A 72,089-nucleotide genomic window follows, 5' to 3' on the forward strand; every position below is an offset into this window, starting at 1 on the left:
CCCCAGACGCCATTTGCTCTTGTTATTCAAAGAAAAATATTTACTTGGTTACTTACTTCCAATTTTTTTTGCAACTGAATGATTAATGATCTGTTTTGATGCTTGATGCTTTGGGTCAAATTGAAGAGCATGCAAAATTACAGTCATATTATTTGTCTGCAACATTTTGGATTTAGAGCGAAGCTGTGGTCAGCATGTTGGTGTTGAGGGCGATGTTATAGGAAAGACCGGCTTAATAAGAAGCCCAGCCAATGCTCAGACACAATGTTCCGCTGTGTTTCAGCAGATGATGGCAATGAACAGGGGAAGAGATTTTCTGGAGAATTGCATTTGTTTGCTTCCAAGGAATTCTACCTTACTGCGTGTCATCTAACAAAGTGACTGCAGTTTGCATGTAGAAACCTCCAGAGTGCTGAGCTGTATCTGGCGGTAGCGGAAAGAACCTTGTGGGAGGTCATTCTGTGGGTTTGCGTACGTGCAGAATGTGAATAAACTCAGAGCTGAAAAACTGTCAGCCTGTACACATTTTTTTTCCTTTAAGGGGTGAAACTCTGCAGGTCGAGGGCTGTGGGGTATGCAAAGCAGAGAACGAGGGACTCGGGGTGAAAGGGAGTCTTTTAGTTGGACAGATTTCATGGATGTTTTGGGAAGCACTGATGGAAACGGGGGAGATCAGGCGGCCCATTCCTCCCTCTAAGGTCTTTGCGGTGGCAGAGCAAAGAGAGAGAGAGGGAGAGAGAGCTTGTACAGTACAGAATATCTTCAGCCAGTTCTGTATAAATCTCAGTGAAAACAAGCCTCCTTTAGAGTTCACCCACAGTGCTGCTGCTGCAAGTACGCAGGTAGACTCCAAACCGCTCACTGAGGCAATGCTCCCATGGGACAGAGAAGGAGACAAAAAAAGGAAAGTTGGGGATGAAAGTGATAAGCTGCTAACACAAATGTACATGTATGTAGCATACTTGCAGCAAGGTCTGAGCACTCGGTGGTTTTGGATTTCCTGAAATAAAGAAAGTGGAATGGAAACTGTTACAACCTCAAGTCAGGAGGAAGATTTTTGGTCAGGTTTCTTGACTACATTTATTGGAATAGATAGAAATCTCATATGATTTTATTGGAAATCCTACAGCACTGAAGATGGTATACAGGTGGAAGAAAATAATGGAAAGCTTAATTACCATTGCAGACACTGTTACAAACACAGGTGGGTCATGTCAGGTTGTATGCCATTAAGCAGTATTTGATAACCAAAAGTGTCTGGTAATCATTGCCTCGGTATGTAAGAGTTCAAACATGAGACAGTTAGGAGGGTGTGGTGTTCTTAAAGTATCAAAAGTAAAAATAAGATTCTGCACATTGAGAAATGTGCAGAATCTAGAGTGTAGAAAAATGAAATATTGAATAATTAAACCTTTTTGGGCCTCAAACAGTTATTTAAATTAAAGTCTTTCAGAAGTTTAGAGGGTAAATCTCTCTTTGGTGGAACTAACAACTCAGAAACAATTGAAATGTGACAAAGAGCAATTTAATAATTTAACAATTTTTGAATTTGATAAGGTTATCATATGTTTTTTATATATAAAATTTGAATCTGAAAAGTACCCATGGTTGTCAGATAAATGGAGTGTAGTGAAAAAATACAATACCTTCCTTGTACAAGTTACGTGCCTTTATTTTTATCTCTGTTTAACTTAAGTACATTGTTCAAGTAAATGTACTTTTAAAAATTACTTTCCACCACTTCTACCAGAGCTCCAACACATACAGTACCAGTCAGAAGTTTGGACTCACTTTCTCATTCAAGTGAATGGAAAGGTTTTGACTGGTACTGTATGCCAAACCCAAACCGCAACAAAAAAAAGTAACAACGTGGGTTACAGAATGAAACCAATCAAGGGATGTGACAAACACATGGGCTGACAAATATTGCTTATTGGCATAAGGCAAGGCAAGTTTATTTGTATAGCACATTTCAACAACAAGGCAATTCAAAGTGATTTACATAAAACATTAAAAGCATTAAGACAAAGTGCAAAAGAAACACATTATAAAAGGACATTTAAATACAATTAAAAATAGTTATTTATCTTTTAAGTTTTTTGTTTTTTAAATTATTAAAGTAGAGTGAAGAGAATAGAAAATACAAATAAGCTAAAATAGAATAAGATGTTAAAAAACATACATAAAATACAAGAATAAAAATTACAGTGCAGTATAAAAAATGAATCAAAAGCCTCAGTTTGATTTAATCAAAGGCAGCGGCACACAGGAAAGTCTTCAGCCTTGATTTAAAAGAACTGAGAGTTGCAGCAGACCTGCAGTTTTCTGGGAGTTTGTTCCAGATATGTGGAGCATAAAAACCGAACGCTGCTTCTCCATGTTTAGTTTTCACTCTGGGAACAGAAAGCAGACCTGTCCCAGACGACCTGAGAGGTCTGGATCGTTCATAATGTAGCAGCAGATCAGAAAAGTATTTTGGCCCTAAACCATTCAATGCTTTATAAACGAACAGCAGTATTTTGAAATAAATTCTTTGACAGACAGGAAGCCAGATCTGAGAACTAGAGTGATATGATTCACTTTCTTGGTCTTAGCGAGGACTCGAGCAGCAGCGTTCTGAATCAGCTGCAGCTGTCTGATCGATGTTTTAGGGAAACCTGTGAAGACACTGTTACAGTAGTCGAGTCTACTGAAGATAAATGCATGGACCATTTTTTCCAAATCCTGTTGAGACATAAGTCCTTTAATTCTTGATATATTCCTAAAGTGATCGTAAGCTGACTTTGTAATTGCCTTAATGTGGCTGTTGAAATTCAGGTCTGAGTCCTTGACTACACCAAGATTTCTGGCTTGGTTTGTGGTTTTTAACATTATTGATTGAAGCTGAGCACTGACTTTTAATCGCTCTCCCTTGGCTCCAAAAACAGTTACTTCAGTCTTGTCTTTGTTTAATTGAAGAAAATTCTAGCACATCCAGTTGTTGATTTATTCAATGCACTTACTTGGTGTGTGTATTGGACCAGAGTCCCCTGGTGATACGGTTATGTAAATTTGTGTGGCGTCTGCATAATTATGGTAACATAATTTGTTGTTTTCCATAATCAGAGCCAGTGGGAGCATGTAGATGTTGAACAGAAGAGGCCCCAAAATGACGCCTTGGGGAACTCCGCATGTCATTTTTATCCACTCAGATGTGTAATTACTTATAGACACAAAGTAGTCCCTGTCCTTTAAACCTGCAGTGCAGAACTTTTACGTGTAAATGAACATCCGTTACATTCAAGCTCTTGCCACATGAGTTCACACAATGCTGATTAAGCCTATCACTGTCAAGTAAATCTCTCTGTATTTCACAGTATACTGGAGATTCTAATCTGGTGTCTGGTTTAACATTCCCGCGCTTTCAGGTCAAACTGGCTAACTTCCAGTTAGCTCTCTGCTAACTTGAATGAGGATAAAATAATGTAATTGTGTGACTCATCTAGACTTTCCAAATGTTATTGGACTGAATGGATCAAATTCTGATAGTGAAACAAATCATTTTGTGGGGATTGTGTCATGCTCAAAACAATTTAGCGACTGTTTTACAGCCGCAACAGTAGCAACAGAGTAGGCTATGGTGGAGCCTATGACGTAAGCATGTGCTGTCTGCTGACAGTGTTTTTGTAATTACTCTCACTGCCAGAAGGGAGTGACAAAAGTCCCGCACTCCAGCTTTAAGTAGGATTTAATCCAGTTTAGTACTGTGCCAGAAAGTCCCACCAAGTTTTCCAGTCGGTCTAGTAATGTGTTGAGGTCGACCATGTCGAATGCAGCACTGAGATCCAGTAATACTACGACTGAAACTCTGCCGCTTAAGTGGATATCATTGAAGACTTTAACAAAAGCAGTCTCAGTGCTGTGATGTTGTTAAAATCCTGAGTGGAAGACATTAAAACAGTTGTTTATTGCCAAGAAGTTGTTCAGCTGTTGAAAAACAGCTTTTTCAATGATTTTCTCAAAAACGGAAGGTTTGATATGGGCCTACAATTGTTCATTAGTGAGGTGTCTAGATTGTTCTGATTTAAGAGTGGCTTGATGACAGCAGTTTTCAGGGCCTGTGGGAACAAACGTGTTGACAATTTGTAGAAGATCTGAGGCCAAGCAATTTGAAACATTTTTGAAAAAGCTTGATGGCAGAATATCAACGTAGCAGGAGGAGGATGTCAGATGTTGTATAATGTCCTCCAAGTTTTTCTGGTTAATCGGATAAAATTGTGTCATGGTATTTGAATTGATTTTAAGTGGACACAGAGACAACACATAGCCTGTACCTGCTTGTCTAATCTTCTGGGTTTTGTCAGTGAAGAAGGAGGCAAATTCATTGCAGGACCTGGTGGATAGAAGTTTAGAGGCTACTGACACAGGAGGGTTTGTTAGGCCGTCAACGGTAGCAAACAAAGCTTGTGCATTATTATTGATTTTGGCGTTGCATTTCTCAGTTTCAAATTATAAATGCAAAGTCTCTTTTTATAGATGTCATAATGAACCTAGAGATTTATTTTTCGCTACCTGTGTTCAGCTTTTCGACACTCTCTTTTTTTTTTATTCTTACCAGCGTGGCATTTCTCCATTGAGATCTTTTCTTGCCAGAGACAACCTTCACCTTAGTGGGTGCAATGGCATCAATAACATTTGTGATTTTAGAATTTAAATTATCTACATGCTCATTTGCTGAGACCCAAGAGAGGGTGGGTGTGGAAGAGAAGGCCTGAATAAATATTTGACTGGTGTTTTCAGTAATATACTGTTTTGTGATTACGTCTGTTTGAACATTTGTGTGAACAGAGATAGCACTGTCAAAGAAAACACAGGAATGATCAGAGAGAGCAACATCAGTCACCACAACCTTAGAAATGTTCACACTCTTTGAGATGATTAAGTCCAGAGTGTGAATGTACATTATTGTTTATGGACTATGTCACACAGTTCCTTAGTCCTTCTGTCCTGGGGGTTGTCAGCATGGATGTTAAAATCACCAACAATAACTGCACAGTTAAAGTCAAGTCAGATTATAGGCAGCTGTTCAGCAAAGTCATCAAAAACATTGCACAGTATTTAGGTGGACTGTAGATATTTAGGAACATAGTTTGAGAAGAGGAGTTCAATTGAAGAGCCGCGTATTCAAAAGAAACAAAATTTCCATAAGATATATGCCTGCATTGGAGGGAATCATTCCAATCAAATGGAATCAAATGGCAACTCCACCCCCTTTCTTATGGACTCTAGCTTCACACATAAAACTGAAGTTGGGAGGGGTTGACTCGATATGAACAGCTGCACTGTTATCTTGGTCTAACCCAGTTTCAGTTAAAAACATACAATCAAGATTGTTCTTCAAATCATTGATTTAAAATGTTTTTCCTGCCAAGGACCTGACGTTTAATAAAGGTAGATTTAGTGTGTTAAAAGTATTATCTGCCCAATTTCTTAACAGGCTGCGGCTGATGGGGAATGAATGCTAAATTTGATACATTTGCAAAATCGGTTGGGTGTTTCCTGTTTCTATTCTTTTTCTATTACCTATTAAAACAGAAATTGAGGAAGCTACTGGCACACAGGGCCCCGGCTTGTCCCGGGAAGAGTCCTTAGTGCCATTAACCTTGCAACCTGGACCCAGAAGATACCAGTTAGAGCTAGATTAGATTCTAATGCCCTCGTGTAGGGGTGGGGGGGTGAGTGTCATAACTGTGATTATTGTGTCAAAACTAGCTGAGGACTTAAAAGTGGACTTGTGTCACTTTTAAGACTTTAAAGTGATTATTTATGATTCACTCCTTATGCCAAAATGGTAATGTTTTATATCTCTAGTCTCTTCTGTACTTATTATGACAGTTAAAGAGATGAAAAACAGCCCAGTGTTTTGGTAAATGGGAGTTAACACTGACTGTGCTGAATCTCAATGTTTCATAAAAAAAAACACGATATTGCGGTCAAAAGTACACAGTGATCCATGTTAAACATTGATGAGAAAAGCTTGTGGCTGCTTACTGTTGCCTGTACTGATGTAGTGAGTCACAGCCTGCTTGTGAGGACTTGACCTCTCTGGCCTCTGTGATTCATAACACTTTGGCTGCTCTGGATGATGCACCCCACAGAATCAGTTATAAATCATTTTATAATGTTCATTGTCAATTTAGGGCTTTAGTCACACTGTAGAGTACATGTATTACACAGGACTGTCATGTTCACTATGAAAACATTATTTAGCTATTCTATACAGCTTATTGCTCAGACAATGTGGTTTTCATTATAAATCATGTTGTAGAATGATATATGTATATATATGTGTGTAATGAAGAAATAAGACCAACAACAAAAAAAACAACAATTGAAATTAGTGGCTTTTAGACATATGACATGAGTTATTACTCATGATTTATTTGCACACTGTATTTATTTGCACACTGTATTTGTAATAAGCTCAAACATGAAAATTTCATTACATACAAGGATAATTGAGTGTCTGGATGAATTATTGTTCAATTGAGACCAAACAACTGGAACATGATTTCTCCCCATCAGCGAAAAAAGCACTTCTGTTTATCACCACCGGTTTATATTGCAATTTAGGGTTACTCCACCAAATACCCTCATATAAATAACAATACATACTTAAGGTTTAATATGAGCTGTGGTTTTTGTTCACCACATCAAAGCTTTTATAAAATTTTTTTTTTTCCTGTTTCTTACATGGTGTAACACAGCCAGTACATATATGTTTGGGTTTTCTCAGTCTCTTGCAGTCACAAATTTTGAGAGTAAAATAGCTTAAACAGTTCAGATATGACTCACATGCTGTCTAATGGCATTTACAGGATACTTTTTATACATGAACTGACATATTTTGTGACTGAGTGAAATAACAGTATTGTCTTTGGTTAGAATTTTAAATGTCAGCAGAAATAAGAAAGCTTATCATTTGATCCAAACTGAGCACAGCATTTTTGACGTTAATAAAAGCTTATTACATGAAAATCCTCTGTGATACAAGGCATAAATATTTATTTTAGAACACATACCTTATATTACATTGCTGTTGGAGAAAATTTTTTCATTGGTCTTTAAGTAATTCTCCCCTGAGTTTGGCAGTGATCTTGTAATCTAAAGGCTTCAGTGTTAAACCATAGGAGCAGTTTAGAGACAGGTCTTCATCGGGGCCTTTCTCAAAGCTACATTGGTGAAGAAGAATTGCAAAGAACAAAAATATCTCTACTTTGGCAATTTGATCCCCAATACATCTTCTCTTCCCTGCTGAGAAAATCATAACGCTGTTGGTGAGATCCTTGTCCAGGGAGCCATTTTCGTCTAGGAAGCGTGAGGGGTCAAAGATATGTGGATCCTTCCACTTCAGGGGGTCATGATTGATAGACCACTGATTGATGAAGACCACCATGTCTTTGGGGATGTGGAGACCTTCGATAGTGACGTCTGAGGTTGTGGAATGCGGGATGGTGACGGGGACAAAGCTTGTGAATCGCATTGTTTCATAGATGAAGGCGTCTAGGTAAGCCAAGCAACCTCTGTCCTCCACAGATGGCAGCCTGTTTCGCCCCACCACCTTGTCAATGAGCTTCTGGAGTTTCGTTTGGAGTTCAGGATGTTTTGCCAAGAGAAGGAGAATCCAGTGAAGAGCAGTGGAAATAGTATCCAAACCTGCGCCAATCAGATCTGACACTGTTCCTTCTGTGTGACCTTTAGTGAGTCCGTTGTCACTGTCAGCCTTGTCAATCACACCAATAATGGCATCACTCATATCCCTTGTTACCTCTGGATCAAAGGTCTCTCTGTGCTCTTCCACCTTACTCTGGACAAACCCAAAGAACTCTTGGTTCAGGTCTTTGAAGTTCTTGAAGATACTGCGGACTGGATTGGGGAAAGACTGAAGCCATGGCATTACGTCTACCAAGCTGCCAGCCCCCACTGTCTGTCCAAACTGATCTATCCTCTGTAACAAGGCTCTAAACTCAACATCATCATGTCCATAACGTTTTCCAAAGCACAAGGCACAAATCACATTAGCTGCAGCTACTGTCAGCTCATGAGCAGGGTTGAAATACTGGCACTGAGCACTGAGTTTAAGGAAAATCTCAACTAGGTCTGTGGCTTCAGCCACAATTTGCTGCTCAAAGACTTTTTTTGTCTGGCTGTTGGCAGATGAGAATGCTCTGATTGTTGATTGAGCAATCTTTCTGTGCATCTTCCACTGTTTGCTGTAATTGGTGAAAGTCATACTTTTCCCCCCTGAGACAGCCTGAAAAGACACAAAGTTTGGTCTGCCTGCAAACTCTGTGCTGTGCTGTACCAGAGCCTGACGTATTGCCTTGTCTCCATTCAGAACCACAATATCGCTGCAACCTAGCCGTATCTGGTACACATTGCCATATTTTTTAGCTAGTTTGGCAAAGGTGATGTGAGGCATTTGGCCCAGCTGCATGGCGTTGCCCACCACTGGCCAGGCAAAGGGTCCTGGCAATCTTCTCTTGAGCCTCAGGTTCCTGACCCACAGACAGGCTTCCAGACAGACAAGGAAAATAAAGGAAGCAACCAGAGCAGGCTGGACCTGTCCACTCCATTCTCTCATGATGCTGCTGCCCTTCACACCAAACTCAGTGTCCACTTGAGTCATCGTGTTATCTTGTAGTTCACCTATCATCCACTGTGTCCAAGAAAAAGCCAATTTTCACTTAAAACTGGAAACCATTTGAAGAGGCTCTTCTTAGTAGAGTCTTAAATATATTAAATTCAGATTCTTTTTGTTGTTGTCGTATATTATAATAAGATTGACAAAATATCCATAGCAAAAAAAAGGACTCCAAGCAGCGCTCACATGCTGTTTCACCCCTCCTCCACTGAAGTCAGTGAGAAGAGCTCGATCAGGTTGAGTGGTTGGCTGTAACGCAGACGCTTCAGATGACCACTTTAGAAGAATGCAGATTCAAGCCTTAACACTTCGCTTATATGTATCTCTATGGTGGGAGGGGTCAGCGACTCAGGTTTTTTATTATCTCTCCCCTCCCATTTTGACCACAGCCTGCAGACCTTAGTCCTATTCCCACTCAGGCCTGCTTCCAGCAGTGTCCCTTGTAGGATGACGGAAAAGGAGAGCAGCTACTTAATAGGCCCTGTTGCCAAAAACTACAGATTTACAGTTTTATTGCCAAAGAACATAATAGAGATTACCATGACACTATTTAAAGATACACAACTCCACATACCAATTAGTTCATGTTTAAAAATAATGCACTTCATCAATGTGATGGAATGGATGGAAGTTTACATTGGTAGCATAACGGGTAATTAATGGACAAAAACTGAAGTTGATTGTTTTTTCCTCTGGGGTTATATGGCTTTGCTGTTTGCACTTTCCTATGGACTTTGCACTTTGCTTTTGACTTTCCATGGCCATTTTAAACATGATTCAGTGTCTGTTATTCACAGCCAAGCTGTTTATAACAATCCAGGGAAAAGGGCTCTGGGATATCACCATGAAAGCTGTGGGTTTTCTGATTCAAACACTGAACATACACAAACAGCACCATTTATTATGCTCCATAAACATATATTTTATACAGTGTTAATGTTGGCATAATAGCCTTTTAAAGAAAGGTCATTGAGATAATGTAGCTGTTTGGATTGTGGCTGCATCAAAATAGAATTCAGAACAGAGGATTCTTGCTATAAATATGCTCATGTGGGTGTTTGTGCAACAAAATGTTAAAACTTAAAAAAACATCAGCTTGGATTTTAGTGATAAGTCAAGTATTCCAGAGTTCTCTATTTTTATAACAATGAGTAATGATGACAAACATCTAAACAATGGTGGTACCACATGTCACATTGTTGGCACATATCTGACAGTGCTGACGCTGGCTAAATAATGCATTAAGACTAAGACATTAGTTTCAAATTGTAGTCAGACATATACATAGTAGAAAACTGCTGAATAGATGTAAAAATTTAATCCACACACACAAACTGACATTTTACACTGACCATTGACAGTTCATTTTATTCATTTCAGATTTAGCTTATTTTTCCATTTTCCATCATATAAAGCGAACACATTGATAACAAAGTATCCTCTATCATGAATGCTTAAACATTCAAGACCCACTCTTGCCTTGACACAGACAGAGACACACATCCATAGGGTATTATAGCATCAATTCTTGAATAAGAGAGTGTAGTGAAATCCATGTAGCTTTGAAAATCTTACTTTGTAAACTTTGTAAACAAACATGGTTATGATAATGCCTCATGTGTGAAAAAAATGCTGCACATCTGTATCGTGTGAACTGATGAGACTTGTGTTTGGCATTGGGGTAGCCTCAGTGCTTGTACAGTAAAACAGAACCCTGGATACATAAAGTTTGAGAAGTGTTCATGGTTCATGGCAATGTCTCTTCTTCACTGATGGATACTCCTTGATGAAAGAGTTCCTCTTCGCTTCCCAGCTTCTCTTTTTTTCTTTTCATCAACATTCTTTGTTTAATGTGTTCATATGCTTTGAGTACAGTAGATAGTGAAATAGATTAAACTTCATTACATTTATTTTCATACCTGAAATATGAACTTATAAAAAAATATTTTGTAACTGCATTATGTGTCAAAGGTTAAATATATTTTTACATATTAAAATTGAGAACAATTAGTCATCAAGTGACTTCATAACATTCACAAGCATTTCATATACATTTATGTTAGTTTAAATTGACATTTAGGGGATGTAGCTAATTCCTGCACATGTACATGCTCAATATTGGATGTAAAACAAGCACACAACTCAGAATTACAATTATGTACAAAATCTGATCAAGTATATTTTGTGAAGCAGAACTGTAATACCTTTTGCACTGATCCCAACAGTCCATGAGCTTGAATTCTACCTGTAGCTAACATTACATCTTTGAAATCATATTCTCAGCCCTGCACCAACAATAATTCAAATACAGACCATGTTAAGATATTCATTAAATATCATCATTAAATATGAAAGTCTTACAACAATAGGATTTAGTGCACGTATGCTGATACTCACTGTTTAATGTTATTGGTGGGGAAGTGTTTAGTCTTTTCTGGCCTTGAGTCACAGTATTGGGATGTTCATGCTGGGGAAACTAAGCCAAGCAGCTTTCCCCTGAGCTTGGCGTTGACACAGAATCGGAGGGGCTTCAGTGAGAGCCCGTAGGAGCAGTCAAGAGTGAGGGGCTGAGAGGGGTCGCTCTCAAAGCTACACTGGTGCAGCAAGACTGCCGTGAATAAAAACACTTTCACCTTGGCTATCTGGTCACCAATACATCGCCTTTTACCCATTGAAAAAATCATGACATTGTTGGTCATGTCTTTATCAAGGGCCCCTTTTTCATCGAGGAAGCGTGTGGGGTCAAAGATATGTGGGTCCTTCCATTTCAGGGGGTCATGGTTGACAGACCACTGATTGATGAAGACCACCGTATCTTTGGGGATGTGGAGACCTTCAATAGTGACGTCTGAGGTTGTCGAATGCGGGATGGTGACAGGGACAAAGCTGGTGAAGCGCATTGTCTCATAGATGAAGGCGTCCAGGTATGCCAGGCTGCTTCTGTCCTCAATTGATGGCAGTCTGTCTTGGCCTACCACTTTGTCTATGAGCTCATGTAGTTTAGCTTGTATGTCCGGATATTTAACCAGGAGCAGGACAATCCACTGCATGAAGGTCGATGCTGTGTCTTGACCTGCTCCAATTAAATCTGTGACAGTTGCTTCTACAAACTCTTTGGTCAGTCCGCTGTCCTTCCCGTGCTCAATCACATTGATGATGGCGTCACTCATGTCCCGGGTCACGTCAGGGTTAAAGGACTCTCTGTGCTGCACCACTTTATCTTTCACATAGGCGAAAAACTCCTCGTTCAGGTTTTTAAAGTTTTCATAGACACTGCGGACCGGGTTAGGGAAGGACTGAAGCCAGGGCATGACATCTACCAAGCTACCTGCCCCTATTGTCTCTCCAAACTTGTCCACCCTTCCCAACAGGGTCCTGAATTCCAGGTCATCATGTCCGTATCGCCTCCCAAAGCAGAGAGCGCATATCACATTAGCAGCAGCTACTTTAAATTCATGAGCAGGGTCAAAATACCGTCCATCAGTGCTGTGGCGCAGAAATACCTGCACCAGTTCCATGGCCTCAGCCGTAACATGCTGCTCAAAGGCTTTTTTGGTCTGACTGTTTGCAGAGGAAAAGGCTCTAAGGCTGGACTGGGCAATTTTCCTGTGCGCTTTCCACTGTTTGCTGTAATTAGTAAATGTCATGCTCCTGCCTCCAGAGATCATCTGGAAAGAGGCAAAGTTTGGTCTGCCTGCAAACTCTCTGCTGTGCTGTATCAGAGCCTGACGTATCGCCCTGTCTCCATTCAGAACCACAATGTCACTGCAACCTAGTCGTATCTGGTACACATTGCCATATTTTTTGGCTAGTTTGGCAAAGGTGATGTGAGGCATTTGGCCCAGCTGCATGGCGTTGCCCACCACTGGCCAGGCAAAGGGTCCTGGCAGTCTTCTCTTGAGCCTCAGGTTCCTGACCCACAGACAGGCTTCCAGACAGAAGAGGAAAATAAAGGAAGCAACCAGAGCAGGCTGGACCTGTCCACTCCATTCTCTGATGATGCTGCTGCCCTTCACACCAAACTCAGTGTCCAGTGCCATTGTGACAAATTTTCTGCGCACGTGTTCCTCAAAAAAAAAAGGACAAAAAAAGTCTTTTCAACAAAATGTGTTCAGTGATTGAATGTTTGGATAAAAAATAATTAATAAAGCTCTTGTATATCCATGTCAGATGAGAAAAATATTTCAGATGTGTTAATCAAATACCAGTGAGGTCATTATGATAAAGACTTAATGAAAAAAAATGACAAATGAAGTGAGTTAGGGTGAAGTTTTTGCCTTTAGTCAGTCTTTTCATCAAGATTTAAGGTTTAAGTGCCTGCTTTTTGCTTCACTCCAGCGTCTTATATGTTTTGCAGTTGGTGGGCAGGGCTCAGGATAACTTTCATACTCCTCCCATTGTGGTAGCCCTGCAGACCCCACTACATTATCTCTCCTCTGTCGGCCGCTTCTAGGAGGCGCGCGCTTGTGAGCGTTGAGGGACACCGTGAGCGTGCAGCGTGAACGACCGCCGTCCACTCCAGAGAAAAGACTCAGCAACTGGTGACCGATTCAGTAGGAAACGTGTCGAGCCAATTTGTTTTACTAATTGGAGGACTGGCAGCGTTTGCACATTTCAAAGTGTATCTTTCTAACATGATTTATTTTCTGGCTGCAGAAGACTCAGCGGGCGCACGCGTGCCAGAAAAAAATGTTTGCATAGCTACGGTTTGTCTAACTCTAGACTTGAGTTTACAATTGAATTGAATTTGTGCAAAATCTCTTTATGTGTAATTATATTTCCAGCTACGTGACCATAACATTATTTGTGTATCCAGTTAACGGTCTGTGTTTTGATCCGGTAAAACTTAGTTAGAGATCAAAACAGTTTAATTCTCTGCAAAGAAACTTTGAGTCAGTGAATTTAACCAGATGAAATCTGCATGCAGCAACGTGTCTTTAATGATACGCTTTAATATATGTTTAGTCTAGAACAAGAAATTCAGTAATCTTTAAAACCAACGTTTTCATTTTGTTGTAAACCACTGCAAAGATTAATTTTGTTCGTTTTGTTACTTTGTAATATGAATAAAATTTCTGCTAAAACTAAAGTTGAGAGAAAGTTACGCACCACTTAACCCCGTCCAAAGACTCAGCCAACCGAATTTTATACGTTTTATTTGATTTAAGCACACGCACAAATCATCAGTCATTCATTTCTAATTTTTAGAATTTAACACGGAAGATAAACTTTTAAAAGAAAATATCACAGATAAGTCTGTAGGTATTTAAAAGGAAAAATGACCACAGATATGATAACACATTACAAAATATCACCAATATCAAGATCAGTATAAGCTCAGTGATCCCTATGGAAATATTAGTCTTATATTTGATTTGTTTATTTCCTTCATTCAGTCACACTTATTATTCACTTTGGCATCTGGAAGTAGCAGAACATAACTTGACTGAATGCTCATACAACAAACTAGCACAATATTTCAGTGCTGACAAGCCATAAAATATTGATATTTTAATCTGCTTTTACTGAGTTGAAACTTCACGTGCCCACTTAAACAGTCACCCTCCTTTCAAGCTACAGTCCTCAGAAATATTGGGGAGAATCTGAAAGAAAAATAGAGAAAGCAAACAACGAAAAGTCTGAGGTCAAATCTTGGTCATATTTAACTGCTTGCCTCAGGTAATAAATCCCAAGCTCTTTGTTTTTTGTTTTTGTTTGGTTTTTTCATAGTTGCACAATCATGTTATGCACGAGACAAGATTATTTTGTTGTGTATGCTCCATCATCTAATAGATAGTTAGATGGATGGATGGATGAGTGCATGTGTCGTTGGCATTGATCATAAGAATCCATTGAAATTCCCGTTGTATTAATTTATTGAACTTTCAGTTCAAAGTAATTTGATTTCCCAAAGCAAAACATTTTCCTCCTCTGTGCCGAATACAAAATTTGTTTCTTGTTTTCCGACCGACTGTGAAGTTTATTTTTGCAGGGACGTAATGACCCTAATTGAAGGTACTAAAACATTTCCGAAGTAAGTCAGAGGGGCAAAAACTTCACTACCACATAAGCACAGTCAGTCATTATCAGCAGGAGAGGAAGAGAAGGAGGAGGGATGAGGAAAGGAGAGGACATTAGCAGCTCTGGGTATTGAAAAATGATATCAAATTGACTTAAAAATGTGTTTCACATCAAATATTAGATGAATGTTAACCATGGGGTCTATTTTTGACCCATCATAAAAACTAATGATAAAGGTAAATTTATTTTTACATTCACCGTCAGAGGTAAAGTCACACAGCGCACGTCTCATTAGTCAAATAAAACATTAACCATGCTCTGTATCTTTATATTTCACCATAAAGTTTAATGGGTTTTTGCACCTAACAGCTTTTGTGACTGATTTTACAACCCTTATACAGTATTATGTGACTTAATCTACAAAGCAAACACTTTACTGCTCCGAAAGATGTGACAGAAAGCTTTTTTATTCACTTACACTTTCACTCACAAACTGTTATACTGTAGGGAATAACTAACAGGTCTTATAGACGCTGCATGCCTAAACTGTGACAACAAGCAGAAAGGCAACAATAAAAGAAACTTAAGTGTAACTACATTATGTGTTATGTGTCATTCTTCCACAGTAATGGTCCTTACACACGCTTTTACAGATGTAGAGAGTTTTGCTGGTTCAGAGCTCTGCCTGAGAGCTGTTTGTCTTGAGAAATGCGGTGTGGCTGAGCACCAAAGCCTCCAGAATGATTCCTCGGTTAACCAGAGACATAGCAATGTCTTCGAATACACTGCCTGCACTGGGGATGACTGTTTCTTCTCTCCTCTATTCCTATAGGGGGAATCCCGCCCCCCCCTCCACCTCCACCAACACCACCACCTCCTCCCCCTCCTCCTCCTCCTTGCCTGAGTCTGCTCCTCGCACACATGTGGCCACTCGCATCCCCATCACGCTAATTAGAGCCAGGTTTGTGGCTGAGGGAGGGGGTGGTTGGGTGTTGGGAGGGGAGGGAGTGTAGGTTGTGTGTGTGTGTGTGTGTGTATGTGGGAGGGGTTGGAGGGGTGGGGGTGGTGGTGGGGTGTCGTGTGTGCATTTTGCGTGTGGCTGCTGTGTTTGCCTGTGATTACCCCTTGTAACCTGGCTGTGAAAGGTTGGCCCTGACCCTGCGTTGACTCTGGTTGAGGGGGTGGTATTCGGAGGTGGGGGCGGGAGGAGGGAGGCGGGGATGGGGTCTATATGTTGCTGCATGTCATGCACTAGCGGGTGGGCGCTCACTGTGTGGAGACAGGACCAATGGTAGAGCAGGCTGTCCCGGCTCTGGAGCTAATCATTGTTTACTAGTCTCATTTCCACTTCTCAGTGAGCTACTGTCACGCACACCACCGACAGGGAGGAAGGAAGAGGGAAAGGGGGTAGGGGTTTGGGGTGTGAGGCAGGGAGGGGGGCAGCAGGGAGAGGAAAGCCAGGGGTCCAACAGGCAGTTGGGGAGCTGTTGGGACTTAGGGAAGGGAAGAGCAGAGAGAACACAGGAATCTGAATGAAGATTAAGCTTCTTTTTCTTTCATGAGAGAACAAAGGTGAGCCAAGACTGAAAAAGCTGCACCCAAAAACAACCCAGACAAACCAGTAAACAGACCAACAAAAACATATTCTGGGCCAGAGCCATCTCAGGCAGCCAGGAGGTAACCACCGGACATTGCTAGTTTGAGATGGTGATGTTTGAAATGAGAGAGTTTTCATCTGCCAGACCACAATATGCGGAAAGAGAGATACTTGGAAAAATTGTCATTGTTTGACCTGATTGTTGTTTGTGTGTAAAAAAAAAAAGCCTGAGAAAAATGACCAGCAGAGGCACAATTTACTTCAGTGGGCTTATACAAACTTGTCTGGTGGTGAAAGTGGTGTAAGCAGTATTTTGACATATGTGTAAGAACAACTCTGCACTGTTGAATTTAACTCTCAAGGCTTGCAGGTCATATTTTGACATGGTCTTGATTATGTTAAAAAATGAAAAGGAGACAAATTAATTATGCCGAATTTGGTTTTGGTTCTAAACAAAGTTCATTGTATGAAGTCTGAAAATGTAAAACCATTGAAATATCACTTTCCATGTATTTTTATGTGTACATTGTTTCAAAAACACCACTGTGGATCATGTGTGTTTAAACATGCCTTCATAATCTAAAGGAACGCAGCATCAAAATGACTATGGCCTTGTACACCATGATCGTTCTGCTGACAGTTTGTGTTAACCACAGTTCATTCATAGCACAATGAACCACTGCTACACAAAAGGAAATTATTGAATTATTGAAAATTCAATTTCTTGTTTGTGTTCTTGTCAAAACCTCATGTCTGAAAGGATGTTTTACAACAAAAAGAGACCATAGTGAGTGAAAAAGCAACTATATAGGCAACCTAATATAAGATGAGGTGAAGTTAAATATCGCTGTGTTCATCTGGAATTAAAAATACCATTTCAAGGAATCTGGTTATCTGCTGTGTTAGACCCACTGTACCCAAAGATGTGTTGCTGCAGGCAATATCAAACAACCCACATAGGAGAGGAGAGCACTACTTTTAGAAAATGCTTTTCTGGAATTATTTTAGGTCCTTGGTTAAACCATGAAACTTACTTAGAAGTCTTCCAAAAGTATGATTTGTAACCTTAGTGCAATATTTTCTTACGCATACTGCACTTTCATGTGGTTCCGTAGTTGAATATAGCGGCAACATATAAAGTTAGGGGCTTGATTCACCTCAGTGACCACCAACAGTACAATTCTTCACACTTGTAATACTTCAGGGAAATATTAATTTAAAAAAATTATTCAAAGTTACAGACTTTCAGCTATTACTGTATAAAATATTCAAAGTGGTACACAGTAATTTGATTAAAGATAAGAATGAAAGTTGCATGCACTTACTCAGATCAACTTTAAATTTTAGGTCAAATTCCGGCCTAAAAATAAAACAAAACTATAGGAATATAAAGTAAGAGTAAGAAATAAAGATGATGAGAAAATGTAGTAACAGTGAGGTCACACACTATAATGCAAACAAACCTTAAGTTGTTGTATTATTAATTAAGTTATTGATTAAGATAATAGCCGTTTTTTTTGTCTTTTCCCACACTCCTCCTGAACTGAACAGTTCCCATCTTCACTGAGCGCAGGCTGCGTGATAAATCTTCACTTAATGTGGCACCCAAGGACTGGAGCCATGTATTATGTACAGTATAGGGATATTTGTTTCTAATCCCGTAGAGTTTTTGCGTGCTAGGGGAGCAGAGCGGGGATGAGCTTGCATGCCATTCTGGCCTGGTGTGTGCGGAGCTCGGTCGCTGAACCCCGGCTTCACCGGGGAGCGGGGGCGGGGGGGAGGAGGAGGAGGTGTGTGGAGCTGTAGCTGAGAGATTACAATGAGACAAGGGAGAAAGCACAAGTAGAAATGGCTTCCAGATGACCCCGACTCCGTGAGCTCTTAAAAGGCTGGCTGAGACATGGGCAGGACAGTTCATTAGGCATTTCCCACCTCCTGCCAGATATAAGAACTACATTAGCCTATTTGTTTAATACTTTAAAAGAAACTGTATGCCACTGTAGCAATATTAGGCTATAAGCAGTGTGGGGATATGGCCTAGATAAAGGTAAAAGTTGAAAAAAGAGAGGATTTGGTCACTTTATCGGCATCACAGGTCACTATGTGCTAAATTGCAATTAAATGAACATTCAGTGAATATAGTTACCTATCAGGAGGCAATGATGATATTAAACTTACATTGTGGACAACTAAGTCTGGATTTTTACTTTGAACTTCCACTCTTTTCTGCGTTTTTCAGCTCAGTCATCTATGTAACAACTTTTTAAAAATGATGTGGGTTGCCTATCTGTATTTTTAATGTTGTTTGTTATCTAAGTTTCTTTATATTTTGGTTTTGGAAAAAATTGCGTTGGGTTTAAAAGAGCTGTCATTTTAAAAATGTGGAGTTGTGTGGAGGCAGCTTTCCTGTCAACAGGGAATTATCTGTGCAGTAGGTGAATAATGACTCTATAAACATAATAAATTAAGCTTATATATATGTATGTTGTAAGTGTTATTATTAGAGGATGTCAGAGGATAATTTGGGTCTGTTTGACCTTGTGCAGGCTAGACTGTTAAAATCAGTGACAACAGGCCATGGCTACTCCTTTTTTTAAATAACAGAAGTCATCCATCATCCACAAAATACACGTTTTCATATAATACTTTTCTGCCTTGTAATCGTTACAGTGGAGAAAGATAGGAAGGATGAGGTCTTTACCATAAAAAGTCCATTAGGAACTGTGCTCTCCAGAGTTACCTTTGATTTATACTTTTAACTCACTTAACCATATTGATCACATTTAAAGTCATTGGATAACGCTGTGAGTCTTAGTATGAGACAAAGCATTCTGTATTTCATGAACTCGCCTATCTGTTATTAATCTTTCACTTGAGCTTGACAGTGACATGTTATTTATCTCAACTGCCTCAATTTTAAAAAAATGCTGCTATCATAAGTCACTCACAGCTATACTGCCAGTTATTAACTGTCTTATACTGGTTTTGCAGCACATGGCTGACTTTAAAAAGATATCTTTCTTTTGGGTCACTCAAAAGAGAATTAAAGTGGAAATCCACCTTGAAAAAATAAATCACTTGCACATGGGCATATTTCGTACGCAGCTGGAAACTACAAAGACAACACTCATCAGTGATGTTTTCTGAAGCCAGTTCTGTTTCATTTCATTGTATTTCACTTTACAAGTTGATTTGATAGAGACAGTGCTCATTAATAAACATTGCTGTCAATGTACCAGACTTGGTCAAAAAAAAAAAAAACTTGTACCACTGGCTTGTGTTCCAACAAACACCACTTGTTGCTGCTGCAGCTGCTGGATGGTCTGTCCAGATGTGGGTAAAACATGGGAGGGATAGTGTGAAAAACCATCAGAATCCTTCCTTTTCATTATAATTGTAGAACAAGTGCTTATGACTTTGAGACTCAAAGGTTCAAGAGTGCATCCCAATAGAGCAGACAATCATGGTGGAGAAATATACTTGTAATATTTCCAGCAGTACAGAATAAATGCATATCAGAGATTCATATTTGCATTTTGGAGTCACAGTAACATTTTATTTTCATGCAACCTACAATGGGTTGTTAATAATTTCTTGGCAAATCTCACAAGAGCACAGTCAAATACCGGACATTTAAGATCCTATCTTTTTGAGTTGTATTTTATCATGTAATTTATTCATTTTTTATTCCAAAATGCATTTTAGAATATTAAGTAGATAACTGCAAATGCATAGTTTAATATAACTCAATCACTATGGTAACTACCTAATGTACATGTCAAGAACTGCAAACAATTATCTCAATATCTGTACAAATGCAAGCAAGTCAACATACTCTGCTCAGGTTATTTCAAGTAGAGTTTGTGTCATTGTTAGTCAAATGAACTCCTGTTTCATGACAACTAAGAAACATGAGATGTTGTCATGTAAAATGTTGGTGAGTTTACTCCTGCAATACAATACAATATGCGTTAATGCTTTGACCATTTTTTCACATCCTCTGTAGAGCATCTGCTCAGTTTGCTGTAATAGGACGTGTCTTTTTTTCTAAACAGAATGTTCCTGTTTTTTCTCTATACTTTTATTGATTCATATATTTATGAGCCGTTTCGTCTCTGTCTCTCTGTAGACAGACTGTCCCAGGCTGGGATCCCTGCAGGTGGGGAGACTGAGCTGGTCTGATTGGGGCCGAGGGGGCCAGTGGCTCAGCCACAGGCACACTGAACATTACGTGCAGTATGGATACTACCAGCGGGTTGCTCTTCTCATTGTGTAATTGGGCGGATAATGTTCCGTGATTCCCTCTCTTTTGCACCTTCATATGTTCCACTTGAGCAGCTCGGTGCATTTTAGTATCCTGAAAATGAAGCCGGGTCAACGAGCGGTCGGGTTACCCCCCTTCACTGCTCCAATTCTGCAGATGAGTCGATGGTATCGCCACAACAGTGAGACAGTCCACAAAGGGCAGAGGACATTCACTGTCCTGGGCCCTGCAGAGCAATTATTAGGGCTGGAAAAGCTTACCTTGTGATTTAGTTCAACTGTACTGTAAATTAATAATTGTAGGGGGGTAAAAATAAAATATATCAAGAATAAAAATAATTTCTGCGATAAAAAAGAGAAAAGAGCCAACAACTTAGAAGCTGTGAAATTCATTGTTCCTCAAGCCGGAGCAGGCAAAGCTGTCTAAGAGGAGAGTGTGAAATGAGTGTGTGTGGGTGGCCATATATTGGGCTTGTGTGCTTTATGTACCACACGCCCTATTTGCACACCACAGCCTCGCGTATCTGGGATTGTAAATTGTGAAGTAATTACTGTGGAGCAGAAACGTTACCAAGGAATTCACTTGAACTCCTTCAAATCATGACTGCTGAAGACTTGCTTCCAGTTTTTCCAACCTTTTTTCTGTGGAGGTAATTATAAAAGTCTTCATGTGATTTGTTGATGATAAAGCTTTGTTCATACTGCAGTATGGATATGGATATGGCCTTTCACAACAGCTATAAACACTTGTGCCCTTAAATTGGATGACAGTTCATATGAACTAATTAATTTCAAGCATACAACAGCCTTCATCCATTAAAACTGACTGAAATCAAATTAACCCCATGTTGCTCTTTTTTGTAAAGGGCAGATTATAACATCATCATCTATGAAATACAAACTTTCAAATGATACTTTTTACCCAATTGACATTCAAATTGTCTCAAACTGCAAAAATCTCTCTGTAACCCATCTGCTTCTATTTATCTATGCTCCCTAATTTGTGATTGGCATAGATTCAGTGAGGGAAACTGTTTTGTCTTTCAACGGTTGTCAACTCAGTTATCAGAGTTCAGCTTTATTGATTCACTTTCAGTCTTCACTTACTGAGGAGACAGAATTTCTTATTTGAACCGCAGACATTCAATACTCTCCGTGCTGCTGCTAGAGGAGCAGAGATCTCTCAAACAAGCTGCTGAAGTGTTTATACTTACATCCACGAACAGAGAAAGAGTGATTACAGCTCTTAAAGCAAGCTGACGTAAAATAACAGTGTGATCCTTGGAGATGACACAACTCCAGCAGCCTCTTGCCCTCTGGTGCTCTTCAAAAGTGAGAGTTGTCATATTTTGGCTTTAGCTGACAGATGGCCATGACCGCCTTACTTTTCCAAGGGTCAGGCCCGCTCTTCTGCAGAGAGCATTTTTGTGCTGTAGAAAGAGAGAACAGCATAGCATGGCTCTCTAAATGTGTCCACCCTATAAGCCCTTCATTCTGTTGTTGTTTTGCACAAATGATGATAAAGAATATAACACAATATCCTCTGAATCATAAGTAACAAATAAATCCCAGATATTTCAAATTTCTGCTTTGTTTTTTGTGTCGTTGTTGCTGGTTAATAGTTGATTTCTAGATTAGAAAAGTGATCAAGAAGTGCCATAATAGGTAAAAAAAAAATAAAGGTCCAATGGATTTAAAAAATTATATAGCTACAACCTGGATGTATTAGATAATTCTATACAGACATGTTTTATGTCGTTAAGTCTGGCTCTTGAAATGAGCACTGACATCTGTCTATTGTTTTGGAGTGAATCTAAGATACAACAGAGAGTGCCAAGAATTCTATTTACTTATTAAATGTGATTTCTATAACACATGCATCCTGTAGCATCATTTGATATAAATTACCAGTCAGTTTTCTGGCTTTCTCTTACTCCGGCATGTTTGAGAGTTCCAGCTGCGCTGAAGTCCACCTCATCCTTTCTGTCATACTGCAGCACACCCTACGTTCCGGGTGTGTGGAAATAACCTGGAACCATTGATCTGTTCAGCTGTTCATTTGAAACAAGTTGTACTCATATGCTGTATATGTATGAATGAAGTGCCAGCAGGAATAACAATGCTTTCAAGCAGTAACTCACATGCACACATATTGTTTGTGTAACAACGTCTGCTAGCATGAGCGAAGCTCTTCATACTTTCCATTTCACACCTAGTCGGCCTGAGAGTCTTGTCATATGTTCAGTCAGGAATTGTAGGATAGAGAGAAAAAAAAAAACATTTCCAGTGTTTCTATCTCAGCCATCTCCTCTGTTTAGGTATGGGATAAGTTCAAATGCCACATTCAGTGGATTTTGTCTATATAAGGCATGTTCTTTTCAGTGCTACAGACATTTATGTGGGAATGTAAACACATTGCTGTTAGCAGACTAATAGCCATTAGCAGCCCTATTGTGAGGGGAGACAAGGTGACTCAGACAGTAATTATTAACTGTCAATCATTTGTGTGATATGATTATTTTTAGTCCTGATTTCAGACCAGAGAATGTATAACAATATGCATCATGTATGTTTTGTACCGTTCTCATCCTCTTGTCTGTACTCTAGCTTCTAGATGGATAGGTACCTGTACTTAATGTTTTCACTTCTTCTCCTATAAACCTTTTTCCTGAGTGCACGGAGTGAAAGGAGGCAGTAGTAAATTATCAGTAAAGAGAGTGAAGAGATCCTAATTCTCTGAAGAGTTTGTCAGATTCTTTTTTAATTTTCAGAACAGACCTTGAAAAAGTTCATTCAGCAGGGAAAAGTGGAGTCCATTATCATGACGTTTTAAAATGAGCCCTGCGGGCAGAGCTGGAGCGAGTGGTGCTCTGTCATTGTTTGGGAACAATTTCACAGACATGTGCGATGAAGACCAATGTTGGCCCTGCATTTCATATGGGATGATATGCCTTTTCCTCCCCATTCGATATGCTTTGGTAATTCATTGATATTATTATAGCAACTTAAGGGAGGAGCTGCATTTGAGGCAGATGTGAAGACCAATCCCATATTTTGTGAAACATACGATGGCCAATAATAAAGAGGGCACATAACATATGTAATTAAAACTCTTGTAATTCTGAGTTACATACATAAACAATATGAATTTTGTAAAGTGTAAGCCTACAGATAACTGCATGAATAGTGTAATCCGAGACATCCCCAGGCTCCCCATGGAGGCAGACCCAGACACAAACAACCTTAAAGTTTGACCTTCTTACCCTGTACCCCTGCTCTGCTCTGCTGCCCCCTCTTCCTTGTTGCACCCTCCACTGAAGGTGATACATTTCTAAATCCCACAGCAGTTTCTGTAGGGAAAAGCGGGGGCTGCCTCACAACCTAAATAGCTTAAGAGAGAACAGTCTCAGAGGAGTCCCTCACGCACAATGTATTCCATATGCTCTCTCAGAGGCCAAGAGGCACCCCATACTTCACATCTGGCACGGACCACCTATGCTAGCTGACATATTCCTCCTCAGACCATCAGACTGGCTGCCTCTCAGTGGAAGGAGGCTGGCCTCATTGATGATCTCCTCCTTCTTTGATGTTTGTGTTTTTTCTGAACTAGACAATGAAAGGGGTAGTGGGTGAACACAACTATGATTAGTGAAAACAGTTTAAACTGTAACATTACTTCTTGTAAATGACTTTTATTTTTCATTTGTTAATTGCACATTTAGGGGACATTGGCTCAATGCCGGTTTGCGCTGTCACCAAAAACAAGAGGACTTCAGTTTCAATTTCAAACCTGGTGCTTTCTGTTCTGTAGTTCTCCCTGTGACATTGAGTTTCACATGTTCTCTGGTTTGAGTTGAACTGAGAACTCTAAATGATCTAAACTACTCTGAAGTGCTCAGATACGAATAGGATATTCATGTATCAGTCTTATATTGCAACCAAGAATGATGATATTGGACGATTCTGCAAAACCCTGGAATATTTTCACTGTTTTTTAAGGCTTGACTTCAACTGTATTAAAATTCTCACGCCCTACGATATCTGGTTAGGGAAAGATCATATTCATGGCAAATGATCTATGGTTGGAGTATGGTATGGGACTTATATTATGGTGGTACAGTGAAATCATTCATAGCACTAGTACTGGCACACAGTACGGCCTCCCTCAACAACAGTTTTGCAGATATCTTCAAATTAGACATCTCCTATCTCAAACCTTTGGTTCCACTACAACCGTCCCACCAAGCTCATATGTTCTCTCCTTTAAGGTATTTGGTACAGGCCATAAGGCTTCAAAATATTACTCCCTGTTGCTTAAGAATTCCAATAGTAAAGGCTCTAACCTGAAGTCAGCCTGGGAGACTGATCTCAAGCTTTCATTCACAGAGGGAGAATAGAACAACATCTTAAAGAGCTGTAAGAAAAACATCACAGGAACTTAGAACAAGATTAGTTCAGTTTAAAATAACAAACAGGGTACACGGGGTGAAATTAAGGGACAGCCCAAATTGCTGGAGGTGTGGGGGGAGCATTGGTATGCTCCTCCATATGTTGTGGTTCTGCCCGGTTGTACAAACATTCTAATCAGCCATACATAAGAATATCAAACTGATCCTTAAATCAGACATCCCATTCTGCCCAATCCAGTTTGTTCTGGGTGATCCTCTCCCCCTAAAAGCCCTCCTTGGGTGGACTGGGTCCAGATATCCCTTATTCTGGAGAGAAAGCTCATAGCCACAGAATTGAAGGCAACCACCTTACCACCAGCCAGAGTGTGGTTCTCTCAGCTGGGTGTTGTGGCAGCCCACGAGGGTCTCTCTTTTAGACTCATCAACCAGGTGGAGAAATATTATGCTAAGTGGGTGAATTATATCTCCTTAATTAAAGGACCTTGAAGCCTCTGCACATATGATTAGAGATCAGCTCAAAACACCTAGACCTGTCACATGTGACTCTCAATAACCTAATTATGTCAGTGAAGTATTTTCTCTATGTGCTGTGTTTAATAATTTAGTCATTTATTTTATATTCATTTGAATTTTCTTTATCTCAGTCTTAGTCTCAGTGTTGTTTACTGATCAGCCTGTCCTGTCTCTTAGCTCATACATTGTCATATGATGTATCTGATGTGTTGTCTCGACTTGTTGGAAAAGACAATAAAAACTACTGATCACAAAAAAATACTTGGTTATAGTTTGGGAAAGATTGTGGTTGTGGTTGCAGGTTTGTAATGGGATGCAAACCCTAGTCTCCCGCCTACCTGTATCTGTACCTTTCCTTACATCTACTTGCTTTCAAGAAAATTGATGACAAAACCCCTCATGTTCTCAAAAATTGCTTTTCATTGAAGGTTAACTGAGGACAAGGTGTGTGTGAGTAAGATAGATCTGACTGCTGAGGCTTCACCATGCAAAGAGCCTGCCACTGTGAGGTACACTGAGGTAACCAGAGTTGTTTTGTAAGAGTCTCCTAAAAGGTGAATATATCCTCCCTCTCACTTTCACACTCTCTAAAGAGAAGGAGGGGATTGCTCTTCTCTCCCCTCTTTCTCCTCCTTCGCTCCCTCGCTTTATTACCTCCGTCAGCCCTAATTTGGGTTGATGGGGTGGCTGTTGCATGACAAGACACATGTCTGGGCCCCTGCGTGAGAAGGCTGGCTTGCTCTTGCTGGGCTTGTTTTCTTTGCGTGACCATGTCCCTCCCTCTGTCACTCCTGGCACCCCCCGGCAAGCCCCCCCTCTGACCCCGTTCATGCCCTCGTTAGCTGGCATGTCGCTGGTTTATTTGCTTTGGCCAGCCGCCCATGTGAAAGGCACATTCTGACCACGCTCAGGGAGGGGTCATCTTAGAGTGGAGCAATGGCAGAGGTGTTGGTGGAGGTGGTGGTGGTGGTGGTGGTGTGTGTGTGTGTGTGGGGATGTGGAGACAATCCAGGATGACTAGCTGAAAGAGCTCTGTGCTTTGCATTTGCGTGGTAATGTGTGGCTAGTATATTTGAGTGTGTGACCTCCCTGCCTGGTCAAAGGGAAATATGCCCCACTGTAACTGCTTTTGAGGAATGACATGCACAGGCAGGTCACTCAGAGTTTACCGTCCCAGTTGCCATCCACAGAGAGTGCTGCAGAAAAAAGGGAGCATGAGGATCGTGGCAGTGTGTGGTGATTTCACTTGTTCCCACTGATGTAATCCAACAAATGCTCACACTAACATTCGTGTGTCTGCACATTCTCACTCTCTCCTGCCAAATTTCTTCTTTTGTATTCTGAGTGGGTATACGAATATAGATAGGAGGAACGGGACAGGATTAACACGAATCTGCAAAATAGGTTCATGCAAGGCAAATGCATTTTAAAGGCTTCTCACTGCTGAATCTGTTCACATTCAATGCAGACAACAGCACACTGTGATAGGGGAGTAAAACTTATGAAATGTGAAAAACAAGTATAACTTTGAAGTTACTTAATCATGTTACAAAAACATTTACAAAAGTGGGTCATATTGAGTTCTGACATTGGGTAACAAAAACTTTAGATACTTATCTGAAAAACTTGCAAAATCTTCACTCCAACTTCTGTTTTAAAACTCCTTTCTTGTGAAACTTGTCCTGCAAAGCAAATACAAAATGACAATGATGAATATCATCATTGTCATATTAGTTGTTGCTCTGCATTCTGGTGCTTTTGAAAAAAAAAAAAATGCTTTATTTACTGGTAAAATCTCATTTATAAATTTACAACCGTGAGAAGTTACAAAAACTATGAGAGAAAGTAGAAGAAAAATGTGGTTCTTTTACATATCTTGCAGAAAAACACTAAAACATAAAAAATCTATGGGGGATATTTACTTCCACAGAACAGTTTGTCTACACAGGAGGTGGTTCAGTCTCATTTTTTAAGTCTTCTGACTCATCACGCACATCTGACGGAACAGATACGCTTATTATCAGTACAGCTGTCTACACGGGGTGCGTATTGGGTAATGTTTCACTTGCACTTTATGCTCGTTACTGCGACCCAAAGGGCGTTTCTACACATCCAGTCTATTTTCTTCCATTTTATGCGTGTAAATATAGTGAATGTGTGGTGGGCTCTGCGAAAACATGGGTGACCTACACTCAATCCTGTGCCTGACCGCATCCTGTGTAGACACAGATGAAGGACTGGATGCTGATGCTGATAAACAGGATACTGATAAGCCGTCTGTTAGCTATCGTTTCCCAGTTAGCCAAATTGGCTTGACTCAGCAGCTCCTTTCCAGCTTATGTCAGATCAGTGATGAATGTTGCCTCAGAATCTGTTGAAACTGATAACTGGAGCTGATTCAGCCCATATCATTCCAAGTGTCCACCCCCAAAACCTAGCTGAATCTAGCAGCCATATATGGACAAATAGGGGACACTTTTGGTCTTCCAGTAGTCAAATTCACCAACACTCAGCAACAATCAGCCCAAATTGACTGTGTACTTGTGTTCTATTAACCACATATCCGAACAAGAATGTCCATATTGGACGATTCTGCAAAACCCCGGATTTCATTCAACGCCAACTTTTTCTTACACGCAATGCCAATAAATTTGCTTTTTGCTTTCTACAACATCTACACATGGCAAAGTTAAGGTTAGGGAAAAATGGTGGTTATGGAAAATAGAATAGGGTCAGGTTTAGGCAACTGAAACACTTGATTAAGGTTAGGGAAAGATCATGGGTTACAGTTAAAAAAAACACAAGTTGTGATGAGACACAAATTCCAAACTCCTACATGAAAATCAAATGTGCTGCATTCCCGTTCACTGCTCCAACCTCCATGGCCGTAGAAGGGCACACTACTTCCTGCATTTGCATTGACATTGGCATCAGATGTAAATATTGAGGTTCAGAATCATCTAATATAGACTGAATTTCTCTCCAGATATTTGGCTGGTTCTAATATCTCTATGGAGTTGTCTTGTACGGGCAACCAATGTAAATACCACAACTTCAAGAAGTGAAACCCTCAAGTAGACACAAAAGCAGTCAGCAAACAAATGCATTAAGCTATTTTAAATTTTGTAATAACTATATAGATAAGATTTGAATTGAGAGCAGGCAAAATGAGCAAATATGCACATGTGGTCTTAATTCCCTGGATGAAGACTGGGTTTCACTGACTGTGTTGATCTTACTCTCCACAGTGTTTAGTGAACTATCATTAGACTCAACAAAACAAAATGAGATTGGAACAGAAGATACTTCTACATGGAGGTGTGGGATGAATTGTGCTGGAGTTATCACATGATAATTCCACCTGGTTACAGCACACACAACACACACACACACGGACATCTAGAGACACAGACCTCTATGAAAATCATGAGCATAGGCGGAGAAGCAGGGAACTCCAGCTGATGTCACTTCCCACTAATCCTTTAAATCAGAGAAGAGACATGGTGAACAGCAGCAAGACGAGGCCCATAAATCAAGCAGTATGTCAGGACAGCAGGATAACACAGCCCGACATAGTCACAAGTATGTTCCAGATTAACCTCTGCCACCGCTTCAGTCAATACCTCTGCTGGGATGGAATCACTTGGAGCTGTCTGGCTCTGGACGCTGAAAGTCATGCTTTGGCTATAAACGCAGACACTAGTCTCTAACGAGGAGCTGTGGAACAGGAAGGAGCTCACCAAGTCAGATTGCTTTTTTGGTCTCCTTGTTCCTTATAACTTACATTCCCGGCACAGAGTTGTGAAATTTTCACATGATGATATTTAAACATGTTATTACTGACCAACTACTGCATCACAGGGGAGAAATTTCATTGCGTGTGTTTAATGGACACATTCAAAGCAAAACATTCAGATGATTTATTTGCCCCAAATGAATTCTCATCAAGCCCAAATTGTGTGGTTTGTCCAATACCATATAGTAAAAGAGCTGGACCACATATTGGGACAATACACAAATTACTTAGAAGAGCCACATCCTTATGTTCCGGGACTGCCATAAATGACAAACAAGGGACATTTAAAATGAACCATGGAAAAGATGAAAACACAACCTTCCTTTGCTGTTCCAGGAAACAAACTTTTCTGGTGGTCCGTCACATTATACTGCCACTAACCCAAATGCAAACAAACATATACAAACAAGATTTGATTAGGATTGGCACGAGAATGGATGCTTTCCATATTTGTCTTCTCATGTGATCTTAGTTCATTTATTTATATGGAAGAATATATTCTCACACTTGGATGTGTAGAGGAGAGCATTATGGGGTGATAAATAGCTCCTTGCGGAGTGTGAGACAGAGGAAACAGACAGTTTATCATGCTTTAGCAGCAGTGTAGCTAAATGGAAATCGGATCCCTTTGGACTCAGGATGCACACATGCTATAGATACATATGCACACGTATACATGTACTACTGAGACAAAGAAACACACACTCATAGACATTTTACAACACAAGATTGATCTCTTTCTTCAGGATTTCACATGAGACAGAAAACAGGAACATTTTTCTCCACATAGGTCTCACAATATAACTTTAAACACATTTCTATAACTGTACTACTAACTTTACGGCATTTATTGATTGTTTTTGGCCACTTAGGGGCCTTTAAACACAACAACTAATATATAGTCACCTTATAAAGTTCATACAGCGAACATCCGGCAGACAGGGAGCAAAATTAGCCTTTTAGCTCTAGTTTTGGCTTCACCAACTCCTGAATGAAATATTTCGCTCTTTAGCTGCTAAATGCATCTCTATGTTCACTAGCTAGTTGCTAACCATACTTGCCTGCAGTTGGGTGTTTGTCAGGTCATAAAGTGTGTGATGAGAATGAACCAAAATAGTAAAGTTGGAAAACCAAAACAATGTGCTGAAAGACGCTAAAAAGCGCCATAGAGCTGAGGGGAACTGCAGAGTTAGGTGATAATTCTTTGGGGGTTTGCTACTGCAAGAGAGCCCTTTCACATTACACAAAGTTTTTTTTTAAATTTATGATATAAAAAATATTGATTAGTACAGCTTTAAAGTGAGTTGACGTTTGCAATTTTTTAAATTCACATTCATGAAATGTTTCTGGTGCACACACACAAACACATGTTATTAATTGCCTAAACTGCAGCCACTATAGAAGGTTCACACTGTAGATGCCTTCCAGCAGACAAACCAAATGTTCAGTTTCTCCCAGTGAAGATTTTGTAATTCTGCAGCATTAAAGCAGTGGGTGAATCAGTCCCTCCAGTAAACGCTTTTGTCATCGTCATTGTGGGAAAGCCTGCACCATTTGTGTGAAGCAAATACCACAACTTCACCAAGTGTGAATTTTAAAGGCTATACAACAGCCAAGTCAATAGCAAGCAAACTAGGCACAGTATGACTGAATCCAGGCGGCTTTAGCTTTTTAACCATGAGCTTTCATGTCTCTAAAGTGTGGGACCAAACTAGTAGTTATGAGGTCTGTTTAAATCCTGCTTGAATGAGGAAATACTGTAGAGTGAAATGCTGGCAGCAGTTTCCTCTAAGAAAAAAGATGATATAATGACATGTATAACAGAGTCTTGAATATAAATTACTGTGAAGATTTTTAAAATTAATCACATTTTTTATTTGATACTGACAATGTTTGGGTTTTTTTAGGCTGCTCTTAAAGCTCTGTGGAAACTGTAAATTACAACTTTCCTTGCTGCCACTGAAAGTTATTTTATTGAAAGTGTATAGTGACAAACATCATAAATCCACTCATCCGTTTTCAATTATTATTTGTCGTCTGATGGCTGAACAAAAAGCACCACAAGATTCCTCTTGAACTGTTGCATGCAAATCGTGCAACAGAACCACATACTTCTATAGTGTCAGCTGTGTGATAGAGTGATTGTGATAAACCTGGTGATAGTTGATGGATAGATTTAAATTTGTGAGGGTTCTTAATTTTTTTCACTTTTATCAGACCCTCTGCTTCACACAGCAGTGAGTGATGAGGAGCCTCTAGGTCATGGAGGGACGAAGAGAACCCCATTACGTGACATGAAGGGGAATGATCCTTCCTGCTGTTGCACATGACGTGAGAAGGGGAGACAAGCAACTGCAGGGAGGAGAAGCTTGAAATCCAGAGGTCAGGTTTTCAATCTGAATGTTTCAACAGGTCACGCCCTCAGTCACCTCCCCCTCCCTTCTGTTTCTTCCCTTTTGTGACCCCTCCACACCCTTTGCTTTCACAGCATCACCTCCTCACCTGATGAAAGATGTTGATGAGCAGCAAAGACAGAGTTCAAATTGACCTCCAAAACTTGGGAAAGACAGTTCATCTCATTCAAGAGCTGTGCATGCATTCACAGCCATCTGGCCACCCCTCCCAAATTACAACGAGGCGGTGTGTTGTTTGGAAGGTTTCCCAAGTCACGGCCAGTAACCTGAAAGCACCTTAGATTTTTTTTTTCCTGTTCTCTCCCTGTTTTCCTGTAGGAAGAGGCCTCATTTCGTGCTCCCTGCAAAAGTAACACAGTTTCTCTGACGTGCTGCAACCGCCTATCATAAATCTGCACACTTAACTATGGGCTCTCAAATCTATCAACCTCAGTGCTTTAAGTCTGGGGCCACATCGTGACATGCAAGGAGGCGGGGCGCTCACAGGTGCCCCTGCGCCGAGACTTATGGTCGGTGCTCCCCCACTCTGCAGTCACGCAAGCGCTGCCCCGCGCCTAGACCTCAGCCTGATTTTTACTGCAGCCAGCAGGGAAACCAGACGCTACAAAGGCCCCGGGTCCACATCAATTTCACGAGCAAAGTTACTAGGAAATAAATCATTTTGAGGATTTATGAAAAAGGAGAAGGGAGAGGGGGGCGCTAGGAAGTGTGCTGCCTTGACCCAAAGAAAAAGTCAAAACAGGGGTGCATAAAATAAAATCCAGTTAGTTATTTTGTATTTTCATACATTTGTACTGCAAGAAAGGTTAAATTTTTGATTTCCATGTTGACTCCAAGTTGATAAAAGCCAGTTATATAGATAGGTGTACATTATTATCAAATTAAATAAAATATACAACCAACTGCATGGGTAGTTATATTTGACTAATCGTATTTCCTCTAAACACGCAAGGTTCCTGGAACAAGACCTCAGGCTTTATAGGTCATTTGAGATCGGCAATTTGGCTTTTACGGGGCAGGACTGAGTCCAGACTCCATTTAATAAAATACACACAAAGCCGATGTCTCTTTTCCTGCACCTGAAATACGCTACTCATAAAACCAAACCTATTCACACTTTGGCTGTGATTAGGAACAGAGTTATTCTTGTTATTCCTGTTCTAATAAAGACCAAGGAAAGTGAGATTAGAAGGACGACTTTGGAGCAGATTATGTACTTTTAAGGAATGATTCATTTACAATCCAGAAGAAGTGTGTTCCACTCATGATGTGTCAGTATTACAGAGACAGTATTTTGTGTCATTGGACAGTCTTACAAAATCTGGAGATGCATGCCAATGTGTTGGTGGTTATCCAAGCCACTACTGTACATATGGTTTAAGGCTGAGAACAATTAAAAGTGTTTTCTCAGTTTCCCTCCACAAAAAGGAAACACATCTACACGTTAGGTTTTACTCTGGTGGCCACATTTTCACTCTGGTAACAGACAGTTTTATGGGATGGTGTGAAAATTGAACATTCTTCACACTTCTCATTTTGAAATAATTTAGATTGACATACTTATTAAAATGTTCCCAGAGGTCTCAACACAAGGGCTTCCTTTCATACATTTCTTAGAGATGTCTAATTTATGTTTTCAAGAAAAGCAATAAAATGACACTTTAAATCATAATCTCTGTGTGAGAACCTTTAACAGAAAATGAAAGATTGGCTGAAGGTTATTGATCTTTTGCTCATTCAAAATCTGCAGCGTGCTTCACCGTCATTTGCTCAGAGCTGTGATTTGTGAATTGCAGCTCACACAGTAAGTTCACAGACGAAGGTTCTGCAGCGGCGTACCTAGTGAGCCCACATTAACGGACACACACAGGTACACCATAGAAGCCTGCTGTGCTTTGCATGAAAGGGCTTTTTTGGGGGGGTGAAATACAAATCAGATGTGTATGGCAGTAATTACTCTAGTTTTTGGCTGGCACGCTGTGGTCATTTAGAAGATTAATCAGTCATAGATAAATAAACAGGCTTCACTTCTTGAATGTCACTCTCCAACCTCACAGTCCCAAAGATCTGCTTAAGGAAAGACTACTCCAGTGTCCACACAAGATGTCATAACTCAAAACTTTATTGCAAAACTTTCTTACAGCTATTTCTTCTTCAGCACGCTACATCAAAAGTAATTACAGGTTTGTCTTGAACCACTGATTAAAGCAATAACATCAAAGTAAAACAATTCAAGAGGATGGCAGATCATCAAATAAATGAAGTTATTGTGTGCCTTTTATGGCAGAATTTGAATTAAAAAACTAAAACTAAATAATAAATAAATAAAAAAATTCAAATTAAAAAGTAGAGTGGAAAAAAAGCTAATTAACAGTTCACCAAGACACACTTAAACTACTTAAATACTATAAATTCTAATTTAACACAGTCATATTTTGGAAAATAGTTGCATGCCCTCAAGCCTCTTATCACTATAGGTAGCCATGAGCTCATTTCTTGTCAGCCAGTTAAGGCTCCCTGCGCAGTGGATACTGCTCTCTGTAGGCACAAGGTAATTATCTGCAGGCACGCAAAGCGCTAGCTGGCTAACTCGGCCCCCAACACTGTACAGTATGTGAGGGACAAGACTTCCCTTCACCTTGTTTTCTCTGCGTTTTGCAATCTCCAGTCCATATGACAACCACATCAGTCATAAAAGGGTATTTTCTTTTTCTTCCTAAACATTTACACACTGCATTCCAGCGTATGAGTGAAACTATGTTTACGCAAGTCTGTCATATATTCTGAGTGAATCATGTTATTTGCAAGTTTCACAGTGAGTAAGACGAGGCTTCTGTTGAAACAGGGAGTCATCAACACAAATGACTTCCAGGAGACTAACTCTACATATCTCTCCATCAGTGCTCAACTCATTGGATATTTTTCTCAATGAATGTACATCAAATGAGCCATTTCAGAGCAGGTTAGTCATTCACTCAAGAACACAAGGCATTTCATGGAAAAGAAGCGTCAGGAAAAATGAGAAAGTTTTTCACAGCAACTTATCAGCAGTGGATCTACTTTACTATATGAAATAAAATGCTGCCCTCTTGTGACAAAAATAATCTCAGTCATGGGACATTTTCTCTCGTTTGAAAAAGCATATACACACTTTACTGATATGGAGATGTGAGAACTGTCTTTGATATTTCCTTGCTGCCACTGCTTCTGTCTGAGGAGCCTGTGTTCTCTTCAACAATCTTGCTGGAAGTGTAATAGTAGATGAACAGGAAGAAACCTGCAAAAATCATGGCAGAGACATTTTACTAAATGAAAAGTGAATTAGCCTGATTGGGTATAGTTCAAATTGTTGCATGTGTATTTGGAGTCTACCTTGAAAGGAGTTGAGGATGGTGAAGATATAGTAGGAGGGTATGAGCATAGGTTCATGACTGAAGAAGGCAAAGGCCCAGGTGATGCCCAGCAGGAAGAACAGGCCCACAATTGAGAAGGTGTTTGTCTTGGTGGAGCTGCCGTGTTGAGTTTTCCCTGCTGTGTGCTTAAACAGAACAATCTGCCGCACAGTTATGATGAATATGCTAACGGTGAAGATGAAAACTACAGCATAGTAACCCACATTCACCCCCTGGTGGATAGCTGCATCAGGAATCCAGCACCTGAAAATCATAAATAAGATCATAATTATGCACAACGTGAATGTCTTTTTGTGGATAAAAGAGGCGTTATCAAATTTGTAGTGTGTAAGAGTTACTTACATTTTTGCTGAATTCCCATCATTGGTGTAAATGACCACTTTACCGTATTTTTGCAAGGCAAGTAGAGTAACCACCACTACAGCTGGTGTGACTAAAAAGAAATACAACTGTGTGTATAATGCATTGCATTATGGTTATATAGTGGGTATATAAACAATATTTCTTTGCTTTATTTCTCTTACCCCATCCTGTGATGCAAATCTTGGTCATGTAATGTTTGATTCCACCAGGGAGCTTCCATAGATTAAAGCACAAGTGTAGAGCCTCTATGAAAAACCAGGTAAAAGTGGCCAACAAGGAGTAGTGCATAACTGCTGCCATCACGATACACACACCGAAGGTCGCTATTTTGGAGATGGTCTCATTTATCAGGAAGGACAGGTTCATGATGAACATGGCAACTAAGAGGTTGATCAGGATCTTCGTTGCTTGGGTCGCTGCCCCTTTTCTGTGGAGTGAGTTAGTGTAGTGTCAGCAAAAGCTTCTCATACACTACATTAAAATTAAAAACTGTTACCTGATAAGGCAATGCATGAAGAGAGCCACTGCCAAGAAAAACATGGACAGGCCACAGCCGATTGATGTGATGTAGGTCAGAGACTTAAAATCCGAAGATGATATGTTTCCAGTTGGAGGTGACTGATTTATAAGAGAAAGACGTGGTAGATTATGCCTGAAATGTCACTGCTGGCTATAATAAAACTGGGATTACTTGTAATACTTTATTATTACTTTACCATCAGTATTGCAAAAAATGTCAGGTGAGTGCACTGGCATGTGATGCTGCCATTGAACTCCTTTGTCTTACAGCCATCTGTGATCCAGACCTGTTCTCCTACAAAGACAGAAGATGCTACTAGACACTAGAAAGACACTAGACACATTAGTGGCTGGGGATTGAGCAAGTCCTGCCATCACACAATAGACTTTTGATGTGTTAGAGGCAACTTTAAAGTATCAAAAGAATACTTTTATAAACATTTTTACAGTACCTTTGCCATCCCATGACCTACAAGAGGCGATATTTCCTTTCTGTATTTAAATGAAAAAAATAACTCAGTAGACTCATTCTTACCATAACCATTTATTATTAACCTATTATTATCATCTGTTTTAACTGTCATCTCTCTTACCTTGTCCACATTTGTGTAAAGTATATCTATGGTATGGCTGAGATTGGATATGTTTGCTCCCATTTCAATTCCCACCATCTCACTGTTGATAAAATAACTGTCTGATTTTTTCTGTTAAGAGTGGAATACAGTTAAGACAGGCACAATGAAAAAACTGTCTCCAATGTGGATGTAATTATGTGACATTATTTTTATGTTAAAGTTACTTTTTACAAAATCATACATTATCAAGTCAACTTCCCTTTTTTTTATTCGCTAGCTTTACCTGCTGGATTCCTGGAAAAAGCAAAACGCCAGCAAATGAACCATTTCTTTTTACTGCCATGGTACTGGCCTCTTTGGGGATTTGTACCACTCGAGTGAAGCCTTCCCCCGTATAGTTGCTATTCTCAAGAATCTACAAAATAAATAAATAATTAAATAAAGACGATTCTTACAAAACAAGGGGGCATTTAACCCTATTTGATATTGTATTTTACTCATGTGTAATGGCAAACTACATACATTCATATCACCATTTTTCGAAATGCCCAAATTGATGTTGGTTTGCTCGTTGATTTGTTGGGGGAGTTTAGAGATCACCCCTGTAACATCACCCATTGTGATGGCTGCTGTGCTGGAATTGCCCATCTGTTTCACCAGCGAGCCGAGATCATTCATGATGTTTCTGTAATGGAAACACAAATAATCTTCTTCTAGAGTAGCACACTACATTGCTGATTACTGATTGCCACTCCTGTATTACTGCTATCAATAATTTAGATACTTACATTTTGTCCCCTGTGCTGTTGCCAGTGCTGGTGTAACTGAGAGATATGTCTGGCTTTTTTCCTGGTAGCTTACATGAAATACAGCAGTTCCTTCCAGGACTAAATGTCATATTGTATTTTGTATCTCCTAACTCTGCAAATCAAAACACACACACAAACAGAGATATTTTATTTTCAATACTGTGCTCTCATGATTACTAAGATACAGTATGTTCTAAATAATACAATCTCTAAATAATACAATACCTTCGCAATCTTCTTTAACATAGTCCTTGGCTTCTCCACAGTCATGTTCGTCCAGTTTGATGACCTTGTTGCCTTAAGTATATTAAAACGTAAAATTATTAGACATGTGCCCTGTTAAGGATGATAGCAGTGCTATTACTGTAAATATATGCTGATATGGAAAGTAAGAACTGTGGTAGATTGGTGATTTTACCTGACATCAAGCATTTCAAAATCTTTGAATGACTCCAAAGTCTTTGTTGATCTGCAACAAAAATAAAGGTCTATAAAATAACCAATTACAGTAAAAGAGTTCAGTGTGTGTAGGAATTCCTTCCAGGACTTTTTTTTGGTTCCAGTAAAAAATATTTTGACCAATAGAGGGCAGTCTCTCACTGCTTTTGCATGCAAACATGAACTCCTTAACCAAGGAACAGACTGGTGAACAGCCATCATTTGTAATAATACTAGTTACCACATTTAGTCTTGCATCAATATCTGTTATTTGTACAAGAAATAAAATTGTGCACACGATAAGCGTACTATGATCTAAATCTAGTTTGCATTTTTTAAGTGACAACATACAGTATATTGTGAGTGGTATGTCTGCAGTACCTGATGAGTCGAAGAGCTTAGATGGCATGCAAGAGAAGTTATTCAATGGTGATGTCACCAGTACAATATCTTGCCTGGATAGAATGTTTTTTTTCAGAATTACGCTGTAACTGCTGTCTCCATTATGGTTTACGTTAATCTCAGGGTTGAAACAATATGTGCCACAGCATTCTGAAAATATAAACCACAATTAACACACATCCATCAAATGACCAGGAGAAAGAATTATCTTGGTATGGAGAAAAAAAAAGTCATCACAATTTGCTTTTTACTATAATATCAAACAGTTGATTTACAGTATAATCTCCAAATACTGTTCATGTAATTCAATCTGTCAACAAGCAACAGCACTTTACACAGACAGTCTATGAGCACAGGTTTCTAAAGCAGACTTAAAACATTGGAGAAGCATGAGCCGCTCTGTCCAGTAACAAGAAGAAAAGCCTGGTTTTGTCACATGTTACAGTGGAGAGTCTGTCCGAATGAAGCATAATATAAGGTGCGACTTGGATTTTATTTAGAATGATAATACCCTTCGTGAGGTGTTTCCTGAATCCCCCCTGGTGAGTTTCAGCTTCAGACAATTTGGAAAGACTAAGAGAAGATTTTTTTTTCAAAACTTTTTTTCAAAACTCTCCCTAGCGATGAAATATATGCTTATATTTACTCTGTTCACCGTAACACAGGTGTGTGGAGTTAGACTACTTATTGTAGTTTTGGTTCACTGAGGAGAAAGACACATTGGTGTTTTTTTTTTCTTAATAATGTATTTTCCTCATATTTATTAAATATTTTTTTATCCAAACCATCAACCTGAGTACATGGAATTGGACTTTACATTCCACACCCTTCCCATGGATGAAGGAATATTTTCCCTCTAGTTGTAGTAAATTGTAGTGAGCTTGAATTGGGTTAATGATAATGTCATACAGTACCTGTTTTCTTTTCCTTGCAACTGAAACAGAGTTTAATCCTTTCGTACTTAAGATTGACTTCCTCTGAAATAAGATGTGAAACCACAGTTTACAAAAATTACAATTAAAGACTTCAATCTTTCTACATTGTTGTCAAGCTTACGTAATGTAGAATAACATTCTGTCGTCCATCCGGTGTTGTTAGTACTGACTATAGTAAGTATTTTTCTTTGGTTGTGCGTGTCAGTTGAGCCTGTATGAAGAATTTACAAAATGAAAATAATACATTTTAATTAACAGACACTAAATTGTCTTGAGAAATACAGATTCAGTCTACCCATGTATAAGATAAATCCAATGAAAATCAAGATATTTTGGCAATGATTTAAACAATGAAAATGTTTTTTACATGTTAAATTTACTCACATGAGTTGATGTTTTTTGGGAACATCCCATAGAACAGAATTGCTATCTTCACAACAAACATCCAGCGATGCTTTACATCCAATGGGAACATTATTCTAAGGAGTAAGAACAACATCCAGTGACCATAACCTGAAGATATATCTATTTATACGGTAAGTGCCATTTAACTGTACAGCAATTTCAATTACCTGAGGGAGGGAATTTTCTGCATGACCATTCTCCACAGCAACACGCATCCACTTTACAGTCCCTTCATGTCACTGGAAGATATACCTCTTCCTGTCTGATTTACATTGCAAATAAATACCCTGCTGGTTCACTTCTCATAGCACGTAATGCCTGCCTTTTCAGTAAACAGCTGGCAGATTGCCACATTTAGTCATGGACTTCTATGAAATATACTGTACATAAAATGCTGTACTGCTGAAACTGTGCGTGTGTGTGTGTGTGTGTGTGTGTGTGTGTGTGTGTGGATGACAATAAATTTATATTATTTTTAGCATTTGCAGATCTCTTACAGTTTTTAGTCCTTTGGTTTTGTTCGGTAAATGTCTCTGTATTCACATGACAGGATGGATGAATATGGATGAAATAAATGGTCAATATAGTATTTGAGTTATTGAACATGCTACTCATGTAGATTGTTCCAGCTGGATATTGCATTAAAACTTTGGTGTGTGTTTGCTATGACCTTTCTCTCCAGTAGTCCTGCCCTCTTTTCTGTAAGACGTTTTACTTTTGAGACAATTTTCTAGAAGTGCTAATTCAAAGGCAATTGGAAATTTGCTGTAGATTTATTGACTGTGTTTCGCTTTTCATCTGAAAAGGTTCTTCAGTTCTTTGAGACAACTTATTTTGACAAAGTCTTGAATGACAAAACCTTCAAGCAAGTAAGAGTGGAGGGGGCTGGTGATAATAGATTTTACTGTAAAATTAGAGAGCCTGTATGTAAACCATGGCTCTAGGAATGGCAGTGTTGGTCTGTCGCTCATTCAGTTGCTCGCTCAGGCCACCACTTCGGTTTAGACTGAAATATCTCAACAACTCTCGATGGATGGATTGCCAAAACATTTTGTAGAAACATTCGTGGTCCGCAGAGGGTGAATCCTACTGACATTGATGATCCCCTGACTCTTCCTCTAGCACCACTCCAAGTTTTCACTTATCTGGTGAAATATCTCAGCATCTACTGGACAGATTGACACAAAATTGTGTACAGACATTCATAGATTAATCCTAATGACTTTGGTGGTTCTCTTACTTCTTTACTTCCTGTTCCACCATAAAGTTAAAACTGGTGGTGAGTTTGAGTGAAATGTCTCAACAGCTGGGTGTATTGTCATAAAATGTGCTACATACACTCAAGACTCTCTCAAGATAAATTGTAATCACTTTGGTGATCCTTTGATTTTTCATCTAACGCCACCATCAGGTCAAAATTTCAATTTGTCCAATACTTTGGTTTATGACAACATACCAGCAAAAGTATGACCAGCAAAAATGACATTTCATCAGCCTCATCTGTACTTTGTGTTTATTGCTAATTAGCAAAAAAATGGTGAACATGGTATAAACATTACACCTGCAAATTACAGATTTGTCTATTTAAACTCAAGATTATAACTGCTGACAAAATAATGAAGGGATAGTCTGTAATTTAGGGAAATAAGCTTATTTGCTTTCTTGCAGAGAGTTGGATGAGAAGAACAATATCCCTCTTATTTTTCTGCAGTGAATTTAAAGCTGCAAACACAGCATATTAGCATAAAGGGAATAGGAAATCAAAAACCCCACACACTAATTTGTGTGTGTTATGTTATGACTATATTTTGGCTATGAGCCGTTGTCTGGCAACTAGTGGAGACACCAGGACGTTGCTGTAAAAGGGAAACTTGAACTTAAGAGATGCTGATCAGTAGATTGTGTCACCTACGGACAGAGCCAGACTAGCTTTCTCCCCCTGTTTTCAGTCTTTATGCTAAGCTAAACAAACTGGCTGCTGGCTGTTTAGATCCATATTTAACATACAAACATGAAAGTGTTATCAGTCCTCTCATCTAACTCTCGACAAGAAAGCAAATAAGCTTATTTCCCAAATTGTGGAGCTATTCCTTTTTGCAATATCTCACAGATGCAGTTTTCACAGGTCCATCGCTCATGTAGAGCAGACAAGCATTGCTTGCAACATGCTTAGTGATTTACATGGAAATAAAGACACCTAGAATTTATTTGGTGCAATCAGTTTTGGGTTTGAATATTTCAATCAAGATAAATTACTAGTATGATCTAGAGTCAATGAAGTGCTGGAACAAGCCAATACAGAGCATTTATGTGATGTTGCCAAAAGGTGTGAAAAAATGTTCTTCCACCTTACTTTACTCATACATACTTTATCCTTCGCATTATTTTTTTATACGATGTATGTGTTAATTTTTAAACCAGTCGTCATTAGAGGCACAATGCAAATGTTGTCTATTAATACATACAGTAACAAGATAAGCGTCTTTACTGTATGTAGCGTTGTGTGATGCAAATGGAATAAACAAATTATTGTCATGGCGCTATGAAAATAAACAGTATGACGGTAACCAGTGCTTTTTGCATTTTCTTTGCTGATATGAAGTGAAAAGTACAGGAGTGTCCACAGCAACAGTGCACCTTTTATGTTCTTAAATTATCAGGCAAATTACCTCAGAGGACGGACTAGGGAGTGGATGAATGAGATGGAAGGAATATGAACTTGATATCTGAAAAATGTGTTGGTGCTGCCCCCTGGTGAAAACTCAGAAATCTATATCTGTTTGCAAGCTTTTCTTGTCTTGATAAACTCAGATTGAGAACTTTGCTCTTTTACACATTTTGTAAAATCTTCTGTAAAGATGCCAACATCTGATTATTAAAGAATAATGCAACCCTTAAGCATGAGAGACATAAAGAAATAGCACTGTAGATAAGAGGCAGTGCAACTGACCATAAATTGACGGATGACAGAGCCTTTAGAGGAACAACTCGAGCTCCTCTGTGGTTGTTAACAGGTTGATAATGTCATTACAGCCAGCCTGCTATCCTGCTAAGGCAATTACTGCCCCACCAGCAGCACTAAACACATTTAAGACCTGATCACAGTCTGGGTAAGCCTGGTTCAGTTCATTGATGGAGTTTTTATTGGCAGTTTAGAGTTAACTCAACGTATTGAACCATGTGGTCAGTCTGGTGATGTCATTGTTATCATCATTAATGGCTGTGGGGCCATTAGTTTGTTGTTAATGCTGCATAATGTGTGCAGATGAGAAAACTAACTTTGCATTTGCCTTTTGGTCATCTGAAAGTATTGTATAGTATAGTGTAAATTAGACAGCCATTAAGTTAGTGATGCTCGTAGTTGGTGTATTAAGTGATTTGTATATTGCTCTTAGCTGTGCCAGCATTCATCAATTAATAAATCAGTATCGCCCGGTGTGAGGTCAAAGATAATTAAAGCTGTTTCTGAGCTTTGCACTGCAGGCTCTTCACTGCGTTGTTGTTGTTGTTTTCAGCAGCAGTTTTCTTGGTGGTTTGTTCCATGATGCTGTGGGGAGAGAGCCAAGGGCTCAGTGCCGTATGGCAGATGAATATTTGATGGCCCTTAATGGGGCCTTCACCCTCATGCCGTAGCTCTGTTTTTCCCACCACGCGCAACAGAGGACTGTGGTGGAGCTGTGTGGTCGGCATCCATTTTGGCACTTCCCTGGTGATTTGGGTTGCCTGTCTGGCCATGCCACACAACAGCTGCTGTGATTTCATCATACCTTTTGGGGGGCTACAGCTGGTAATGATGCTGAAACTCCATGAAAGAACACAATGTACCAAGTTCACAACCCTGCTCACCCAATCCTAACATGCAGCTGTATTCCTCACCCTCTTCCCTGTGCCCTATGCATGAACTTGTCATGACCAAGGTCAGTAGATCACCTGCCATCTATGACAGAGGGACGGACTCATGTTACACATCATCCCATATACATCTGGATACGTGTGTCAATATTTATGTCCACTGGGTATAAAACATTGTCAGCATCAATCCCGTTGAGGAGATTAAGATCTTAATTTAGGAGAGATATGACCTAGCCTGTCGTTCCCATTAGGAAAGTGACAGTGAGGCAACGCAGCTATGCATTTGCTTGGTGACCTCATCCTCTATATAACACAATCCATAACTATGATGGGAGTTACCTCCCACTAATTTTTTGCTATTGGGTTGGTAGTGTTAATGGATCTTGCAATCAAAGTGTTTGGGAGTCTGAAGAGTTTCACATGGAGGGTGTGAGGAAAAGGAGGAGCAGGCTTAGCCTTGTGCTGGAATGTGGGTTATCAGAGGTTGTGTGTGTGTGTGTTGTGCATGTTCAAAGCACCTGTTTATGCTGTCTTTGCATGTTTAAGCCTGTATATACACACACAATCACAGCTGCCCCTCACATTACACAGCTATTTCTGACCTGCTCAGTCAGTCACACGCATGAGGGGACATGGGGGTCAACAGTGCACTTTTTCCTTTAGGTAAATAAAACAAACACACTCCCAGGCATGTACTGTAACCACACATAAAAGCTGATCTTTTTTGTGGTATCTTTAAATGTACGGTACAGTGTCGCTGAGTGTGCATGACTCTTTGTTCACCTTGGTCTGTGTTTGTCACCCTGCACAACCATGACTGATGTGGTGGAGTGCTGAGCTCACTGATTGCTTTACAGCCTCAATGTAAAACCTGATCGGTATGCCGCTAAACTATTTCACATTGCAGATATAAATCAATTTGGTGCAGCTGGGCTTGCGCTTCGGTTACCTAACTATAACCGCAGCTCCCACCATGCTCCACTTTGTGTTAGATAGAGTGTGAAGACAAAATATGGAGTAAACATAATTTATGAACTGTGGAGTTTCTGAATAGCAAGAAAAAAAACAAAAAAAAACAGGTGGTCAAATTTCTCACATTAATTTTTCATCACTTCTCTTTTACAAGGTCACAGGTGGCACCCTATACTGGCCAGAGCTGTGTCTCCCAGACCTCCACCGACCAACCAAACAAACAAACAGAAACATGGACAGACGAACACTGCGACTGTCTGACGTGGAACGTCTTTGTGGTTGACAGAAATGTATTCGTCACCATCCTAGAATTACAAGAGGCTCACTCAAGGTCACCTTGGCAAGTGGAGAGACTTTTGTGATTTAAGATCTTTACTGCTTTTAGCTGCAGTATCAGTCATGTCAGGAAGGGGAAAAAAACAGAGAAATTAACTGACTTGTTGACTTTGTCATAGGATAATGTCAGTTGTCGGTAATTCACACTTGTTCTTGAATAGCACCAGGCGAGATTACTGTGTTGTGTTAAAAAACAAAACAAAACAAAAAACCTCACAAGAACAGTACTGATGACACTATCTGGATGCACTGTCCTACCCGTCATCTGCCAAATTTTGAGCACATTCCTTTCCCCCACCACCCACCAGATTTTCAAGCATAGTATGACATCACCAGTCTACAGCCCATCCCTGAGGCGTCTCGCCATGACATCAGCGTCTGCACCCAGGCGGGGGGTGTCTTTCTCCTTCCCGTGGCCCAATATCTTACCTCTCCTTTTCTCCTTTTGGGTCAGCGACCCCACTACAGTAACCTTATCCTGGACACAGAGGCAGATCGGTCAGTGGGAGGTAAGGTGGAGCAGTGAGGAGATGTGGTGACACTGGAGGAAGGTGAGGAGTGAGAAGAAGTGAGGACCGAGCTGGGGGAGGAGGGGAGGGAGGCTAAGAAATGGTCAGCTAATCTCCTTCCAGTTGTAGGGCGAGGTGAGGTGTGAGGGGCCTGGGAGGGAGCCAGGAGGACCAAGATTACAAACCTTGGACCCATGTCACAATAGAGGTGTGAACTAGGAGATGAATCTCAAAGGGGTGTGAAGAAGTGGGGAATAAAAGGAAGGGAATGTGGAAGTGGGTGATGATGGGTCATTGTTGGGTCTGCTGAGAGTGGTGGGGAAGTGAGAAAGACTAACATCTTGGGTGAGGTTAAAGACTATATATATAGATATTTAGAGGGCTTATTAGGTTAACTTTTTTCCCTTGAGGTTTCACAAGTACATGAAATTATGTAAGAGAAAGATGTGAAAACAAAACACTGGGCAAGCCTGATCCATTCTATTCTCCCAAATTTCACCACAGTTATTAATTTTTTCAAGCACACTTGACCACATCCCTTCATTCTGTCTCTAAAATACCCCCTTGGTTAGTCAGAGGGGCAAATAAAGAAAGGAATGATCTCACTGCGGGAGACGCCTACAGATCCACTTTCATTATGAATTGATGATTTCATCAAACAGGGGTAGAGTTACGTACGTGTGGCAGACAGGGTAGTTCAGGGCAATTTGATTGAAATGATAGTCTTTGTGGTGCAGAGCTTCCTTACAACGCCTTTATTATGAGTAGTTTGTGGTTTGTTGCCATCTTTCAAATAGGCCATTTTTCAGTCTGTTCTTCGCAGTAATATTGACTGGGAAGTGCCACCGCTGCCAGGCAGGAGACAGGATGACATCATTCTCTTTGTGTTGAGGTATTGGGTTGGTGACTGTCTGCTACTTGTCTGAAAAGCTGCCAGCTGCTTGATTTGTCTGTCTGCCTGGTGTTTGCCAGGAATCCCTGCCTGGCACAGAGCCACTGTACAAAAAGCAGGCTAGGCTGTCATCCAGCCGGATACCCAGGCTTTCTTAAGGTGGTATCCCAAAAGCAATGTCAAATTTTCCTACAATTGAAACATAGTCTAAAACATTACCGCACTCAAATTTGCTGGCTTACGCTCATTGTAGCTTCAGTGGATGAACTTTAAGTTTTATTCTTGCAGTTTAAAATCAAAGAGGTTCCTATAACTGATGGAAACTGTAATTAGTGGCTACATAAACTCAAAGAAAAGCAACCACAATGGCTGAGGTGAGAGGTGATAAAAGTGGTTGTGTGAATCTGAGCATTCAGCTGCTGCTGGGTTGGTCATGTGGATGGGAACAAACTGAGCCTCTACACCATCATTATGAGGAGTTGAATGTCAGCTCAAAGTAGGAAATGACCCCAAGACAATAACTCTCATAAGCTAAACAAAGGAAGGAACAGGCTCTACTTGTGTCTCTTGAAATCTTTTACAATGCTACTGGCCAGCAGTCATTGAAGTCTATTGAATTTACAAATACTGTCAATATAAGGTGAGCACTCACACATTTACTGACAAGACTAAGAGTCAGCGTCCATGCTACTGGCTCTGTGCTGAGCTGAATGCCAACACCAGCATGCTAAATGCTTGCAATTACAATCCTAACATGCTGATGTTTAGCATGCTTACCATGTTCATCATGTTTGGCATGTTAACTTGCTAACATTTGCTGTTTAGCAGTAAACACAAAGTACAGATGAGGCTGATGAGAATCTAATTAATTTTGCAGGTATTTAGTCATAAACCAAAGTATTTGACAAATCAAAATTTTGACCTGATGATGGCACTAGATGAAAAGTTAAGGGATCACCAAAGTTATTACAGTTCATCATTAGGGGGACACGGATGTGCGTACCAAATTTTATGGCAATCCACCCAGTAGGCAAGTTGTTGAGACATTTAACTCAAAACCACAAATGTCACTGTCAATCTATGGTGGTGCTATAGAAAAAGCAAGGGGATCACCAAATCGTTCACAGATTCATTCTCTGGGGAACCTGACTGTCTTTACCTAATTTGAGATATTTCAAAGGACAACAGAGCAACTTGGTTAAAAATAGAAATGCAAAAAGAAGCTTTGTGAGTGTTTGACCCATACAAAGTGCACAGCATGAATTCTGAAACCGTGTGGCACTGCAATGTGTCTCTTTGTCCGTAGACACCGACTAAATTATTGCCACAAACACCCTCTAACAGTGCTAACATTCATAAAAACTCCTATTAAGAGCTTTCATCACAAAGGCAAATAAACCATGAGAATTGACTGTATTCCCAAATGTATTTCATTAGCCTCAACACTGTGTTACTTTTCTGTCCACTGTTGTTAGATTTTAATGGCACTGATGATTGAAAGGAATCCTTCACTCCCCTGGGATCACTGTATAAAGGCTTGTTCTGGTCACTGCCCTGGTGTGGGGAACAAAAATAGCCACCGGCTTGACCTTAAAGAGGTCTCTTTGTTGAAGACAATGATGTGATCATTCCTGGGCTGTCCTCAGCTGCAGGTGGCCAGGAGTTTCCTGCTGAGTGCTGGAGAATCCCAGAGTCAGCACATTAGCCTGTCAAAAGGAGCGGATTAGGCAACCAGGGAGTGCTGAAGGGAGAGACCCCCACTGAGCCACTGGCCCCCTGACCTCTGCTTTACACCTGTAAAATTTTACGATTGTGTTACCAACTAATAGCAACTCAAATATGTTGTGTTTCATGAATCCCACAAGATTAATTAATGCATTAATGTATAGTTACAAGATTTTTTTTTTTTGGCCTCTTGGATCTACTTTGCTTGTTGTTACTTAAATGTTCTAGCACTTGTCAAAGATTGTTAGCTTTGAATTAATGTATTCTCAGACCTATATTTACAGTAGCACTGCATTATGTATACTGTATTGTTAATCTCTTCAGGAAAATCAAATTAATATTCAAAGGAGAAAAGGTCAAGGAGTTCACAAAACAATCTTCAGCACAAACAAAGAGACAAACAACAGTCTCTCAAACAGCAACTGAGAGAATAATTTTACAGACTAATTTCTCCGGCCGGTTGGGTGGAAATAAACAAACACGACCCTCCACCGAGCTCACACAGACTCCACCAGCAGAGGTAGAGTGCACGAGGCTTGAGGTGGGATTAGAGAGAAAACTTCACAGCACATTTGTCTGGTCTGAGAAATCAATAAAGCTGCTTTCATGTGAACTTCACGGGAAAGAATGACCCAGAAACTCTCACACAGGTTCATTAGTGCAATCAGTTGCCTATGGGCAAAGTGAAAGGGCAAGAAAACAGAGAGGGAAGATGTTTTTATTAGATTTCTTTGCCATATGGGACTGCCAACATAAAATATGCATGTTAATCCATATGTTCAGTCTTTTGCCATGAATATTTAACATTCCAGCCACATAGAGGTATATAACATGAAGCTTTACATTGTCTAATAACAGTGGAGAGGTCCTAAGTGCAATGCCAGTCTCTCTCTTTCCTCTGATTATCACAGACGTTCCAATCAATAAATCATAGCTCCTGACAAGCTGAATCAAAAGACATGAATTTCAAAAGTCAGCCCTGCTGAAACCAAACCAAAAAAACTTTGTTGGCCACCTGAATCAAAACAAAACATGAAAGAACAAAGCCACTCTGGAGGGGGTTATTGATCGAGAGCCACAGAGAGGTGTGTAGAGTTCAGGTGCACGTGATACATAGTTTATGGATCTGTGCATCCATACCTTGGTGGGACAGATGTCGGGGTTATGTGGAGGTGAAGGTTATAGGTTCAATGATGTACCACAGCTGTGATCTGAAGGTTGTAGGAAGGTTACATCCAGTTACATCTGCATAACTATCTATACATTTCTCATTTAAGCAGCACACGGACTACATGTAACAATAGGATTAGTTTTACATGAGAAGTGGCTTAAAAAGAGTGAGAATTTTAAAAGGATGTTAATACCTTGAGGATGTTATTTGTGGACTATGGATTTTGTTTGATTTTCATTATCTAAATTCTCTCCCACTTGAAAGGGGACCCTTCCCCTCCATTAATAATTGACATTTTATTACTTTCCCCCCCTCATCGTGGCAGGCGTTTGCTTTGATGTGAGCCGTGTTTTTTTTTTATCAGCGCCAGTACTACGTATTGATCGCTAAGCAGATAAGAGCACAATCAAAGGGATTCCTCATGGGGCAGTCAACACCCGGTCACCTCATACTCCTGGAATGTGGTCAAGTCAAGCGCCGGCACAACTCACTCTCACTATCACATCTCTTCACATCCCTCCGCTTCTTATTTGGTTCATCTTGTCTGAGAGCCGCTTATGTGGGTTAAATATTCACACAGACTAACAAAAGCTGTTGAAATGACATCATCTGAAGTGGAAGGAGAGGATGTGTTCAGCAGGAGGGCAAGTTGCCTTAAGGGGGGTTCCACCAAAAGAAACTGTCAGCGCTGAGCAGACTGGCTTTTCTCCATTATCTGTTAGCTCTCTGGCTGAACATTACAGCGGATGATGATCTCATTCATAATGCTCATTATGGTTCGCTGGAGATGCTTATCATCAGCTGGCTAACAAACAACTGTGAACAGTATGTAAACAGTATAAATTACAGTAGGATGGGGTGTTTTAGACAAATATTGTACGTCTCTTATTAACTGAAAACAATGGCAGTGCAGATATTGGATTGGGATGCACTGGGATTGGTTTATCTTACCATAACAACCTACCATAACAAAAGCGTATTAGTCACACGTGAGCAGTAGGGAAAAACTGCTCAAGAGTGTTGTGAGAATGATAAGCACCACCCGGCTACACGTGAGTTGGATTATAATTTCAGGAGATTTCTATAATCCATCCATATTGGCAAACAGAACTGCTTTGTTTATTCTATCAGACACTCTCCCACCTAAATACATTTCATACGTTTAAGTCTCATATGCAGAGCTTTAAAGGCCGGTCATTGATTGTTATTCGACACTCGCAGACCAATCGTCAAAAGCACTTACAATAAAACACAAGAGTGCAGTCATGATGAGCATATCCTATTTAACCGAACAAATGTAATGGCCACCTTTGAAAATACAAAGTCCATTTTCACTAGTGAACACTTAGAGACCATTAGCAGTAGTGTAAAAGCCAGGCGTCTTTCCATCATCAATATCCCATAAGTGGACCTCTACATGTATACGCTGAGGGCCCCGTCCTGGTGAAATTCTCCCAGGCTGCTGGTGCTGCTGTTGTTGATGACTTGTCCGGCCTGACTGACAGCACTTTTGTTTTCCGTGGATTAGGCAATCTGACTTCATCACGGTCCGTGAGGGGGTTCACGTAACGCTGCCTGGAGGTCACTACACCCATGTGACCCCTCCCGTCTACCGGCTGCCCTGATGACAGGCCGTCAGCCCTCCAGACCGAGACTAGACGGTGGACGTAGTGACCCCACCCCACTCACACACACACACTGCACAAAAATATATGCACACACACACACATGCATATACTTGACACATTCTCAGGTCCTCTTGACCAGAGTGTAAATTTTTAATGAAATATACATTAAGGAGCATTCATGGGCTGATACATGATGTTTCCCCACAGCTAATATTTCAGCAGACTGTGTATCAGATCAGGATTGAATGATTGATTTTCTATGAGGCCGTTTTTCTTGGATTAATAATTCAAGGTTATGGCTTGTGACACCTTCAGCATATTCCATTACATGCTTTTCATCATGAGTTTCAGTTTTAAAATTATCATTGCAAAAACAGTAGAAATGGATAAAGACAAAGCAAGGATCACATGAAACAGGATTCTACCTGTATATGTATTATATTCTCATATTACAGTAACTGTATGAGTGTGTGTGTGTGTGTGTGTGTGTGTGTGTGTGTGTGAATACATCTGTTGATGACTTTCTCTCTTGGCCTGCCGTCTGTGATGAGAAATGAGAGATGGTAGTGTCTGAGGTCACACTGATTACTTGTCTCCACATGGTGTCAAATGGCTCTTAAATGTTTTGTTTACACTTCTACAACCACATCTAGGCTCTGAACCAAGTATAGCAAACCATTAAGATGGCGTAAAAATCTTTCTAAATCTGTATTTCTACCAAAAAATTATTATTTTTATTTTTATGCATATAAAGAAACATCAACACCTCACAGAAAAACTTATCAAATCAGTTAAGTGCAGTTATTATTTTATCATTTCAATGCTTCCTGTTATTTGTCTGGATTTGCAGTTACTGGTAGACAAAGCTTAATTTTCTCTCCCAGATGCATAAAATCATAAAAGAAAAATTCAGTCATGATGAACTAGATTTATGTGTTGATTCACAGCTTCAAGAAAGAAGATAGTGCAGTGTTTTTTGTTTAATAGCTCCTGCATCTTTCAGAAGCATCTCCAGTTTCAGCTGGCTAGAGTCCTAGAATTGGATGAACAAGTGCTGGATAATTATCCGCACCAGTGTTAAGTACAAATTGCAGCAACCATCTCATGAAAGGACTTGCTGAAGCACATCAGATACAGTAGCTCTCCAGTTGGCTGCTAACTGGCACTGGCAACCTTTTACTGGTGTAAATACAAGCAAATAAAGAACACATGAGAGACTAGTGAATACACACACACACAAACTTGACACTGATCACTTATCATGAAACTGTCTCTGCTGCACGATAAGTGAAGAGCATGAGTCAGTATATTCTGTTTCACTTGCATGACAATAACAAGGACAGGTGGTCTGAGCAGACCAAAGTCATATTTGATGTCCAACATCAGACTACTTACACCTGAAGAGTGTGACTTCATGATGACTCTAAGCTGATAACCCAACAACACACCAGCAGTTGTTGTGAGGATAAAGGATTAGCCTCTGTTTGCTTTTGCTGCTCTTTGAACCAGAAAAAGAAAAGAAAGGATCTCAACATGAAAGGCGCAACTTGGTGAGAAAGCACAGAATTGGGGCGCTACCTCTCATCAAAGGGGTTGAGTCACTTCAAGCACAGCGTCTGAGACCTCTTTCCAAACGCCCATTGACAGGGGGCGCTTATGTGTCGCTGCTATTTGTCTTTGCAGGCAACGGTTAGTGTGTTGTGTTGTGTGTGTGTGTGTAAGATTTTCTTTTCTGTCTGTATGTTGACCATGTCTGTCTGGCATATCAGGTAAGGTCTCTGTCTCCTTCCTACATTGTTGGTGGATAATGAGGTGTGATTAAATATGAATGCTAAGTGTTTGGTGGCTGGAGCCCAAAGCTGAAACCGGATCCAGTCGGGCCCACAGGCAGCATAATTAGTAGCTGATGATAGATGCCATTTAATGGTGCTTTTCCACACAGTGCTTGCAGGCCTCTAAGCTGGACCTCCACACAGCAGCAGGCCGCCTTTGAGCCATCCACAGTTAATTAAGTCGCAAATAAATAAATCCTGATACAGCTGTGGTGGCTCTGTACGGTTTTAAAAGCCAGAGCACTGATTGTAATCAGCTTTATTTTAATTGTTTAATGATCAACAGTGATTAAATATTAAGCCATTTGTTACATTTATTTGATCTTTTTTTATTATTACCTCTGGGGATTTCCTGTTGAAAGCATGACGAAAATCCTGCAGAAAACAATATCAGCATTTCAAAGCGTTGAAGGACCAGTGTGACGCCTTTAATGGTGGAGAAAAGCCCTTTGTGCATGCTTGATGGACTGTGTTGGGTTTTGAAGGCTCTTTGGATTGTCATAACCCCGGTGCGAGATTGACTCATTCATGGCGAGTGGTCTCCAAGTCTTCATCCTCTGCTTCTCCGCTGCATGGCCTCGGACACCGCTGTGCTGCCTCACTTCAGAGGGAGAGACAGAGTCATGTCCACAGCTGTTAAGACATGCCTGCTTTGAGGTGCTGTGGCTTTAATGTGTGGAGCAGATTAAACATGGTGTCTTTGTGCGGGCTGGATAACTGGTCAGCTCCCACAGTTATCCAAATCTTATCTACTGCTCGCGTGTGCATCTGTGCGTGTTTGTGCATGAGTGTTTCTGCTCTTGCCGCACATACACCCTCATATTTCCCGAAAGAGTGAGCAAAACAGCTTGACACACCAGTGAGTCTCATTAAGTGAAGCCCAGAGTTTTCAAGAAGACTCCTGCCTACGATTAGCCAACGGGCAAAATATCGAGAGAAACTTGAAGACAGGCCTCTGCATTTCAATTGATTCTTCTCACTTGACATGAAAGAATCACCTGCAGTCTGTGAATTGCTGGACTTGAATGTACCTCAGCTATAATATAAACAGCAATGTATCATGCAGGACTGTGCTACGTGAGGGCAGCAGTTGCCTGCAGTGAAGATCAAATGCTGGTTGGTTCAGCAAAGGGTCAGCATATTTGGAGCAGTTAGACATGCCACAATAGTTTAAAGTCTCAGTTTTCCTCTTTTCCCACAGAGGAGGACCTCCATGAGGCGGGATTAATGGAAGAATGAAATAAACATGTCTAAGCTACAGACTATGCACTGACATAGTGACCGTGGTTCTATTACAGCAGTCAGGCGACATGATTTCAAAGGTGAAACAGCCAATCAAACATGAGAGAATAATTCCCTTATCGGATTTCTGTACAACAAAATTCATTATCTCAGTGTTTCCCACATTTAATGCCAAGAAACACTTTGCAGGATTAAGTTAAAATAAACATTGGCTTATGTTACATAATTTATGTTGAACCAAACGGCTGCATTAAAGGATAAGGCTTGTAATATATATAATATTCTTTTTATAAAAAAAATCTCATGAAAAAAACCACCAATAATGTCTTAGATGTCTCACCATACTTTCATACCTCCCTACCCTGTCTGTGACACTCCCTTACTCTGTCTGTGTCTTTACAGCTGGGTACTGTACTGTACTTGCATTTAGCAAAGGCTCTTAAACTGGAGTAAAAAGTGCATTTGTTGCGGATGATTTTAAGCCATGCATTTGTCACACTACTGAGTATTTACAGCAGTAGGAAAATAAACTACAGTGCCCATTTTCATCTTGATGAAGGAACATGTTAGCCAATAAAATAATGTGGCTCATTGACAGTGGTGACATGTAACTAAGTATATTTTCTCAAGTGCTGTACTTAAATACAATTTTAAGACACTTGTACTTTACTTATTCTATTTCCATTTTTATACTACTTTATATTTCTACTACACTACATTTAGAAGCAAATATTGTACTTTTTACTCCACTACATTTATCTGACAGCTCTAGTTACTATAGTTTCTTTTTTGATTCAGATTATTCATACAAAATAACATCAACTAATAAATTCTGATGGATTTTTATAGATGAAGTTCCTCTGCAGTATGTAAAGTAGTTCAAATTAGCCTACTTCTTTTAACTGCTGCAACATCAGTGTTGCTTACACACTCTGAAACTGGCACTTCTGCATAATGAATACTTTTGCTTTTGTTTTAAGTAAAATGTTAAATGCAAGACTTTTACTTGTAACAGAGTACTTCTACACTGTGGTATTGCTACTGTTACTTAAGTAAAAGATCTTAATCCTTCTTCCACCACTGCTCATTGATGTGCTTTTAATTGTTTTTGCACAACAACAGAGGTTTATGGCGCAGAGGAATAATCTGTACGAGGCTTTTGTTACACAGACAAAAAAGAAAATGTACAATATCACCAGGCTTATCCTTCAAGAAATGTTTTAGTGGAAATTTCAGAGTGATGGTGTCTTCAGTTATCATCCAAACTGGTAGAAACACAAAGATGTGGGATGTTTCTTACAGATTACGCTGATTTGATGACCTCATTTACTGAGGGAATCTAAAACACACTGCATTCTGTTATTTTTACACGTAGCACATTTGGCTATTTCTATTTCTGTTTCTCTTGAGAATGAGTTCTAGTGTGGGTGACACGATCACTCCACAACAACAAAGGCTATCCCTGAGAGTGTGAGGTTTGGCCAGTAGTCCGCAGCCAGACGGGGATCTATGATTACCAGACAGCATATACAAGGGTGGCAGTTTGTGTCATTGCTCTCAGTTACGAGGCTCAGATCAGGTGTCATCGCTTGAATAAGTAGGCCATGCTCCTCACCTTCACAATTTATAAAAGAGGCACAAAACTAACCCTCACTCCACCTCTCCATGCCTGCTATATTACTCACTCTGTCTTTACCTGTGAGAGAGGACCTGTGAGGGGTTGTAGACACAAACAGAAAAAAGACACACTTTTCCTCTCTGTCTTCTCTTCATGCCGCTATCACCTCTGACCGTTGTGTTATTGACAATAACAAATACAAATCAGACATATATAGTATAGCTCAATATGATAACCCAAATAATTCATGTGTAAAGGAAGCATTTTTCTAATGCAGTGCATTGTATATTGCTTGAATAAATAGAGTAAAGGCAAAAGTTATACAGTGTATTAATTTCTTCAGGTCATTTGGCTTAACAAAAACAACAGTTCACTTTCATGACATCATAACAATCCTAATCCCACGGGACGTTTACATATGCCTATATGGATGCATGTGTGTGAGCGTATATACACGCGACCTCAAAGATGGCGTCACCTCCTTTGGTTCTGATCAGACTGACTGCTGACCCTGATACATTAAAATTTCAGGGAAAATTCCCCCAAATACTACTTGAATTATATGAGACACAGAAAACAGTGGCAAAGAAATCACTGGGTGTCTCCCAGGCTTTATTTAAAGTTGACAAGAAGAATGCCAGAAAGGGCAGAAAAGCAAGCGTACTTTTGTTATCAGGTCACTCGTCCAGTATGATCTCTGCCATTGGGTCAGTGTGCCGCACATGCCTCATCTAACTGGCTAGCAGTCAGGATGCGGTTGCCATGGAACATGTCCAGTTGGAACAAATGAAATCTCTCCTTTCCAGTTTCCAGGCAGGATTCACATGCTGAGAATGTTTTGGTGGGAGACGGTTCGTGTGTGTGTGTTCGTGACGGGTGCGTGTGCACATGCATATAGAGAATGAGATATCAAGAGGGAGAATGAGCTTTTGGGGTTACAGAGGAAGTAGGGCATGTGATTGTGCAGCCATGTGTGTTTGTGCGTGTTTGTGTGCATGGGTATGTGCGCACACCATTCTGCAAGTGTGTGTGGGCGTGCATACATTACTCTTCAGAAGCAGCTTTCTGATGTAACATAAACTGATGCGTGCCTTCTCTCTCTCAGGGTTCTCAGGCGTCTATGGGAACTTGTTTATGAACACTTGCCTTGCACAATGCAAACACAAGTCAATAACAATATTGTTGGTATTGGAGACAGAGAAAGAGACAATAACAGACATTTGCCAGACACCATATCCTGTTAATATAGTGTATTGCCTCAATTCAGTTTAAGTGTTATCTGGGTGAGATGTAAAAATGTAATTTGTGTGCACTTCAAAGACTTTGAGGCTTTTCTTGCAACAGCATGAAGCTGCAGTCCACCTACTGACACATACACGGCTCAATTAGTTCAGTCAACAGTGTGCTGAATTTAAAATTTATGTTCCTATATAGTGGTAAGAGCTGCAGTGAATTTATCCATATTCATTATTTATGCTATAGAGGCCTGTCTTTGTGTCCCACTGAGAATTGCCTTATGGCCTCAATGATTTGTGCAGCTACATATACATCACAGACTAATGCATGCTAATGAATAACTTAGGTTTGTTTTCTTAAGATATATGTGCTGCCATCACTAGTGTATACTTAGGTTTTTCATTAATATTTCATTTCAGGATTTTCGAAAATAAACAAGTAAAACGCTTAGTAAGAAGTTAGCATAAAAAATCAGACTTTTCCTCTTTTTCACAACTTATATTTCAGTGCATTTGAACATTTTACCATGTACTCTGTGTCAATGGCAGTGATCTATTCAAAAGACTTTCTTTGTAGTAATTACAGGTGCATTCTTGACAGTCTATTAAGTTGCAGGAAGCCCTTTTGTTTGGCTGGATCACAAAAGAAAGCTGCAACTAATGCTCCCACATCTTTGAGCTTTTTGTTGTTTACAGTGGTCACTCACGCAAGAAGTGATCAAGTTTCCAATATCACAGCGAGTGAGGAAACCAATCCCCTCTTCCACAGTGCATACCCACCTCTTTGGATAGGCCGCAGGTGGAATGGAGTCCAAACCTCAAGGTCTATCCAATTCAGGCAGGACAGCTGAATGACAGGCAGAGAGGAAGAGGAGTTGGGGGAAGGGTGATGCTCTGTGAGAGAATGCAGAGGGTCTGCTTCAGCTCCAGCTGTCCATGGGTTTATTGATCAGTGACAGCCCTGAGGGGAGGGGGCAGATCACCAGCACCTGCACTGCCCTCCATAACAAGAGGCTGACTAGAATCAGCTCAGCATGGACGTGGTTAACTGTCAAGCTATGTGCTCGCCGTAAATAACATAGAAGTGAACTGAGAAATATTGCTGGTGTTTTATTTCATTGGGCAATCTCCAAGAAGCACTCACACATTCTTAAATCCTCTGGAGGTGCTGGGTAGCTTCTAACTGGACTGATAAATCAGTCATCATAATCATTAAGAACTAATTAGTAAATCAATTACTTGCCTTTTTGTCATGAGCTTACATAAATCCTCCCATGATGACTGTTTTAAGACCTAATTTATGGTGTCAAAGCTATGTGTGTGTGTACAAACAATGCACACACACACACACACACACACACACACACACACACACACACACACAAACAGTATGTTTACTGCTACAGGTGCCTCATTACAGTTGATAGATCAAGATCTAGACCACTTCCAGTGAATGTAGGCCATTTGTATTAGATAAAAATTCACATGATTTCTCAGTGAGTACGTGGTTGTTCAGAACATACTTGGGTATTCAAAAACACACATCTGGCAGTTAGATGTGAAAATGATGATGAAATATACTTGTTGAAATGAAAATGTTGAAATGGGAAAATCTACTGTTTGTTAGAATAGTATAGTATAGTATAGTATAGTATAGTATAGTATAGTATAGTATAGTATAGTATAGTATTGACCTCAAGATGGAACACTCTGATTACAATAGATAGACAATCAATTGAATAGACACTAAATAAAAGACCAGGACCATATTCTAACACATATTGATTATAAATTGCACAATGACAGTGCCAGCATGCAACAGCAATACATTGTATTACTGTACAATATGTAAGTAATACAGGGATATGAGGTAAAGTACTACAAATATAAATACTGAGCGATATTAATATATAACACAGTGCTATGTAGCCGCTTATTGCTAATTCCTTTTTCTCTTCAAATACTCAGCAAAGTCGCAGTAAAGCTGCCTGGTGACAACAGTGTACACTTTCTGTGGCTGTGAGTCTGTGATCAGATGAGCGCGGCAGTAAGTGTGAAAGCGGTCTCGTGCTATGGGGAATTTCCCGTCCACGTGTCTGAATACGCGATGGAGAAGGCGGGATAAAAACAAACGCGACGATTGGTTACAGCAACGGAATGTAACTGCACCTTAAAGGGGCGCGCTCTAGGTCCGCTCGGATGCAGTAGAGTTGTCCGACAGAAATACACGCGTCTTTAAGGGTTGGTTTATTTACCAACCTAAACGCCACGCCCCGGCGGCGGAGTCAGTTTGGAGCTGACGTCGGCGAAATGAAATCGCCTTGTTGCAGTTTTCCTCACAGAATGGAAGTTGTCGTGGAGGTGATACGGACTAAACTTGCTTGACTTGGCAGGATATTGAACTCAGTGTCCTTTCTTTTTTTCTACAAAGTTTAAGACTGCCGTAACAACGAAGCCCATCTTTGTGGTAAGTTACTTGAGGAAACACTATTAAAATGCTCTTTTCAACGCTCACCAGCGAGTGTTAGTAGTCGGCTTTAACTTTAAGAAACATCCGCGTCCTTTGGAAGCAACAAAACAACGTGTCGTTGTTGTTGTTGAAACAGCTGCAACAAATTAGTTTCGACATCTGTCGTGTACATTTGTTAGCTGACTTTACTGAAACTTCAAAGTCGTCCAACTAAAAATGATATTTAATTAACACAGCCTGTCATTCATACAACAGAGATTTGAATTACACCGGCTTTCCCGGTTTACACAGCTCAGGCGGTGAATGGACTTCAAACTGCAGGGCTGTTTTTGCCGCAAGTCTCGTGTTTCAGACCTTTATTGACAACTGATTTCTTCATATATTAAAACGATTTATGTGTGTAAACATATAATTACACATTTTAGACATGTGTAGACGTTTCTTTTCAGGATGTACTAATTTCTTTACTTTCTTTGCACGCGCTTATTCGAGCCATTATCAATCATTCATGAAATAATGATTGCAACATATTTTTATTATAGCTATTTTTAGCCTGTTGATTATTAATTTCTGGATATTGTAGCTAGACTCTGACTGTGCTTTTAGCTCGAGTACATCATGTGTCACTTATAGCTTCGTTGCTTCTGTATAATGCTACATTAAATTGAAATAGTGTGATGTGAGGCTCTTGATGTCGTTGGATAAAAAGTGTGTCAGTAAGAGCTGCATAACCACTACCACCACCTTCCCTTTTGTTAGAGTTATTTTGTTTGCAGCAGGGGGAGCCACTGTCTGACACAAACAGCTCATTGCCTGGTCAGTAGAGCTGTGCAGAAAGCAGCCCAGGATATCTGGAAGTTAAGCTTAGGTTTTTTTTTTTTTCCTTAGCCTTCCATGTTCTTACTCTATGTTTGTCAAAACAAAGCATTAAGTGGTTTTACACACAGGGTTTATTGTGAAGGCACACAGTATATCGTGAGGTCTGGGCATGTTAGAGACAGGCCAATCTGCTTATGTGGGGTGAAGAAATGAAAACTCCCTCTCGGGGAGCTGGCAAGCTGACAGACCAGGGTATGGAGAGTGGCTTCGGATTTTCCTCAAAGACTGTCATTACCCTTCTTCTTTGGACCCTAATTTGGAAGTGTGGTGGTAGCCTAACCCTGTATTACAACTCGATGGTGACTTGGGGGTGAGCTGGTGAGGCAACTTGAATTTCATCCATATTTTGATAACTCTTTGACCTACTCAATGATTCAGGGTTGAGTGCAGTGCATCATTGACACTGGTGAGATTCCCAAGTGCTCCTTAAGAATCTTGCCACACTGCAGCAAAGTTACTTTAATGATTTGTGATCATGCTTTTTTAAAAAATATGTTTACATATGGTGTAAATGTCAGTTATTTTTATGTGAACTAATTCTTACAACTGTTTGCTGTAAATGTACCAGATATTGGTGATGTATGCTGGTTATCATGTTTACATTAATTTAGAAGCTCCTGTCAACAGGGCTGCTCAGCACAAACAAGGAGAATCTACCTCTCATTTAAACTTGTCAGCCAAACTCCCAGTTATGTAAATGTAACTCAACCAAGTCTCTTAACCGCAGTGAATTGTGTGGTTTAGTCACTGAGATGAACAGAGCCATTTGTCTAAATAAGCACTGAGTTCTTTGCCACAAATAAAGGCAGACCGTTTGCTCATTTTCTCTTCCCCAACTTGTCCAATGTGGTTTTATTGATTTGAGGGCACTCATTATAAACTAGACAGGTTGTCTATAATGATAATGAATGCTTTGGAAGAAGGAATGTATAATGAATATGTCTGAGATCATCTCATCAGGCCTAATGCAGGCTTGTCCAAGGTTACCATCATTAGCCGCAGTGAAGGAAACTTGGGATGTCTTTGATTTATGTACTCACTGGAAGATAAATCTCCTATATTGAGCTGTTGTAATACCCTTTCTTTCTCTGTCATTTTACTTTTAAGGCTGCTCATCTTATAGTGCCCCCGCATGGACGATGAGGAGGATGATGTGTTTGAGCCAGACCCCTGGCGCACCACATTCAGGGAGATAAAGTGTGAAGACCGGGGCACACAGACACCTGGCCCTGTCCTGGCACCGACCAACGGCATGCTGCCCTGTGGAGTTGCAGAGGAGCCCAGACCACTCTTCTACGGTGAGGCTGATGACATACAGTATTTCAAAAGAGAAACAGGAACAGTGCCATGTGCATGATAGCCAGTGCTATAAAACCAGCAAGCAAAAGACTGTAATATCAGACTTACTGTGAGAAATGGGTAACAATGTTGCAGCACTGATCTCACCCGTGGCGCCTGATAGTCGTGATCACAGCAGCTTTTATGGCCTGTATGGAGTGTACCCAGCTGCTTTGCTATTCAAAAGGCGCCAGACTGGCATTGTGACTGAAAGGACGTGACAGAAGTGCTCACCTGCATATGCAGCAACTGTACAGAGAACTGATAACCAGTGACAGCAAAGTTACAATGGCGCCAAGCAATCATTGCAGAGTAGCTCCATAACAACTACAATAACTGACCTCAAATCAATGTTATGCCTGTTTGTTGTTTTTGATTGACCTTTGAAACTGTTAACTGACTCACAGTGTTTGATTGAAATGAAAACGCAACAGCTGCGAAAGTAGTGATGTAAACTAAGCAATCTGATTTGGTTCTTGGCTGCTCTTTGTACCTGTTGCATCATCAGCATAGACAGTAAAGAACACCCTGTTAGGTGTCATTGCTGTACCTACATTTTCATATTAATAACAAGCACCGGCCTTGACACTCAACAGGCTACGCAGGTTTTCGATTGCACTTCCCGGCACACTTTGAGCTCGTTGGGGATCAGGAAGCGAGGCCACAAGGGAGCGAAGAGGAGCGAAACGGGATGGAGCAGCGACCCCGGCAGCACCCTGTGGCACGCAGCATGGAGGCCTGCATTGGCCAGAAACTCCAGCTAATAGGAGACCAGTTTCATCGGGAACATCTACAACTGGTGAGGGGGAAAGACGTACCTTCCTGATGTTACAAACTCAAGACAGGCACGTTTGGCCTCTAGTTTGATGGCAGTGTAGCTGTGTTATAAATATTACCGTAACAGTTGACAAATTTGACTAATAGATACCACCAATAGAAACCACATGTGACCGCCAACAGGCAAACAAATCTCTTTCCCGTTACAATAACAGCTTCTGAATAGGACACACAAGCTGAGTCAGCAACATAAATTGCACTGAAAAGCCAGGAGGTTCCACTATTTCACAAATCAAACAGTCTCTATAATATAACACTGATAGCATATGAGAAAAACATTACAAACACTGCTTGGTACTTTACCTTCATAACATAGCAATAATAATGAAATAGTGACAAATTTCACACCTAATTATTTTTTTAAACAGGAGGAAATGAAATGAAATGAGCCAATTGCAATATTTTTGGATCCAGTTTTTCCACTTGAATTACTGTCTAGGAGCTGAATGCTCATGTAAATGTTAACAGTGTAGTGTGGACTTGTGCCTGCTGAGTGTAAATGGTCAACTGAAACTTCAGGCTCATTATGTCAGTAGTTTAAATTGGTCTTACGCATACAACCCATACAGCTCATTATTGTAATTAATAATGGCCTTATTCCTCTAGTTTCCACTGGCATTATAGTAGCGCCTTCCTACAGATAACATGTATCGCTACAGCCATCAAACTAGAGGATGTTTTGTTTGTGTGTGTGTGTGTGTGTGTGTATCTCTATAAGTGTGTCAAGTTTAGAGCCTTGTTTTTAAAGTAACAGCAGAAAAAAAGAGCAGCACATACATTAGCAACATAATTCTCACACTTTTTTATTAATATTTTGATCACATTTTAATCTAGCAAAGATTTACGGTGGGTCAAAAGTTTGCTGTCTTTTATTGTGTTTGCTCCATGTTTGTTTTGGAGAGGCTGTGCACATGCAGAACTTTAGCCCAGCGTCTCACCCCCCTCTCTTCCCTCAAGCCAAAGACATTGCTGAACCAGGCCAGCCCTTCCCCCACCTTGCCAACCCCAGGCCCTCCCCCTGCCTCCTCTTCCTGTTTATTTCTGTCTCTTTCTCTCTCTCTTTTCTCCTGTTTCCTCAGTGTGCTGTGGAGGCAAGTGGCTTGAAGGATGCCTGGCCGCAAACAAGCACACAACACTGTGGTCAGGGTGACACTGTCCACTGAGTCCGTGTGCTGTGTAACATCACTTATATGTGGGTGTGTTGTAAAACCGTGACACAGTGTTGTTTTGTTGGCTGCACCAGCAAAAATATACATAAACCCTCAGGAGATTTTCTGTTCTGTAAAAGCACAAGTGTGTCGTTGCGCAAGTGGCTCACAGTCTAACACACATCTACATGTAAATTCACGCATGCACATTTGAACACACACATCCTCACATACTAATGAGCCCAGGAAAAAGCAGAAGTGGCAGGAGTCTGTAAACATGTTGTAACCCGAAGCCAATGCGTGAGCCCTGAGGGGAACAGCTGTGGTTCCAGGGAGTCTCCAGTCAGCCCCTTCCCTGGGCGAGGAGCGGCCAGGAGACACCCAAATAAAAGGTCTACGCAGCCATTGGAAGGGGGGGGGGGGGGTAGGATCCATAATGATGGTATAAGCAAGTATATGAGGCAGTGAGGTTTGGCAATGAACCTCAAATGATCAAGTAACAACCATCTTCAGTTGTCTTAAAACCTCCTTTTTTGGGAAATGCTACCCTTCTTGCCTCACACGTGATATAATTTGTTGTTTTTTTTTAAAAAACATACTCTGAGGTGCGAGGCAGTTTCTGATTCTCTCATCCGCTTATCAAGCTGAAGTTATTTATACCCTCGCAGCTCAGCATGACTCATGTATTGTGACACTGGCAGACGCACATAGACAACCAGACGGTCAGACAGGAGGGTTGCAGGGGTGTGTGTTTGTATGCGGCTGGGACCTGACGCACAACGAAGGCAGGCCTGGGTCAGGGGATGAGGAAGTGGCTTGCGCTCCCTTTGTTGGTTGAGTAAACATGAGAGAGGATAGTCAGAGTGAGAATGGGCCTCTGAAGTCACACCTTGAAGTTACAAGTGCCAGGAGACATATACATATTGTGGTAGTGAATAGAAAAACTGTTATGGTTACACCATGAAGAGTTTGTAACAGTAAGTTGCATAGAGAGCAGTATGACTACTGTTGACGCATGTCATTCAAGTTAAGCATAACAACGTTTCTGCCAGTGTGTGTGTGTGTGTGTGTGTGTGTGTGTGTGTGTGTGTGTGTGTTCTTGTCACAGTGGGATGTTTTTACAACCCAAACACCGATGTACAGTTTTGGATGCGTGATTCCACTGCAGCCTGTAATTTCTATTTCTGGTTCTGTGGTATGGTTGTGCAATTAATTGTATTGAGCGTGCGTGTGTACAAGCTCATGCATGAATACACCCATACTTGTTTTTCTGCTTTTTGCCATCTCTCACTTCTCACTATCACACGGTCTGACAGTCAGTACAAAAAGTCTCACTCAATAATAGAGTTAGTGTTTGTCAGCTCTCGCTCCCGTCAGTGGGTGATTGCAGTTATTCATTGCAGACACTTGTCCCTGAGCCATCCAAGTGCTTTTGACTGCATTCTTCTCGATGGAGTTAGGAGCGACGTGGCTGTGAGTGTTCTCCGTGGGAGCCCGTGGCCCCCGGCAAAAGCAGGGATTAGGTAGCGAAGGAGTGCTGGTGGTGGATGCTGACAGATAAATTGCTCCTCAGTCAGAGAGGGCTGGAGGGGACGCTGAGGTCCCCAGAGGATTGCTGACATTAGCCGGCTCGCCATTTGAGACACAGCAATAATGACAGTCACAATGGCAGGAAGACAGCTCCAGCCTGCATAGGGCAAGGAGCAGAGTTGGGTTTCATCCCCATGTTTTTTTAAGAGAGACGACTCCTGGTTCTTTCGATAGGAGGTGTTGAAAGCAGGGTTGAATATCGCTTGTGTGTGTGTGTGTTTGTGTGTGTGTGTGTGTGTGCGCACATGTGTGTCTGCACGCACGCAGTGTTTGTGGCTTTATCTCTTCGCTGAGGGCACAGCACTCTCTCCTTTCAGCACTTGTAGAGGGGGGAGGAGTGGACTTGCACTGGAAATAAAAACATATGAGGCTGGCTTTGGATATTTACAAGTCATTCATTGGTCTGTGATGGTTTTTGTTGACGGTCCATTTGTGCTGTTCTCTATTATCTAATACCACAATCCTTTGTATTTTTCCTCGGCTTCTTGTCTCCTCCCTGATGTAACTAATCCAGAATTTCTTGCTATTGACGCTGGCCTGTTTGCCTGAGAGATAAGGGGGAGCTTCTGAGCAGCTGGCTTGACAGACAGCCCGCATGGGACACTGATAAAGCACATCAGGCTAGTGTCAGAGTGACGACACCGAGCATCTGGCTAGACTCTTGCCGCTCCATCGCCGGCTAAATTTAGAGCCAGAGTCTCATTTTGACAGTTGGTGGTGTGACTCATGAATAAGTTGCGACAGGCCTGTGCACACCTCTTTTTCTCACCCTCACTTTTTTTCACACTGTTTAACTCAATGTCACTCTCTCAGCTTGATAGAGTAGAGGGCAAAAGGTCACTGTCATAGGAACATTCCATTACTGTTTATAAAGATTAATTTCTTCTCATATAGCTTGTAGTAAACACAAGCTTTGTAGCGTGATAAATCCTTCAGTTTACTGGTTGCACTCTTGGATGTAGTGACATGCAATATACATATGACTACAAATATACAGTCATTCTGCCTTCCTCTTTTCTGATCAAAGAGATTTAATTGACTGTAGCCTCTCATGTAATTTGGTTATACATTTAAAAGACTTGTGGCATGTCAGTGTTTACCAAGTATAGCCAAGCTGGCTGCCATCAGGGCCTCAGATGTATCACTGTGAGCTCATCCACTCTGCGCTGTAAATCCTTATTGCCTGTGTTTATATGAAGCAGACATTATGCTCGTATTATTTCCTTATCAAAATATCCCCAGGCAAGATTTAGATATGTCATATAACAGAGAACTGGTTTCATCAAGACTCCCAGCAGTCTGCTTTGACTTTTTTTTTTTTACCTCTTCTTTTGAACAAAAAGCGTAGAGTAAGTAAGATGCACACATGCTGGTTGGAACCTGACTACGCTTATGCAACACCGTGCAATGTTCACCACAAATTGATAAGAGTATAGAAACCCAGAGGCTTATCACAATGGCAGCTCTAACTAGGTCAATGTTTGGACACCACCTTAACAGTCATATAAATATGGCGTATCTAATCTCTGCCTTCAGATATTTTGGCTTTCGTAAACAGCAGAATGTTGCCAAGAGAAGGTAGTACACTTTCGTGCATTGTCATGACAAACTAATCTCAAGTCTTCTTAGTTTATGACCCTTGTGGTCTGAAAATAGCTAAAGCATTATCAGGCATGGTGGAGTCTGCCTTTCGTCTGCAGATGAGCTGTTTGTGTGCAGAGCTCAGCTACTGTACCTCTCTCATGCAGATATATTCTTTTGCAGAGGCTCCCTGCCCCTCATCAAGAGCTCCCTAATCCCATTTGGTGCAATTATCTTATCTCAGCTTCTCAATGGCAGAGATAGCATTATCCCCCTAATCGCACACAATCCAATTGGCTCGCAAACCTGAGAGAGTCTCCTCCCGCACCACTGCTGCTGGTCTCTGCCAGAAAGATTAGAAAAAGTGCAGCCCGTGTGATGAATGTGTTTATGGTTTGGAATGTCTGTTGGGAAGCCCGGATTGTGTCGGGATCCCCAGTCCGCACACAAAGGGAGGCCTCTCTAATAAGTATTGTTGGGGACAGAAGCAGACTGTTGTGGAAATATCAGCGTTGTTACGGTGTCTGGTTTTGTCTTACCCTCTTTTGAGTTGACCCTTTTCACTCACTGCCAATCAGCAAACATCACAGCCAGTATAAACTGAAGAGTACACTGAATACTCAATTAATGACTATTTCTAGTAATGCATTTTGCGATTGAGTTTCACCGTGGTTGCTGTCCACATGGATTTGTGCTGCTCTAACTTTTGTCTTTGTTTGTTGTTGCAGTATCATCGAAACCAAAGGAACCAGGGGCCGCTGTTGTGGCGCCTGGCCACAGCTCTGCTCAGCCTTCTGTTTGACAGAGGGTTCATTGCTGGAGGAGGTGGAGCAGGACGGAGGTGAGAGGGTCTTCCCCTCACGTCCGTTTTCATCATCTCCATGAGGAACTGGACTCCTAATGGCACTGTCAAATCTATCACGGGTCTGTTGTGGGGGGGGGAAAGAAAGGAGAGACAAAGGGTCACCGCGGGACGGAGACAACCAACTTTTATACAAGGACGTGTTTTTTTCTTTCCAAGAAGATGCCATGATGCTCCGAGATTCCTCCACAGGACAATGTTCATATTTTGGTATATGTGTGGTGTAGTAGTTTTGTACAGTACATTGTTCTTGTTAAAGTTTTTGCACTTCACAATGTATCCATCTTTAATGACCTCCACAGACCCTGGGAATGCCTTATTCAATGTGTTCTGCCAGAATGAGTATTGCGCAACTTTTACAGGCAAGATGAGATGGTTAGGAAATGAAAGGAAATGTGGTGTGAGGTTTTCTTTTCTGAAGTTTCCCGGGTAACCAGTCAAGTTGATTTACTAATTTCCAAAGAGGCAACAACTCAGAACAAAGCATTTTGCACCTCACCTCAATGGAACATTTATCTTTTCTTCTTATTTTGTTGTTTTCCTTTTTTGTTTTCTTTTTTTACTCCTCCATTTTCTTTGGTATGGTATTAAGTTTGAACATGATCCCCTTTTATCATTTGAAATATTGGGTAAAAAGTTTCTGCGCATGAAAAAGTCTGCACACCAGGATATGCAATCTAAATATCTTTTAATATGCACATAATATTTGAGCCATGCTACATGTCAGACAATTAGGACTTTGTGTAGCTCAGTAAGTGTCAGGGTGGAGTTTACAGTTCCGAACATCGCTTACTGGTAAAACAAGCCTGGCGACTGCCAACATACCTGTGTATAGTAGCATTATTCAGACTGTGAGCAACCACTGCTTGATGATGTTATTAACATTAGTAATGATGAATGAAGGATTATCGACATTGAAACCAAACTTCAGATAAAAAGGAAAGAATATCAAACCACGTGCAGTTAGCTGTAATAGTTATAATGTTAATTGACAAGACCATACAGTAACAAACAACCCAACAGTGAATAATTAACAGTAGTCAGTATGTAAAATCAACACATCGGTCGATATTGATTCGTTTTCACTTACTACTATAAGGGGTGTTTGTTATTGTGCATCTTGCCAGTTAATTACTTGGAGTTCATTATTATTTAAAGCTGCCTGTGGGTGGCTGGATGTTGTCTGAAATGTAGCACAAAGAAGATATTTAGATGAAAGTTATGGTGTGCTGACTCTTACCATGTAGAATATTTTTTGAAGGTGTTGCACCTGTGCACTAAATTGCAACATTAGTCAAGCATATTGTTTATTATACAGAGTAAAGTAGTCTTTACCCAAATAGTAACAACTATTTGGCCAAGTCTACCTTGATTATTTTATTTTTAATTTCAGTGACAAAGTATTCTTCCCTCATTTTGATCTTGTTCCCTGTTTTAGTCTCTTGTACAAGGTATCCCTGTGTTTTAGGGCCTTTTCACACCTGAAAGTCCGAACCAAGGTTCATGTTTTTGTTACATTGTGTACATTTGATCTGATTAGTTTTGGCTTCACATTGCGATTATGTGAGCGCACTAAAGAACTTTACGTGACATACCTACGTCCCGTCGTCATCACCTGCATGGGCTTCATCTTCCTTTACTTGACATTGATTGGTTTGTAGACAGGCGTGCGTTTGACATTGGCGCTGTTTGAGTTAATGGAGAAAAATGAATGAACAGATTCATTTTGTTGCCACTATAATAATATTATTATGTCATTATTTTATCTTAAGGTGGCATTGCTCTCCCGTCCTCTCATATCCTCTTTCACTCATCCTTTCCGAAAATACCTGGAAAGTGTCAGCATTTTTAGTTTTTTCCACTTGACTTTTTATAACGTCGTAGGAACATACTTCAATTAAAAACTTGGTCTCCTCCTCTCCCCATGTGCTACCGGGGCTCATTTTTCCTTCCTGTAATTGGTCCAAAAGTCTGAACCATCCAAAAAAAATTTCACACTAGAAATGACTCGAACCATGGTTCACTTTGATCTGGACTGCGACCACCTCTTTTTGGCGGACCAAGGTTCAGGAGGTTTCACACCTGTAATTTTGGTTCAGATCAAACTGAAAAGTCGCAAAGTCCGGACCAAGTGACATAGGTGTGAAAGGGCCCTTAGGTGTGTTCGTTTCATGTGATTGTTTTCAGACCTCCATGCCCTTGAAGTGGAGCTGTGGATCCACTGTTTTTGCACTAGACTACACCCTTCAAGAGTTCAGATTGTTACCAAGTTAACCTCTGTCTTGTATGAAGGTTTTCAGTTATGACTTGTTTTCTTGCCACAACATTTCAGATGTTTTTTCATTCACAAGTCCAAGACAAATAATCAATGCTGAGACCTGACTGAGCACAGTCTGGAATCTGGATTGGATATGGGTTCTGGAAATTTCATGTACCAACCTTTCAGGCTACAAAGAGTTTCTCGTGCCTCGATTGAAAGGTTTCTGAGTCCTGGTCTGTTTTTCACCCAGTGTGTGTACTGAACACCAAGCAATACTGTATAATCAATCTGTGAGAACAGAACAGAATCTTCTCCTCTCAGGCTACCTTTATGGGGTTTTACACCATTTTATATTCTGTGAGGTGATCTTGTATTGTCTTTGGTGCTCAGATCCAGTTTGGGGACGTTTTTAGTACACATAAACACCACTGACTCAGCAGTCAAACAGTCACTGAAATTAAACAAAAGTGACAAAGACTGTAATTACTGTTTAAATATGAAAATGTTTAAAGACACTGTTGAAGATGCTGTTTGTTTTATTTTCCATTGCTGAACCCAGGCCAACTTTTGGACCCAAGGAGCAATACATATCAGGGGTCTGTAATTACTTGCTCCTTACAATGTGTCAAGTTTATCACTGCATAATTAGGGTTTCCTCTCGTTTTCTTAAAGATGTCTCAGGGACAGACTTTGTGGGCTACTGGTAACCTTGAGAATCTGTTACATGGTTAGAGGAAGAGCAGTGTTGTTACCCATTTATTTATGATGAAACCTGTCGAGGTATTGTCAAGTTTTCTATTCAGTTAAAAATTTCTCTCGGCCAATCTCTCAGCACACACATAAAGGTACAGTTTGACTGAGGAGTCTGAGGCTGACTTGCTGACTGTGGTGGTGACGGGGGCTACTGAGCGTGTAGTAGTAGGCGTGTGAGGCGCACTGAATGTGGTTGTGGTTATAGTTTCCTGCGGATCCTGAACGCTGAGCCAGTCCATGTAGCACCCCATCTCACCATTGGCTCTTGACTCCCTCTTTGTGCTGCTCCTTCATTACATGGGTATTGCTCATCGGTTCATTTTCCTTGTAATTTATTTTTTTTCTCCTTATTTATTTTTGTATATTTGCCCATTTCTACTGTATACACTTGTGTGTGCAATGACTTCTTATTGTCCTTTTTTTTCTTTTGGTCTTGGACTTGTATATGCTTCAGTTGTTTGACTCTGTGCAGAGCAGGTTGGCCTGCATTGTGCCTGACACTGCTTTGTGTGATACTCAACCCAAATTCTATTGTTTTTTTTAGTATTACTTGTTCCCTGTATTTTGTGAGAAGTTTGTAGTCTTGCCCTTCATGAAGAACAGCAGCTAAGTTGAGTTTGAATTCATTTTGGTTTAAAATGGATTTCAAACGTTCCACATGGCCGTCATCGTATTTATCTATAGACAAAAACTACAAACCTCTTACCTTTCAAGCCTACAGGGGTGGATGTTTGATCCTCAAAAAATAGATTTTTGGGTGGAGTATTACTTAAAGGTTGTGATTTTCCAGGGATGGGCCCAACCAATTCAAACATTTTTCATTATCATTAACCACCCAATTCACCCAAGTCCTGGTTTGATTCTCAATCTGTGGTTTAGAAAAGCAGTAGCTTCAATGCAGTTTTGAAGTTTAACCTTCCAACAGGATATGACCATCCCCTTATAATTACTGAGTCATCGCCCATCCCACCCATTGCTAATGATACAGATTACATTAGAGAGGCTTCTAAACACATTTAAAAAAGAAAGGTTGCCTTCATATTCTTTTCAAGTCACAGGGCGTTGATTTATGTGTTTGATTCCTTAATCTTGATCATTGTGTTGTAATCAACATGCACTGGAAAGTACTTTGTTTCTGTAGATCCCATGGGTCCCTTATCTGTTGTGTGTTCATATATAGTATATACTCTGGATTGTTCTCATGGGCTAATCTTGCCATGTGTCAGCCGTATATCTGTGCAAGTAGGCTCAGAAGGATGGCCTGTTTGATTTATTGGAAAGGGAAACAATCTACCATGGTGCCCTGTAAAATTTTGTTAGAATGAGGTTCCCAAGCTGCACTCATCACAATATGTGCGAGTGTGGAGTATCCCTAGAGTGGGACATGTATTTTACGGAAACCGTCAGTGTCTTGAATTTTGTAGTCCACTTTATATAAATTTGAAGTTTTGAGGAAGGTTTTGATTTTGATTTTTTTTTTTTTTAATGATAACATTTCTTCTTCATGGTCTTTCTTAACTTTTTAAAATGTATTTTCTTAAGAAAAAGGGTCTGCTTTTATAAGGACAGTTAATGCTTGTAAAATAATTTTTAATACGAGTAGGATCCTTTTGAAGTCCATGAGATCAAGGGCATTTTTTTTATAAAAATGAACTTGCAACATTCCTTGCACATCTTATTGTGGTGTATAAACAAAACCAAGCAAACCAAAATAATTCATTGTTGTGGTTAATTTTGCTCGTTAGCTTATAACTATGAAATATTTGCCCTTCTTTACAGAACAGATTAAGTGTACATGTATTTC

At 40.3% G+C, this 72,089-nt stretch overlaps 4 protein-coding genes across 5 annotated transcripts in view; 1 reads left to right on the forward strand and 3 right to left on the reverse strand.

The window, feature by feature from the left end:
* Positions 1-6,380: 6,380 nt before the first annotated feature.
* Positions 6,381-8,978, reverse strand: LOC122998860 (cytochrome P450 1B1-like). Its single transcript, XM_044375898.1, has one exon. The coding sequence runs from the start codon at positions 8,693-8,695 to the stop codon at positions 7,094-7,096; it is 1,602 nt and encodes a 533-aa protein (XP_044231833.1). The 5' UTR covers positions 8,696-8,978; the 3' UTR covers positions 6,381-7,093.
* A 1,057-nt stretch (positions 8,979-10,035) lies between these two features.
* Positions 10,036-12,991, reverse strand: LOC122998977 (cytochrome P450 1B1-like). The gene has a single exon (XM_044376032.1). It carries the CDS (start codon positions 12,721-12,723, stop codon positions 11,146-11,148), a length of 1,578 nt encoding a protein of 525 aa, XP_044231967.1. The 5' UTR covers positions 12,724-12,991; the 3' UTR covers positions 10,036-11,145.
* A 20,811-nt stretch (positions 12,992-33,802) lies between these two features.
* LOC122998459 (adhesion G-protein coupled receptor G6-like) lies at positions 33,803-39,785 on the reverse strand. The gene is made up of 18 exons (XM_044375372.1): positions 39,723-39,785; positions 39,535-39,629; positions 39,272-39,361; positions 39,130-39,192; positions 38,195-38,365; positions 37,794-37,844; positions 37,601-37,672; positions 37,355-37,487; positions 37,089-37,251; positions 36,850-36,981; positions 36,585-36,695; positions 36,444-36,483; positions 36,189-36,286; positions 35,969-36,090; positions 35,634-35,899; positions 35,452-35,542; positions 35,069-35,352; positions 33,803-34,973 (listed from the first exon to the last, which is right to left on the reverse strand). The coding sequence occupies exons 1-18, from the start codon at positions 39,749-39,751 to the stop codon at positions 34,849-34,851; spliced, it is 2,136 nt and encodes a 711-aa protein (XP_044231307.1). The 5' UTR covers positions 39,752-39,785; the 3' UTR covers positions 33,803-34,848.
* Positions 39,786-58,851: 19,066 nt separating this feature from the next.
* Positions 58,852-72,089, forward strand: part of LOC122998314 (bcl-2-modifying factor-like) — a 13,555-nt gene continuing 317 nt past the window's right edge. The window contains exons 1-5 of one of the 2 annotated variants that reach the window (XM_044375139.1): positions 58,852-59,034; positions 61,024-61,214; positions 61,851-62,053; positions 63,171-63,283; positions 67,139-67,209. In XM_044375139.1, coding sequence (XP_044231074.1) covers positions 61,049-61,214; positions 61,851-62,053; positions 63,171-63,254 — 453 coding nt within the window. In that variant the 5' untranslated portion in view covers positions 58,852-59,034; positions 61,024-61,048 and the 3' untranslated portion in view covers positions 63,255-63,283; positions 67,139-67,209. Of the gene's footprint in view, positions 59,035-61,023; positions 61,215-61,850; positions 62,054-63,170; positions 63,284-67,138 lie in introns of both variants that reach the window. The other variant, XM_044375138.1, reaches the window with a different exon arrangement.

The sequence above is a fragment of the Thunnus albacares genome, chromosome 15 (genome assembly GCF_914725855.1).
Source record: "Thunnus albacares chromosome 15, fThuAlb1.1, whole genome shotgun sequence".
Lineage (NCBI taxonomy): Eukaryota > Metazoa > Chordata > Actinopteri > Scombriformes > Scombridae > Thunnus > Thunnus albacares.

Excerpts from the sequence above, each read along its gene's own strand:
- LOC122998860 (XM_044375898.1), bottom strand. The coding sequence starts at position 8,695 with ATGATAGGTGAACTACAAGATAACACGATGACTCAAGTGGACACTGAG.
- LOC122998977 (XM_044376032.1), bottom strand. The coding sequence starts at position 12,723 with ATGGCACTGGACACTGAGTTTGGTGTGAAGGGCAGCAGCATCATCAGA.
- LOC122998459 (XM_044375372.1), bottom strand. The coding sequence starts at position 39,751 with ATGGTCATGCAGAAAATTCCCTCCCTCAG. Across the intron at positions 37,488-37,600 it reads TGTTAAAGAAGATTGCGAAG|AGTTAGGAGATACAAAATAC; the intron begins GTATTGTATTAT and ends TTTGATTTGCAG. Across the intron at positions 36,287-36,443 it reads TAGGTCATGGGATGGCAAAG|GAGAACAGGTCTGGATCACA; the intron begins GTACTGTAAAAA and ends CTGTCTTTGTAG.